Source organism: Rhinolophus hipposideros, assembly GCF_964194185.1.
Source record: "Rhinolophus hipposideros genome assembly, chromosome: 21".
NCBI classification, from domain to species: domain Eukaryota; kingdom Metazoa; phylum Chordata; class Mammalia; order Chiroptera; family Rhinolophidae; genus Rhinolophus; species Rhinolophus hipposideros.
In genome coordinates this window covers 50,585,364-50,652,384 of record NC_138067.1, presented here as the reverse complement: position 1 = coordinate 50,652,384, position 67,021 = coordinate 50,585,364, and positions in this window count along the sequence as shown.

Below are 67,021 nucleotides of genomic sequence, written 5' to 3'. Positions count from 1 at the left end.
AAGCCAGAGAGACAGCGGTTGGGAGTGGGGGGGGGGAGCAAGGAGGGACGCACAGGCTTTGTCACGGAATGGGACCGACGCAAGGGGGCAGTGTTGAAGCGACAGCTCCTCCACTGGCGGACGATCTCGCCCGGTGCTGGGCTCCGTTAAGGATGTAGAGCCCGGGGGGGTGGGCAGTCACCGTGGGACCCCGGGGCAGGCCTCCAGTGTCTGCGGAGTGCCGGTGGGGTCCAAGCCCCGCCCGGGGTCCCGCACGCGGGAGGAGAGGCTCAGGCCCAGGCACCCTACTCCTGTGGGTTGTGTGCCTGCCTGACTGCCTGCTTTTCCCGTGTGGCGGTCTCTCCTGGAGGCCCCGGGAGAAGGCCGCGCGCGTGCAGGTGTGGCGCTCCATCCCTCCGCTGCTTTGGCCGGGCTCTTTTGTGGGTGTGCGCCGGGGGCCGCCGTGGCCGGCGGGAACCGAGGGCGCAGGGCTCTCCTGGGAGATGGAAGGGCGCTGGGGGAGGGGCCGCGGTGCCTGCCGGCGGAGATGGAGGCCTCCGGTGGGGTGGGGCGGCTGGGCGTCCCCTAGGTTGCTGTCCTGGGACAACCAGTCCCTCCGTCTCCGGGCCCGGGTGCAGGCAGTGGGACGATCACCCCTGTGCCAAGGACACGGAGTTGCCAAGGAGCCGCAATGCCTTGGCAGGAGAAAGCCGCCCGAGGCAGTTTGTAGGCCAGCGCCGACAGGCAGTCCTGGGCTTGGACATTGGGGGCGGGGTAGTGGGCGCTGCGAAGGTCTGTGGGTTGACCGCTTGCGCTTGCGGGGAAAAAAGAGGCTATAGAGGGGCTGTGGGGGGAGACCTCGCCAGGCGCCTGGCGTGAGGCCGGGTCTGCGAGGCTGTAGGTCTCGGCGGCGGCCCGGATCCCACCCTCCCACTACCCATCCCCTCCACCACGCCCAGCCCCGCTGGCCAGGGGTCCTGTGGCGGGGTTGGCGGCTGAAGAAGGTCCTGGGGCATGGGGGCCGCAAAAGGAGTGGCGGGCAAAAGCCTAGAGCACCCGGTATTCCCAGGCGGTCTCCCATCCAAGTACTAACCAGGCCGAACCCTGCTTAGCTTCCGAGATCAGACGAGATCGAGCGCGAGCAGGGTGGTATGGCCGTAGATGCTGTGACCGGGCTCCCGGCGCCCCAAGAGCAGCCGCGCAGCCTGCGTGGTGAGCGCGCACCAGGTTGTTGGGCCTCGCCAGGTTGTTGGGCCGCGCAGGCGGCGAGCCTCTACCCGCCGGCCGGCTCCAGCAGCGCCGCGCCTCCCGCCTGCTCCCCGCCTCCTCAGGCCGCGGCGGGCGTGGGCAGCGGGTTACTCTTTGCCTGCAGTGAGGCCCCTTCGGGCCACCCGTGGCTCCACGGGGCCTCTGCCACTTCCCAGGCGGTGACAGAAGCCAGAGAGACAGCGGTTGGGAGTGGGGGGGGGGAGCAAGGAGGGACGCACAGGCTGTGTCACAAAATGGGACCGACGCAAGGGGGCAGTGTTGAAGCGACAGCTCCTCCACTGGCGGAGGATCTCGCCCGGTGCTGGGCTCCGTTAAGGATGTAGAGCCCGGGGGGGTGGGCAGTCACCGTGGGACCCCGGGGCAGGCCTCCAGTGTCTGCGGAGGGCCGGTGGGGTTTGAGCCCCGCCCGGGGTCGCGCAAGCGGGAGGAGAGGCTCAGGCCCAGGCACCCTACTCCTGTGGGTTGTGTGCCTGCCTGCCTGCCTGCTTTTCCCGTGTGGTGGTCTCTCCTGGAGGCCCGGGGAGAGGGCCGCGCGCGTGCAGGTGTGGCGCACCATCCCTCCGCTGCTTTGGCCGGGCTCTTTTGTGGCTGTGCGCCAGGGGCCGCCTCGGCCGGCCGGCGGGAACCGAGCGCGCAATGCTCTCCTGGGAGAAGGAAGGGCGCTGGGGGAGGGGCCGCGGTGCCTGCCCGCGGAGACGGAGTCCTCCGATGGGGTGGGGCGGCTGGGCGTCCCCTTGGCTTGCTATCCTGGCACAACTGGTCCCTCTGTCTCCGGGCCCGGGTGCAGGCAGTGGGACGGTCACCCCTGTGCCAAGGTCACCAAGGTGCCAAGTAGCCGCACTGCCTTGGCAGGAGAAAGCCGCCCGAGGCCGTTTGGAGGCCTGCGCCGGCAGGCAGCCCTGGGCTTGGGCTTTGGCGGCGGGATAGTGGGCGCGGCGAAGGTCTGCGGCTTGACCGCTTGTGCTTGCGGGGATAAAAGAGGCTATAGAAGGGGCTGTGGGGGGAGACCTGGCCAGGCGCCTGGCGTGAGGCCCGGTCTGCGAGGCTGTAGTTCTCCACGGCGGCCCGGACCCCACCCTCCCACCACCCACCGCCCCCACCCCGCCCAGCCCCGCTGGCCAGGGATCCTGTGGCGGGGTTGGCGGCTGCAGAGGGTCCTGGGGCTTGGCGGCCGCAAAAGGAGTGGCGGGCAAAAGCCTAGAGCAGCCCGGTATTTTCAGGCGGTCTCCCATCCAAGTTCTAACCAGGCCCAACCCTGCTTAGCTTCCGAGATCAGACGAGATCGGGCGCGTGCAGGGTGGTATGGCCGTAGACGCTGGGACCGGGCTCCCGGCGCCCCAAGAGCAGCCGCCCGGCCTGCGTGGTGAGCGCGCGCCAGGTTGTTGGGCCGCGCCAGGTTGTTGGGCCGCGCAGGCGGCGAGCCTCTTCCCGCCGGCCGACTCCAGCAGCGCCGCGACTCCCGACTGCTCCCCGCCTCCTCAGGACGCCGCGGGCGTGGGCAGCGGGTTACTCTTTGCCGGCAGCGAGGCCCCTTCGGCCACCCGTGGCTCCACGGGGCCTCTGCCACTTCCCTGGGTGTGACAGAAGCCAGAGAGACAGCGGTTGGGAGTGGGGGGGGGAGCAAGGAGGGACGCACAGGCTGTGTCACGGAATGGGACCGACGCACGGGGGCAGTGTTGAAGCGACAGCTCCTCCACTGGCGGACGGTCGAGCCCGGTGCTGGGCTCCTTTAAGGATGTAGAGCCCGGGTTTGTGGGCAGTCACCGTGGGACCTTGGGGCAGGCCTCCAGTGTCTGCGGAGTGCCGGTGGGGTCCGAGCCCCGCCCGGGGTCCTGCACGCGGGAGGAGAGGCTCAGGCCCAGGCACCCTACTCCTGTGGGTTGTTTGCCTGCCTGCCTGCCTGCTTTTCCCGTGTGGCGGTCTCTCCTGGAGGCCCGGGGAGAGGGCCGCGCGCGTGCAGGTGTGGCGCTCCATCCCTCCGCTGCTTTGGCCGGGCTCTTTTGTGGGTGTGCGCCGGGGGCCGCCGCGGCCGGCGGGAACCGAGGGCGCAGGGCTCTCCTGGGAGAAGGAAGGGCGCTGGGGGAGGGGCCGCGGTGCCTGCCGGCGGAGATGGAGGCCTCCGGTGGGCTGGGGCGGCTGGGCGTCCCCTAGGTTGCTGTCCTGGGACAACCAGTCCCTCTGTCTCCGGGCCCGGGTGCAGGCAGTGGGACGGTCACCCCTGTGCCAAGGACACGGAGTTGCCAAGGAGCCGCAATGCCTTGGCAGGAGAAATCCGCCCGAGGCAGTTTGTAGGCCAGCGCCGGCAGGCAGTCCTGGGCTTGGACATTGGGGGCGGGGAAGTGGGCGCGGCAAAGGTCTGTGGGTTGACCGCTTGCGCTTGCGGGGAAAAAAGAGGCTATAGAGGGGCTGTGGGGGGAGACCTCGCCAGGCGCCTGGCGTGAGGCCGGGTCTGCGAGGCTGTAGGTCTCGGCGGCGGCCCGGATCCCACCCTCCCACTACCCATCCCCTCCACCCCGCCCAGCCCCGCTGGCCAGGGGTCCCGTGGCGGGGTTGGCGGCTGCAGAAGGTCCTGGGGCATGGGGGCCACAAAAGGAGTGGCGGGCAAAAGCCTAGAGCACCCGGTATTCCCAGGCGGTCTCCCATCCAAGTACTAACCAGGCCGAACCCTGCTTAGCTTCCGAGATCAGACGAGATCGAGCGCGAGCAGGGTGGTATGGCCGTAGACGCTGGGACCGGGCTCCCGGCGCCCCAAGAGCAGCCGCCCGGCCTGCGTGGTGAGCGCACCAGGTTGTTGGGTCGCGCCAGGTTGTTGGGCCGCGCAGGCGGGGAGCCTCTCCCCTCCGGCCGGCTCCAGCAGCGCCGCGCCTCACGCCTGCTCCCCGCCTCCTCAGGCCGCCGCGGGCGGGGGCAGCGGGTTACTCTTTGCCTGCAGTGAGGCCCCTTCGGGCCACCCGTGGCTCCACGGGGCCTCTGCCACTTCCCAGGCGGTGACAGAAGCCAGAGAGACAGCGGTTGGGAGTGGGGGGGGGGAGCAAGGAGGGACGCACAGGCTTTGTCACGGAATGGGACCGACGCAAGGGGGCAGTGTTGAAGCGACAGCTCCTCCACTGGCGGACGATCTCGCCCGGTGCTGGGCTCCGTTAAGGATGTAGAGCCCGGGGGGGTGGGCAGTCACCGTGGGACCCCGGGGCAGGCCTCCAGTGTCTGCGGAGTGCCGGTGGGGTCCAAGCCCCGCCCGGGGTCCCGCACGCGGGAGGAGAGGCTCAGGCCCAGGCACCCTACTCCTGTGGGTTGTGTGCCTGCCTGACTGCCTGCTTTTCCCGTGTGGCGGTCTCTCCTGGAGGCCCCGGGAGAAGGCCGCGCGCGTGCAGGTGTGGCGCTCCATCCCTCCGCTGCTTTGGCCGGGCTCTTTTGTGGGTGTGCGCCGGGGGCCGCCGTGGCCGGCGGGAACCGAGGGCGCAGGGCTCTCCTGGGAGATGGAAGGGCGCTGGGGGAGGGGCCGCGGTGCCTGCCGGCGGAGATGGAGGCCTCCGGTGGGGTGGGGCGGCTGGGCGTCCCCTAGGTTGCTGTCCTGGGACAACCAGTCCCTCCGTCTCCGGGCCCGGGTGCAGGCAGTGGGACGATCACCCCTGTGCCAAGGACACGGAGTTGCCAAGGAGCCGCAATGCCTTGGCAGGAGAAAGCCGCCCGAGGCAGTTTGTAGGCCAGCGCCGACAGGCAGTCCTGGGCTTGGACATTGGGGGCGGGGTAGTGGGCGCTGCGAAGGTCTGTGGGTTGACCGCTTGCGCTTGCGGGGAAAAAAGAGGCTATAGAGGGGCTGTGGGGGGAGACCTCGCCAGGCGCCTGGCGTGAGGCCGGGTCTGCGAGGCTGTAGGTCTCGGCGGCGGCCCGGATCCCACCCTCCCACTACCCATCCCCTCCACCACGCCCAGCCCCGCTGGCCAGGGGTCCTGTGGCGGGGTTGGCGGCTGAAGAAGGTCCTGGGGCATGGGGGCCGCAAAAGGAGTGGCGGGCAAAAGCCTAGAGCACCCGGTATTCCCAGGCGGTCTCCCATCCAAGTACTAACCAGGCCGAACCCTGCTTAGCTTCCGAGATCAGACGAGATCGAGCGCGAGCAGGGTGGTATGGCCGTAGATGCTGTGACCGGGCTCCCGGCGCCCCAAGAGCAGCCGCGCAGCCTGCGTGGTGAGCGCGCACCAGGTTGTTGGGCCTCGCCAGGTTGTTGGGCCGCGCAGGCGGCGAGCCTCTACCCGCCGGCCGGCTCCAGCAGCGCCGCGCCTCCCGCCTGCTCCCCGCCTCCTCAGGCCGCGGCGGGCGTGGGCAGCGGGTTACTCTTTGCCTGCAGTGAGGCCCCTTCGGGCCACCCGTGGCTCCACGGGGCCTCTGCCACTTCCCAGGCGGTGACAGAAGCCAGAGAGACAGCGGTTGGGAGTGGGGGGGGGGAGCAAGGAGGGACGCACAGGCTGTGTCACAAAATGGGACCGACGCAAGGGGGCAGTGTTGAAGCGACAGCTCCTCCACTGGCGGAGGATCTCGCCCGGTGCTGGGCTCCGTTAAGGATGTAGAGCCCGGGGGGGTGGGCAGTCACCGTGGGACCCCGGGGCAGGCCTCCAGTGTCTGCGGAGGGCCGGTGGGGTTTGAGCCCCGCCCGGGGTCGCGCAAGCGGGAGGAGAGGCTCAGGCCCAGGCACCCTACTCCTGTGGGTTGTGTGCCTGCCTGCCTGCCTGCTTTTCCCGTGTGGTGGTCTCTCCTGGAGGCCCGGGGAGAGGGCCGCGCGCGTGCAGGTGTGGCGCACCATCCCTCCGCTGCTTTGGCCGGGCTCTTTTGTGGCTGTGCGCCAGGGGCCGCCTCGGCCGGCCGGCGGGAACCGAGCGCGCAATGCTCTCCTGGGAGAAGGAAGGGCGCTGGGGGAGGGGCCGCGGTGCCTGCCCGCGGAGACGGAGTCCTCCGGTGGGGTGGGGCGGCTGGGCCTCCCCTTGGCTTGCTATCCTGGCACAACCGGTCCCTCTGTCTCCGGGCCCGGGTGCAGGCAGTGGGACGGTCACCCCTGTGCCAAGGTCACCAAGGTGCCAAGTAGCCGCACTGCCTTGGCAGGAGAAAGCCGCCCGAGGCCGTTTGGAGGCCTGCGCCGGCAGGCAGCCCTGGGCTTGGGCTTTGGCGGCGGGATAGTGGGCGCGGCGAAGGTCTGCGGGTTGACCGCTTGTGCTTGCGGGGATAAAAGAGGCTATAGAAGGGGCTGTGGGGGGAGACCTGGCCAGGCGACTGGCGTGAGGCCCGGTCTGCGAGGCTGTAGTTCTCCACGGCGGCCCGGACCCCACCCTCCCACCACCCACCGCCCCCACCCCGCCCAGCCCCGCTGGCCAGGGATCCTGTGGCGGGGTTGGCGGCTGCAGAGAGTCCTGGGGCTTGGCGGCCGCAAAAGGAGTGGCGGGCAAAAGCCTAGAGCAGCCCGGTATTCCCAGGCGGTCTCCCATCCAAGTTCTAACCAGGCCCAACCCTGCTTAGCTTCCGAGATCAGACGAGATCGGGCGCATGCAGGGTGGTATGTCCGTAGACGCTGGGACCGGGCTCCCGGCGCCCCAAGAGCAGCCGCCCGGCCTGCGTGGTGAGCGCACCAGGTTGTTGGGTCGCGCCAGGTTGTTGGGCCGCGCAGGCGGCGAGCCTCTCCCCGCCGGCCGGCTCCAGCAGCGCCGCGCCTCCCGCCTGCTCCCCGCCTCCTCAGGCCGCGGCGGGCGTGGGCAGCGGGTTACTCTTTGCCTGCAGTGAGGCCCCTTCGGGCCACCCGTGGCTCCACGGGGCCTCTGCCACTTCCCAGGCGGTGACAGAAGCCAGAGAGACAGCGGTTGGGAGTGGGGGGGGGGAGCAAGGAGGGACGCACAGGCTGTGTCACGAAATGGGACCGACGCAAGGGGGCAGTGTTGAAGCGACAGCTCCTCCACTGGCGAAGGATCTCGCCCGGTGCTGGGCTCCGTTAAGGATGTAGAGCCCGGGGGGGTGGGCAGTCACCGTGGGACCCCGGGGCAGGCCTCCAGTGTCTGCGGAGGGCCGGTGGGGTCCGAACCCGCCCGGGGTCGCGCAAGCGGGAGGAGAGGCTCAGGCCCAGGCACCCTACTCCTGTGGGTTGTGTGCCTGCCTGCCTGCCTGCTTTTCCCGTGTGGTGGTCTCTCCTGGAGGCCCGGGGAGAGGGCCGCGCGCGTGCAGGTGTGGCGCTCCATCCCTCCGCTGCTTTGGCCGGGCTCTTTTGTGGCTCTGCGCCAGGGGCCGCCTCGGCCGGCCAGCGGGAACCGAGCGCGCAGGGCTCTCCTGGGAGAAGGAAGGGCGCTGGGGGAGGGGCCGCGGTGCCTGCCCGCGGAGACGGAGTCCTCCGGTGGGGTGAAGCGGCTGGGCGTCCCCTTGGCTTGCTATCCTGGCACAACCGGTCCCTCTGTCTCCGGGCCCGGGTGCAGGCAGTGGGACGGTCACCCCTGTGCCAAGGTCACCGAGGTGCCAAGGAGCCGCACTGCCTTGGCAGGAGAAAGCCGCCCGAGGCCGTTTGGAGGCCTGCGCCGGCAGGCAGCCCTGAGCTTGGGCTTTGGCGGCGGGATAGTGGGCGCAGCGAAGGTCTGCGGGTTGACCGCTTGTGCTTGCGGGGATAAAAGAGGCTATAGAAGGGGCTGTGGGGGGAGACCTGGCCAGGCGCCTGGCGTGAGGCCCGGTCTGCGAGGTTGTAGTTCTCGGCGGCGGCCCGGACCCCACCCTCCCACCACCCACCCCCCCTACCCAGCCCAGCCCCGCTGGCCAGGGATCCTGTGGCGGGGTTGGCGGCTGCAGAGGGTCCTGGGGCTTGGCGGCCGCAAAAGGAGTGGCGGGCAAAAGCCTAGAGCAGCCCGGTATTCCCAGGCGGTCTCCCATCCAAGTTCTAACCAGGCCCAACCCTGCTTAGCTTCCGAGATCAGAGGAGATCGAGCACGAGCAGGGTGGTATGGCCGTAGACGCTGGGACCGGGCTCCAAGCGCCCCAAGAGCAGCCGCCCGGCCTGCGTGGTGAGCGCGCGCCAGGTTGTTGGGCCGCGCCAGGTTGTTGGGCCGCGCAGGCGGCGAGCCTCTTCCCGCCGGCCGGCTCCAGCAGCGCCGCGACCCCCAACTGCTCCCCGCCTCCTCAGGACGCCGCAGGCGTGGGCAGCGGGTTACTCTTTGCCGGCAGCGAGGCCCCTTCGGCCACCCGTGGCTCCACGGGGCCTCTGCCACTTCCCTGGGTGTGACAGAAGCCAGAGAGACAGCGGTTGGGAGTGGGGGGGGGGAGCAAGGAGGGACGCACAGGCTGTGTCACGGAATGGGACCGACGCACGGGGGCAGTGTTGAAGCGACAGCTCCTCCACTGGCGGACGGTCGAGCCCGGTGCTGGGCTCCTTTAAGGATGTAGACCCCGGGTTTGTGGGCAGTCACCGTGGGACCCCGGGGCAGGCCTCCAGTGTCTGCGGAGTGCCGGTGGGGTCCGAGCCCCGCCCGGGGTCCCGCACGCGGGAGGAGAGGCTCAGGCCCAGGCACCCTACTCCTGTGGGTTGTTTGCCTGCCTGCCTGCCTGCTTTTCCCGTGTGGCGGTCTCTTCTGGAGGCCCGGGGAGAGGGCCGCGCGCGTGCAGGTGTGGTGCTCCATCCCTCCGCTGCTTTGGCCGGGCTCTTTTGTGGGTGTGCGCCGGGGGCCGCCGCGGCCGGCGGGAACCGAGGGCGCAGGGCTCTCCTGGGAGAAGGAAGGGCGCTGGGGGAGGGGCCGCGGTGCCTGCCGGCGGAGATGGAGGCCTCCGGTGGGGTGGGGCGGCTGGGCGTCCCCTAGGTTGCTGTCCTGGGACAACCAGTCCCTCTGTCTCCGGGCCCGGGTGCAGGCAGTGGGACGGTCACCCCTGTGCCAAGGACACGGAGTTGCCAAGGAGCCGCAATGCCTTTGCAGGAGAAAGCCGCCCGAGGCAGTTTGTAGGCCAGCGCCGGCAGGCAGCCCTGGGCTTGGGCTTTGGCGGCGGGGTAGTGGGCGCGGCGAAGGTCTGCGGGTTGACCGCTTGCGCTTGCGGGGAAAAAAGAGGCTATAGAAGGGGCTGTGGGGGGAGACCTGGCCAGGCGCCTGGCGTGAGGCCCGGTCTGCGAGGCTGTAGTTCTCCACGGCGGCCCGGACCCCACCCTCCCACCACCCACCCCCCCCACCCCGCCCAGCCCCGCTGGCCAGGGGTCCTGTGGCGGGGTTGGCGGCTGCAGAGGGTCCTGGGGCATGGGGGCCGCAAAAGGAGTGGCGGGCAAAAGCCTAGAGCACCCGGTATTCCCAGGCGGTCTCCCATCCAAGTACTAACCAGGCCGAACCCTGCTTAGCTTCCGAGATCAGACGAGATCGAGCGCGAGCAGGGTGGTATGGCCGTAGATGCTGTGACCGGGCTCCCGGCGCCCCAAGAGCAGCCGCCCGGCCTGCGTGGTGAGCGCGCACCAGGTTGTTGGGCCTCGCCAGGTTGTTGGGCCGCGCAGGCGGCGAGCCTCTCCCCGTCGGCCGGCTCCAGCAGCGCCGCGCCTCCCGCCTGCTCCCCGCCTCCTCAGGCCGCGGCGGGCGTGGGCAGCGGGTTACTCTTTGCCTGCAGTGAGGCCCCTTCGGGCCACCCGTGGCTCCACGGGGCCTCTGCCACTTCCCAGGCGGTGACAGAAGCCAGAGAGACAGCGGTTGGGAGTGGGGGGGGGGGAGCAAGGAGGGACGCACAGGCTGTGTCACGGAATGGGACCGACGCAAGGGGGCAGTGTTGAAGCGACAGCTCCTCCACTGGCGGAGGATCTCGCCCGGTGCTGGGCTCCGTTAAGGATGTAGAGCCCGGGGGGGTGGGCAGTCACCGTGGGACCCCGGGGCAGGCCTCCAGTGTCTGCGGAGGGCCGATGGGGTCCGAGCCACGCCCGGGGTCGCGCAAGCGGGAGGAGAGGCTCAGGCCCAGGCACCCTACTCCTGTGGGTTGTGTGCCTGCCTGCCTGCCTGCTTTTCCCGTGTGGTGGTCTCTCCTGGAGGCCCGGGGAGAGGGCCGCGCGCGTGCAGGTGTGGCGCACCATCCCTCCGCTGCTTTGGCCGGGCTCTTTTGTGGCTGTGCGCCAGGGGCCGCCTCGGCCGGCCGGCGGGAACCGAGCGCGCAATGCTCTCCTGGGAGAAGGAAGGGCGCTGGGGGAGGGGCCGCGGTGCCTGCCCGCGGAGACGGAGTCCTCCGGTGGGGTGGGGCGGCTGGGCGTCCCCTTGGCTTGCTATCCTGGCACAACCGGTCCCTCTGTCTCCGGGCCCGGGTGCAGGCAGTGGGACGGTCACCCCTGTGCCAAGGTCACCAAGGTGCCAAGTAGCCGCACTGCCTTGGCAGGAGAAAGCCGCCCGAGGCCGTTTGGAGGCCTGCGCCGGCAGGCAGCCCTGGGCTTGGGCTTTGGCGGCGGGATAGTGGGCGCGGCGAAGGTCTGCGGGTTGACCGCTTGTGCTTGCGGGGATAAAAGAGGCTATAGAAGGGGCTGTGGGGGGAGACCTGGCCAGGCGCCTGGCGTGAGGCCCGGTCTGCGAGGCTGTAGTTCTCCACGGCGGCCCGGACCCCACCCTCCCACCACCCACCGCCCCCACCCCGCCCAGCCCCGCTGGCCAGGGATCCTGTGGCGGGGTTGGCGGCTGCAGAGGGTCCTGGGGCTTGGCGGCCGCAAAAGGAGTGGCGGGCAAAAGCCTAGAGCAGCCCGGTATTCCCAGGCGGTCTCCCATCCAAGTTCTAACCAGGCCCAACCCTGCTTAGCTTCCGAGATCAGACGAGATCGGGCGCGTGCATGGTGGTATGGCCGTAGACGCTGGGACCGGGCTCCCGGCGCCCCAAGAGCAGCCGCCCGGCCTGCGTGGTGAGCGCGCGCCAGGTTGTTGGGCCGCGCCAGGTTGTTGGGCCGCGCAGGCGGCGAGCCTCTCCCCTCCGGCCGGCTCCAGCAGCGCCGCGCCTCCCGCCTGCTCCCCGCCTCCTCAGGCCGCCGCGGGCGTGGGCAGCGGGTTACTCTTTGCCTGCAGTGAGGCCCCTTCGGGCCACCCGTGGCTCCACGGGGCCTCTGCCACTTCCCAGGCGGTGACAGAAGCCAGAGAGACAGCGGTTGGGAGTGGGGGGGGGGAGCAAGGAGGGACGCACAGGCTTTGTCACGGAATGGGACCGACGCAAGGGGGCAGTGTTGAAGCGACAGCTCCTCCACTGGCGGACGATCTCGCCCGGTGCTGGGCTCCGTTAAGGATGTAGAGCCCGGGGGGGTGGGCAGTCACCGTGGGACCTTGGGGCAGGCCTCCAGTGTCTGCGGAGTGCCGGTGGGGTCCGAGCCCCGCCCGGGGTCCTGCACGCGGGAGGAGAGGCTCAGGCCCAGGCACCCTACTCCTGTGGGTTGTTTGCCTGCCTGCCTGCCTGCTTTTCCCGTGTGGCGGTCTCTCCTGGAGGCCCGGGGAGAGGGCCGCGCGCGTGCAGGTGTGGCGCTCCATCCCTCCGCTGCTTTGGCCGGGCTCTTTTGTGGGTGTGCGCCGGGGGCCGCCGCGGCCGGCGGGAACCGAGGGCGCAGGGCTCTCCTGGGAGAAGGAAGGGCGCTGGGGGAGGGGCCGCGGTGCCTGCCGGCGGAGATGGAGGCCTCCGGTGGGCTGGGGCGGCTGGGCGTCCCCTAGGTTGCTGTCCTGGGACAACCAGTCCCTCTGTCTCCGGGCCCGGGTGCAGGCAGTGGGACGGTCACCCCTGTGCCAAGGACACGGAGTTGCCAAGGAGCCGCAATGCCTTGGCAGGAGAAAGCCGCCCGAGGCAGTTTGTAGGCCAGCGCCGGCAGGCAGTCCTGGGCTTGGACATTGGGGGCGGGGTAGTGGGCGCGGCAAAGGTCTGTGGGTTGACCGCTTGCGCTTGCGGGGAAAAAAGAGGCTATAGAGGGGCTCTGGGGGGAGACCTCGCCAGGCGCCTGGCGTGAGGCCGGGTCTGCGAGGCTGTAGGTCTCGGCGGCGGCCCGGATCCCACCCTCCCACTACCCATCCCCTCCACCCCGCCCAGCCCCGCTGGCCAGGGGTCCCGTGGCGGGGTTGGCGGCTGCAGAAGGTCCTGGGGCATGGGGGCCACAAAAGGAGTGGCGGGCAAAAGCCTAGAGCACCCGGTATTCCCAGGCGGTCTCCCATCCAAGTACTAACCAGGCCGAACCCTGCTTAGCTTCCGAGATCAGACGAGATCGAGCGCGAGCAGGGTGGTATGGCCGTAGACGCTGGGACCGGGCTCCCGGCGCCCCAAGAGCAGCCGCCCGGCCTGCGTGGTGAGCGCACCAGGTTGTTGGGTCGCGCCAGGTTGTTGGGCCGCGCAGGCGGCGAGCCTCTCCCCTCCGGCCGGCTCCAGCAGCGCCGCGCCTCCCGCCTGCTCCCCGCCTCCTCAGGCCGCCGCGGGCGTGGGCAGCGGGTTACTCTTTGCCTGCAGTGAGGCCCCTTCGGGCCACCCGTGGCTCCACGGGGCCTCTGCCACTTCCCAGGCGGTGACAGAAGCCAGAGAGACAGCGGTTGGGAGTGGGGGGCGGGAGCAAGGAGGGACGCACAGGCTTTGTCACGGAATGGGACCGACGCAAGGGGGCAGTGTTGAAGCGACAGCTCCTCCACTGGCGGACGATCTCACCCGGTGCTGGGCTCCGTTAAGGATGTAGAGCCCGGGGGGGTGGGCAGTCACCGTGGGACCCCGGGGCAGGCCTCCAGTGTCTGCGGAGTGCCGGTGGGGTCCAAGCCCCGCCCGGGGTATCGCACGCGGGAGGAGAGGCTCAGGCCCAGGCACCCTACTCCTGTGGGTTGTGTGCCTGCCTGACTGCCTGCTTTTCCCGTGTGGCGGTCTCTCCTGGAGGCCCCGGGAGAAGGCCGCGCGCGTGCAGGTGTGGCGCTCCATCCCTCCGCTGCTTTGGCCGGGCTCTTTTGTGGGTGTGCGCCGGGGGCCGCCGTGGCCGGCGGGAACCGAGGGCGCAGGGCTCTCCTGGGAGATGGAAGGGCGCTGGGGGAGGGGCCGCGGTGCCTGCCGGCGGAGATGGAGGCCTCCGGTGGGGTGGGGCGGCTGGGCGTCCCCTAGGTTGCTGTCCTGGGACAACCAGTCCCTCCGTCTCCGGGCCCGGGTGCAGGCAGTGGGACGATCACCCCTGTGCCAAGGACACGGAGTTGCCAAGGAGCCGCAATGCCTTGGCAAGAGAAAGCCGCCCGAGGCAGTTTGTAGGCCAGCGCCGACAGGCAGTCCTGGGCTTGGACATTGGGGGCGGGGTAGTGGGCGCTGCGAAGGTCTGTGGGTTGACCGCTTGCGCTTGCGGGGAAAAAAGAGGCTATAGAGGGGCTGTGGGGGGAGACCTCGCCAGGCGCCTGGCGTGAGGCCGGGTCTGCGAGGCTGTAGGTCTCGGCGGCGGCCCGGATCCCACCCTCCCACTACCCATCCCCTCCACCACGCCCAGCCCCGCTGGCCAGGGGTCCTGTGGCGGGGTTGGCGGCTGCAGAGGGTCCTGGGGCTTGGCGGCCGCAAAAGGAGTGGCGGGCAAAAGCCTAGAGCAGCCCGGTATTCCCAGGCGGTCTCCCATCCAAGTTCTAACCAGGCCCAACCCTGCTTAGCTTCCGAGATCAGAGGAGATCGAGCGCGAGCAGGGTGGTATGGCCGTAGACGCTGGGACCGGGCTCCCGGCGCCCCAAGAGCAGCCGCCCGGCCTGCGTGGTGAGCGCGCGCCAGGTTGTTGGGCCGCGCCAGGTTGTTGGGCCGCGCAGGCGGCGAGCCTCTTCCCGCCGGCCGGCTCCAGCAGCGCCGCGACCCCCGACTGCTCCCCGCCTCCTCAGGACGCCGCGGGCGTGGGCAGCGGGTTACTCTTTGCCGGCAGCGAGGCCCCTTCGGCCACCCGTGGCTCCACGGGGCCTCTGCCACTTCCCTGGGTGTGACAGAAGCCAGAGAGACAGCGGTTGGGAGTGGGGGGGGGGAGCAAGGAGGGACGCACAGGCTGTGTCACGGAATGGGACCGACGCACGGGGGCAGTGTTGAAGCGACAGCTCCTCCACTGGCGGACGGTCGAGCCCGGTGCTGGGCTCCTTTAAGGATGTAGACCCCGGGTTTGTGGGCAGTCACCGTGGGACCCCGGGGCAGGCCTCCAGTGTCTGCGGAGTGCCGGTGGGGTCCGAGCCCCGCCCGGGGTCCCGCACGCGGGAGGAGAGGCTCAGGCCCAGGCACCCTACTCCTGTGGGTTGTTTGCCTGCCTGCCTGCCTGCTTTTCCCGTGTGGCGGTCTCTCCTGGAGGCCCGGGGAGAGGGCCGCGCGCGTGCAGGTGTGGTGCTCCATCCCTCCGCTGCTTTGGCCGGGCTCTTTTGTGGGTGTGCGCCGGGGGCCGCCGCGGCCGGCGGGAACCGAGGGCGCAGGGCTCTCCTGGGAGAAGGAAGGGCGCTGGGGGAGGGGCCGCGGTGCCTGCCGGCGGAGATGGAGGCCTCCGGTGGGGTGGGGCGGCTGGGCGTCCCCTAGGTTGCTGTCCTGGGACAACCAGTCCCTCTGTCTCCGGGCCCGGGTGCAGGCAGTGGGACGGTCACCCCTGTGCCAAGGACACGGAGTTGCCAAGGAGCCGCAATGCCTTGGCAGGAGAAAGCCGCCCGAGGCAGTTTGTAGGCCAGCGCCGGCAGGCAGTCCTGGGCTTGGACATTGGGGGCGGGGTAGTGGGCGCGGCAAAGGTCTGTGGGTTGACCGCTTGCGCTTGCGGGGAAAAAAGAGGCTATAGAGGGGCTGTGGGGGGAGACCTCGCCAGGCGCCTGGCGTGAGGCCGGGTCTGCGAGGCTGTAGGTCTCGGCGGCGGCCCGGATCCCACCCTCCCACTACCCATCCCCTCCACCCCGCCCAGCCCCGCTGGCCAGTAGTCCCGTGGCGGGGTTGGCGGCTGCAGAAGGTCCTGGGGCATGGGGGCCACAAAAGGAGTGGCGGGCAAAAGCCTAGAGCACCCGGTATTCCCAGGCGGTCTCCCATCCAAGTACTAACCAGGCCAAACCCTGCTTAGCTTCCGAGATCAGACGAGATCGAGCGCGAGCAGGGTGGTATGGCCGTAGACGCTGGGACCGGGCTCCCGGCGCCCCAAGAGCAGCCGCCCGGCCTGCGTGGTGAGCGCACCAGGTTGTTGGGTCGCGCCAGGTTGTTGGGCCGCGCAGGCGGCGAGCCTCTCCCCTCCGGCCGGCTCCAGCAGCGCCGCGCCTCCCGCCTGCTCCCCGCCTCCTCAGGCCGCCGCGGGCGTGGGCAGCGGGTTACTCTTTGCCTGCAGTGAGGCCCCTTCGGGCCACCCGTGGCTCCACTGGGCCTCTGCCACTTCCCAGGCGGTGACAGAAGCCAGAGAGACAGCGGTTGGGAGTGGGGGGGGGGAGCAAGGAGGGACGCACAGGCTTTGTCACAGGAATGGGACCGACGCAAGGGGGCAGTGTTGAAGCGACAGCTCCTCCACTGGCGGACGATCTCGCCCGGTGCTGGGCTCCGTTAAGGATGTAGAGCCCGGGGGGGTGGGCAGTCACCGTGGGACCCCGGGGCAGGCCTCCAGTGTCTGCGGAGTGCCGGTGGGGTCCAAGCCCCGCCCGGGGTATCGCACGCGGGAGGAGAGGCTCAGGCCCAGGCACCCTACTCCTGTGGGTTGTGTGCCTGCCTGACTGCCTGCTTTTCCCGTGTGGCGGTCTCTCCTGGAGGCCCCGGGAGAAGGCCGCGCGCGTGCAGGTGTGGCGCTCCATCCCTCCGCTGCTTTGGCCGGGCTCTTTTGTGGGTGTGCGCCGGGGGCCGCCGTGGCCGGCGGGAACCGAGGGCGCAGGGCTCTCCTGGGAGATGGAAGGGCGCTGGGGGAGGGGCCGCGGTGCCTGCCGGCGGAGATGGAGGCCTCCGGTGGGGTAGGGCGGCTGGGCGTCCCCTAGGTTGCTGTCCTGGGACAACCAGTCCCTCCGTCTCCGGGCCCGGGTGCAGGCAGTGGGACGATCACCCCTGTGCCAAGGACACGGAGTTGCCAAGGAGCCGCAATGCCTTGGCAGGAGAAAGCCGCCCGAGGCAGTTTGTAGGCCAGCGCCGACAGGCAGTCCTGGGCTTGGACATTGGGGGCGGGGTAGTGGGCGCTGCGAAGGTCTGTGGGTTGACCGCTTGCGCTTGCGGGGAAAAAAGAGGCTATAGAGGGGCTGTGGGGGGAGACCTCGCCAGGCGCCTGGCGTGAGGCCGGGTCTGCGAGGCTGTAGGTCTCGGCGGCGGCCCGGATCCCACCCTCCCACTACCCATCCCCTCCACCACGCCCAGCCCCGCTGGCCAGGGGTCCTGTGGCGGGGTTTGCGGCTGCAGAGGGTCCTGGGGCTTGGCGGCCGCAAAAGGAGTGGCGGGCAAAAGCCTAGAGCAGCCCGGTATTCCCAGGCGGTCTCCCATCCAAGTTCTAACCAGGCCCAACCCTGCTTAGCTTCCGAGATCAGAGGAGATCGAGCGCGAGCAGGGTGGTATGGCCGTAGACGCTGGGACCGGGCTCCCGGCGCCCCAAGAGCAGCCGCCCGGCCTGCGTGGTGAGCGCGCGCCAGGTTGTTGGGCCGCGCCAGGTTGTTGGGCCGCGCAGGCGGCGAGCCTCTTCCCGCCGGCCGGCTCCAGCAGCGCCGCGACCCCCGACTGCTCCCCGCCTCCTCAGGACGCCGCGGGCGTGGGCAGCGGGTTACTCTTTGCCGGCAGCGAGGCCCCTTCGGCCACCCGTGGCTCCACGGGGCCTCTGCCACTTCCCTGGGTGTGACAGAAGCCAGAGAGACAGCGGTTGGGAGTGGGGGGGGGGAGCAAGGAGGGACGCACAGGCTGTGTCACGGAATGGGACCGACGCACGGGGGCAGTGTTGAAGCGACAGCTCCTCCACTGGCGGACGGTCGAGCCCGGTGCTGGGCTCCTTTAAGGATGTAGACCCCGGGTTTGTGGGCAGTCACCGTGGGACCCCGGGGCAGGCCTCCAGTGTCTGCGGAGTGCCGGTGGGGTCCGAGCCCCGCCCGGGGTCCCGCACGCGGGAGGAGAGGCTCAGGCCCAGGCACCCTACTCCTGTGGGTTGTTTGCCTGCCTGCCTGCCTGCTTTTCCCGTGTGGCGGTCTCTCCTGGAGGCCCGGGGAGAGGGCCGCGCGCGTGCAGGTGTGGTGCTCCATCCCTCCACTGCTTTGGCCGGGCTCTTTTGTGGGTGTGCGCCGGGGGCCGCCGCGGCCGGCGGGAACCGAGGGCGCAGGGCTCTCCTGGGAGAAGGAAGGGCGCTGGGGGAGGGGCCGCGGTGCCTGCCGGCGGAGATGGAGGCCTCCGGTGGGGTGGGGCGGCTGGGCGTCCCCTAGGTTGCTGTCCTGGGACAACCAGTCCCTCTGTCTCCGGGCCCGGGTGCAGGCAGTGGGACGGTCACCCCTGTGCCAAGGACACGGAGTTGCCAAGGAGCCGCAATGCCTTTGCAGGAGAAAGCCGCCCGAGGCAGTTTGTAGGCCAGCGCCGGCAGGCAGCCCTGGGCTTGGGCTTTGGCGGCGGGGTAGTGGGCGCGGCGAAGGTCTGCGGGTTGACCGCTTGCGCTTGCGGGGAAAAAAGAGGCTATAGAAGGGGCTGTGGGGGGAGACCTGGCCAGGCGCCTGGCGTGAGGCCCGGTCTGCGAGGCTGTAGTTCTCCACGGCGGCCCGGACCCCACCCTCCCACCACCCACCCCCCCCACCCCGCCCAGCCCCGCTGGCCAGGGGTCCTGTGGCGGGGTTGGCGGCTGCAGAGGGTCCTGGGGCATGGGGGCCGCAAAAGGAGTGGCGGGCAAAAGCCTAGAGCACCCGGTATTCCCAGGCGGTCTCCCATCCAAGTACTAACCAGGCCGAACCCTGCTTAGCTTCCGAGATCAGACGAGATCGAGCGCGAGCAGGGTGGTATGGCCGTAGATGCTGTGACCGGGCTCCCGGCGCCCCAAGAGCAGCCGCCCGGCCTGCGTGGTGAGCGCGCACCAGGTTGTTGGGCCTCGCCAGGTTGTTGGGCCGCGCAGGCGGCGAGCCTCTCCCCGTCGGCCGGCTCCAGCAGCGCCGCGCCTCCCGCCTGCTCCCCGCCTCCTCAGGCCGCGGCGGGCGTGGGCAGCGGGTTACTCTTTGCCTGCAGTGAGGCCCCTTCGGGCCACCCGTGGCTCCACGGGGCCTCTGCCACTTCCCAGGCGGTGACAGAAGCCAGAGAGACAGCGGTTGGGAGTGGGGGGGGGGGAGCAAGGAGGGACGCACAGGCTGTGTCACGGAATGGGACCGACGCAAGGGGGCAGTGTTGAAGCGACAGCTCCTCCACTGGCGGAGGATCTCGCCCGGTGCTGGGCTCCGTTAAGGATGTAGAGCCCGGGGGGGTGGGCAGTCACCGTGGGACCCCGGGGCAGGCCTCCAGTGTCTGCGGAGGGCCGATGGGGTCCGAGCCACGCCCGGGGTCGCGCAAGCGGGAGGAGAGGCTCAGGCCCAGGCACCCTACTCCTGTGGGTTGTGTGCCTGCCTGCCTGCCTGCTTTTCCCGTGTGGTGGTCTCTCCTGGAGGCCCGGGGAGAGGGCCGCGCGCGTGCAGGTGTGGCGCACCATCCCTCCGCTGCTTTGGCCGGGCTCTTTTGTGGCTGTGCGCCAGGGGCCGCCTCGGCCGGCCGGCGGGAACCGAGCGCGCAATGCTCTCCTGGGAGAAGGAAGGGCGCTGGGGGAGGGGCCGCGGTGCCTGCCCGCGGAGACGGAGTCCTCCGGTGGGGTGGGGCGGCTGGGCGTCCCCTTGGCTTGCTATCCTGGCACAACCGGTCCCTCTGTCTCCGGGCCCGGGTGCAGGCAGTGGGACGGTCACCCCTGTGCCAAGGTCACCAAGGTGCCAAGTAGCCGCACTGCCTTGGCAGGAGAAAGCCGCCCGAGGCCGTTTGGAGGCCTGCGCCGGCAGGCAGCCCTGGGCTTGGGCTTTGGCGGCGGGATAGTGGGCGCGGCGAAGGTCTGCGGGTTGACCGCTTGTGCTTGCGGGGATAAAAGAGGCTATAGAAGGGGCTGTGGGGGGAGACCTGGCCAGGCGCCTGGCGTGAGGCCCGGTCTGCGAGGCTGTAGTTCTCCACGGCGGCCCGGACCCCACCCTCCCACCACCCACCGCCCCCACCCCGCCCAGCCCCGCTGGCCAGGGATCCTGTGGCGGGGTTGGCGGCTGCAGAGGGTCCTGGGGCTTGGCGGCCGCAAAAGGAGTGGCGGGCAAAAGCCTAGAGCAGCCCGGTATTCCCAGGCGGTCTCCCATCCAAGTTCTAACCAGGCCCAACCCTGCTTAGCTTCCGAGATCAGACAAGATCGGGCGCGTGCAGGGTGGTATGGCCGTAGACGCTGGGACCGGGCTCCCGGCGCCCCAAGAGCAGCCGCCCGGCCTGCGTGGTGAGCGCGCGCCAGGTTGTTGGGCCGCGCCAGGTTGTTGGGCCGCGCAGGCGGCGAGCCTCTTCCCGCCGGCCGACTCCAGCAGCGCCGCGACTCCCGACTGCTCCCCGCCTCCTCAGGACGCCGCGGGCGTGGGCAGCGGGTTACTCTTTGCCGGCAGCGAGGCCCCTTCGGCCACCCGTGGCTCCACGGGGCCTCTGCCACTTCCCTGGGTGTGACAGAAGCCAGAGAGACAGCGGTTGGGAGTGGGGGGGGGAGCAAGGAGGGACGCACAGCCTGTGTCACGGAATGGGACCGACGCACGGGGGCAGTGTTGAAGCGACAGCTCCTCCACTGGCGGACGGTCGAGCCCGGTGCTGGGCTCCTTTAAGGATGTAGACCCCGGGTTTGTGGGCAGTCACCGTGGGACCCCGGGGCAGGCCTCCAGTGTCTGCGGAGTGCCGGTGGGGTCCGAGCCCCGCCCGGGGTCCCGCACGCGGGAGGAGAGGCTCAGGCCCAGGCACCCTACTCCTGTGGGTTGTTTGCCTGCCTGCCTGCCTGCTTTTCCCGTGTGGCGGTCTCTCCTGGAGGCCCGGGGAGAGGGCCGCGCGCGTGCAGGTGTGGTGCTCCATCCCTCCGCTGCTTTGGCCGGGCTCTTTTGTGGGTGTGCGCCGGGGGCCGCCGCGGCCGGCGGGAACCGAGGGCGCAGGGCTCTCCTGGGAGAAGGAAGGGCGCTGGGGGAGGGGCCGCGGTGCCTGCCGGCGGAGATGGAGGCCTCCGGTGGGGTGGGGCGGCTGGGCGTCCCCTAGGTTGCTGTCCTGGGACAACCAGTCCCTCTGTCTCCGGGCCCGGGTGCAGGCAGTGGGACGGTCACCCCTGTGCCAAGGACACGGAGTTGCCAAGGAGCCGCAATGCCTTTGCAGGAGAAAGCCGCCCGAGGCAGTTTGTAGGCCAGCGCCGGCAGGCAGCCCTGGGCTTGGGCTTTGGCGGCGGGGTAGTGGGCGCGGCGAAGGTCTGCGGGTTGACCGCTTGCGCTTGCGGGGAAAAAAGAGGCTATAGAAGGGGCTGTGGGGGGAGACCTGGCCAGGCGCCTGGCGTGAGGCCCGGTCTGCGAGGCTGTAGTTCTCCACGGCGGCCCGGACCCCACCCTCCCACCACCCACCCCCCCCACCCCGCCCAGCCCCGCTGGCCAGGGGTCCTGTGGCGGGGTTGGCGGCTGCAGAGGGTCCTGGGGCATGGGGGCCGCAAAAGGAGTGGCGGGCAAAAGCCTAGAGCACCCGGTATTCCCAGGCGGTCTCCCATCCAAGTACTAACCAGGCCGAACCCTGCTTAGCTTCCGAGATCAGACGAGATCGAGCGCGAGCAGGGTGGTATGGCCGTAGATGCTGTGACCGGGCTCCCGGCGCCCCAAGAGCAGCCGCCCGGCCTGCGTGGTGAGCGCGCACCAGGTTGTTGGGCCTCGCCAGGTTGTTGGGCCGCGCAGGCGGCGAGCCTCTCCCCGTCGGCCGGCTCCAGCAGCGCCGCGCCTCCCGCCTGCTCCCCGCCTCCTCAGGCCGCGGCGGGCGTGGGCAGCGGGTTACTCTTTGCCTGCAGTGAGGCCCCTTCGGGCCACCCGTGGCTCCACGGGGCCTCTGCCACTTCCCAGGCGGTGACAGAAGCCAGAGAGACAGCGGTTGGGAGTGGGGGGGGGGGAGCAAGGAGGGACGCACAGGCTGTGTCACGGAATGGGACCGACGCAAGGGGGCAGTGTTGAAGCGACAGCTCCTCCACTGGCGGAGGATCTCGCCCGGTGCTGGGCTCCGTTAAGGATGTAGAGCCCGGGGGGGTGGGCAGTCACCGTGGGACCCCGGGGCAGGCCTCCAGTGTCTGCGGAGGGCCGATGGGGTCCGAGCCACGCCCGGGGTCGCGCAAGCGGGAGGAGAGGCTCAGGCCCAGGCACCCTACTCCTGTGGGTTGTGTGCCTGCCTGCCTGCCTGCTTTTCCCGTGTGGTGGTCTCTCCTGGAGGCCCGGGGAGAGGGCCGCGCGCGTGCAGGTGTGGCGCACCATCCCTCCGCTGCTTTGGCCGGGCTCTTTTGTGGCTGTGCGCCAGGGGCCGCCTCGGCCGGCCGGCGGGAACCGAGCGCGCAATGCTCTCCTGGGAGAAGGAAGGGCGCTGGGGGAGGGGCCGCGGTGCCTGCCCGCGGAGACGGAGTCCTCCGGTGGGGTGGGGCGGCTGGGCGTCCCCTTGGCTTGCTATCCTGGCACAACCGGTCCCTCTGTCTCCGGGCCCGGGTGCAGGCAGTGGGACGGTCACCCCTGTGCCAAGGTCACCAAGGTGCCAAGTAGCCGCACTGCCTTGGCAGGAGAAAGCCGCCCGAGGCCGTTTGGAGGCCTGCGCCGGCAGGCAGCCCTGGGCTTGGGCTTTGGCGGCGGGATAGTGGGCGCGGCGAAGGTCTGCGGGTTGACCGCTTGTGCTTGCGGGGATAAAAGAGGCTATAGAAGGGGCTGTGGGGGGAGACCTGGCCAGGCGCCTGGCGTGAGGCCCGGTCTGCGAGGCTGTAGTTCTCCACGGCGGCCCGGACCCCACCCTCCCACCACCCACCGCCCCCACCCCGCCCAGCCCCGCTGGCCAGGGATCCTGTGGCGGGGTTGGCGGCTGCAGAGGGTCCTGGGGCTTGGCGGCCGCAAAAGGAGTGGCGGGCAAAAGCCTAGAGCAGCCCGGTATTCCCAGGCGGTCTCCCATCCAAGTTCTAACCAGGCCCAACCCTGCTTAGCTTCCGAGATCAGACGAGATCGGGCGCGTGCAGGGTGGTATGGCCGTAGACGCTGGGACCGGGCTCCCGGCGCCCCAAGAGCAGCCGCCCGGCCTGCGTGGTGAGCGCGCGCCAGGTTGTTGGGCCGCGCCAGGTTGTTGGGCCGCGTAGGCGGCGAGCCTCTTCCCGCCGGCCGACTCCAGCAGCGCCGCGACTCCCGACTGCTCCCCGCCTCCTCAGGACGCCGCGGGCGTGGGCAGCGGGTTACTCTTTGCCGGCAGCGAGGCCCCTTCGGCCACCCGTGGCTCCACGGGGCCTCTGCCACTTCCCTGGGTGTGACAGAAGCCAGAGAGACAGCGGTTGGGAGTGGGGGGGGGAGCAAGGAGGGACGCACAGCCTGTGTCACGGAATGGGACCGACGCACGGGGGCAGTGTTGAAGCGACAGCTCCTCCACTGGCGGACGGTCGAGCCCGGTGCTGGGCTCCTTTAAGGATGTAGAGCCCGGGTTTGTGGGCAGTCACCGTGGGACCTTGGGGCAGGCCTCCAGTGTCTGCGGAGTGCCGGTGGGGTCCGAGCCCCGCCCGGGGTCCTGCACGCGGGAGGAGAGGCTCAGGCCCAGGCACCCTACTCCTGTGGGTTGTTTGCCTGCCTGCCTGCCTGCTTTTCCCGTGTGGCAGTCTCTCCTGGAGGCCCGGGGAGAGGGCCGCGCGCGTGCAGGTGTGGCGCTCCATCCCTCCGCTGCTTTGGCCGGGCTCTTTTGTGGGTGTGCGCCGGGGGCCGCCGCGGCCGGCGGGAACCGAGGGCGCAGGGCTCTCCTGGGAGAAGGAAGGGCGCTGGGGGAGGGGCCGCGGTGCCTGCCGGCGGAGATGGAGGCCTCCGGTGGGCTGGGGCGGCTGGGCGTCCCCTAGGTTGCTGTCCTGGGACAACCAGTCCCTCTGTCTCCGGGCCCGGGTGCAGGCAGTGGGACGGTCACCCCTGTGCCAAGGACACGGAGTTGCCAAGGAGCCGCAATGCCTTGGCAGGAGAAAGCCGCCCGAGGCAGTTTGTAGGCCAGCGCCGGCAGGCAGTCCTGGGCTTGGACATTGGGGGCGGGGTAGTGGGCGCGGCAAAGGTCTGTGGGTTGACCGCTTGCGCTTGCGGGGAAAAAAGAGGCTATAGAGGGGCTCTGGGGGGAGACCTCGCCAGGCGCCTGGCGTGAGGCCGGGTCTGCGAGGCTGTAGGTCTCGGCGGCGGCCCGGATCCCACCCTCCCACTACCCATCCCCTCCACCCCGCCCAGCCCCGCTGGCCAGGGGTCCCGTGGCGGGGTTGGCGGCTGCAGAAGGTCCTGGGGCATGGGGGCCACAAAAGGAGTGGCGGGCAAAAGCCTAGAGCACCCGGTATTCCCAGGCGGTCTCCCATCCAAGTACTAACCAGGCCGAACCCTGCTTAGCTTCCGAGATCAGACGAGATCGAGCGCGAGCAGGGTGGTATGGCCGTAGACGCTGGGACCGGGCTCCCGGCGCCCCAAGAGCAGCCGCCCGGCCTGCGTGGTGAGCGCACCAGGTTGTTGGGTCGCGCCAGGTTGTTGGGCCGCGCAGGCGGCGAGCCTCTCCCCTCCGGCCGGCTCCAGCAGCGCCGCGCCTCCCGCCTGCTCCCCGCCTCCTCAGGCCGCCGCGGGCGTGGGCAGCGGGTTACTCTTTGCCTGCAGTGAGGCCCCTTCGGGCCACCCGTGGCTCCACGGGGCCTCTGCCACTTCCCAGGCGGTGACAGAAGCCAGAGAGACAGCGGTTGGGAGTGGGGGGGGGGAGCAAGGAGGGACGCACAGGCTTTGTCACGGAATGGGACCGACGCAAGGGGGCAGTGTTGAAGCGACAGCTCCTCCACTGGCGGACGATCTCGCCCGGTGCTGGGCTCCGTTAAGGATGTAGAGCCCGGGGGGGTGGGCAGTCACCGTGGGACCTTGGGGCAGGCCTCCAGTGTCTGCGGAGTGCCGGTGGGGTCCGAGCCCCGCCCGGGGTCCTGCACGCGGGAGGAGAGGCTCAGGCCCAGGCACCCTACTCCTGTGGGTTGTTTGCCTGCCTGCCTGCCTGCTTTTCCCGTGTGGCGGTCTCTCCTGGAGGCCCGGGGAGAGGGCCGCGCGCGTGCAGGTGTGGCGCTCCATCCCTCCGCTGCTTTGGCCGGGCTCTTTTGTGGGTGTGCGCCGGGGGCCGCCGCGGCCGGCGGGAACCGAGGGCGCAGGGCTCTCCTGGGAGAAGGAAGGGCGCTGGGGGAGGGGCCGCGGTGCCTGCCGGCGGAGATGGAGGCCTCCGGTGGGCTGGGGCGGCTGGGCGTCCCCTAGGTTGCTGTCCTGGGACAACCAGTCCCTCTGTCTCCGGGCCCGGGTGCAGACAGTGGGACGGTCACCCCTGTGCCAAGGACACGGAGTTGCCAAGGAGCCGCAATGCCTTGGCAGGAGAAAGCCGCCCGAGGCAGTTTGTAGGCCAGCGCCGGCAGGCAGTCCTGGGCTTGGACATTGGGGGCGGGGTAGTGGGCGCGGCAAAGGTCTGTGGGTTGACCGCTTGCGCTTGCGGGGAAAAAAGAGGCTATAGAGGGGCTCTGGGGGGAGACCTCGCCAGGCGCCTGGCGTGAGGCCGGGTCTGCGAGGCTGTAGGTCTCGGCGGCGGCCCGGATCCCACCCTCCCACTACCCATCCCCTCCACCCCGCCCAGCCCCGCTGGCCAGGGGTCCCGTGGCGGGGTTGGCGGCTGCAGAAGGTCCTGGGGCATGGGGGCCACAAAAGGAGTGGCGGGCAAAAGCCTAGAGCACCCGGTATTCCCAGGCGGTCTCCCATCCAAGTACTAACCAGGCCGAACCCTGCTTAGCTTCCGAGATCAGACGAGATCGAGCGCGAGCAGGGTGGTATGGCCGTAGACGCTGGGACCGGGCTCCCGGCGCCCCAAGAGCAGCCGCCCGGCCTGCGTGGTGAGCGCACCAGGTTGTTGGGTCGCGCCAGGTTGTTGGGCCGCGCAGGCGGCGAGCCTCTCCCCTCCGGCCGGCTCCAGCAGCGCCGCGCCTCCCGCCTGCTCCCCGCCTCCTCAGGCCGCCGCGGGCGTGGGCAGCGGGTTACTCTTTGCCTGCAGTGAGGCCCCTTCGGGCCACCCGTGGCTCCACGGGGCCTCTGCCACTTCCCAGGCGGTGACAGAAGCCAGAGAGACAGCGGTTGGGAGTGGGGGGGGGGAGCAAGGAGGGACGCACAGGCTTTGTCACGGAATGGGACCGACGCAAGGGGGCAGTGTTGAAGCGACAGCTCCTCCACTGGCGGACGATCTCACCCGGTGCTGGGCTCCGTTAAGGATGTAGAGCCCGGTGGGGTGGGCAGTCACCGTGGGACCCCGGGGCAGGCCTCCAGTGTCTGCGGAGTGCCGGTGGGGTCCAAGCCCCGCCCGGGGTATCGCACGCGGGAGGAGAGGCTCAGGCCCAGGCACCCTACTCCTGTGGGTTGTGTGCCTGCCTGACTGCCTGCTTTTCCCGTGTGGCGGTCTCTCCTGGAGGCCCCGGGAGAAGGCCGCGCGCGTGCAGGTGTGGCGCTCCATCCCTCCGCTGCTTTGGCCGGGCTCTTTTGTGGGTGTGCGCCGGGGGCCGCCGTGGCCGGCGGGAACCGAGGGCGCAGGGCTCTCCTGGGAGATGGAAGGGTGCTGGGGGAGGGGCCGCGGTGCCTGCCGGCGGAGATGGAGGCCTCCGGTGGGGTGGGGCGGCTGGGCGTCCCCTAGGTTGCTGTCCTGGGACAACCAGTCCCTCCGTCTCCGGGCCCGGGTGCAGGCAGTGGGACGATCACCCCTGTGCCAAGGACACGGAGTTGCCAAGGAGCCGCAATGCCTTGGCAGGAGAAAGCCGCCCGAGGCAGTTTGTAGGCCAGCGCCGACAGGCAGTCCTGGGCTTGGACATTGGGGGCGGGGTAGTGGGCGCTGCGAAGGTCTGTGGGTTGACCGCTTGCGCTTGCGGGGAAAAAAGAGGCTATAGAGGGGCTGTGGGGGGAGACCTCGCCAGGCGCCTGGCGTGAGGCCGGGTCTGCGAGGCTGTAGGTCTCGGCGGCGGCCCGGATCCCACCCTCCCACTACCCATCCCCTCCACCACGCCCAGCCCCGCTGGCCAGGGGTCCTGTGGCGGGGTTGGCGGCTGCAGAGGGTCCTGGGGCTTGGCGGCCGCAAAAGGAGTGGCGGGCAAAAGCCTAGAGCACCCGGTATTCCCAGGCGGTCTCCCATCCAAGTACTAACCAGGCCGAACCCTGCTTAGCTTCCGAGATCAGACGAGATCGAGCGCGAGCAGGGTGGTATGGCCGTAGATGCTGTGACCGGGCTCCCGGCGCCCCAAGAGCAGCCGCGCAGCCTGCGTGGTGAGCGCGCACCAGGTTGTTGGGCCTCGCCAGGTTGTTGGGCCGCGCAGGCGGCGAGCCTCTACCCGCCGGCCGGCTCCAGCAGCGCCGCGCCTCCCGCCTGCTCCCCGCCTCCTCAGGCCGCGGCGGGCGTGGGCAGCGGGTTACTCTTTGCCTGCAGTGAGGCCCCTTCGGGCCACCCGTGGCTCCACGGGGCCTCTGCCACTTCCCAGGCGGTGACAGAAGCCAGAGAGACAGCGGTTGGGAGTGGGGGTGGGAGCAAGGAGGGACGCACAGGCTGTGTCACAAAATGGGACCGACGCAAGGGGGCAGTGTTGAAGCGACAGCTCCTCCACTGGCGGAGGATCTCGCCCGGTGCTGGGCTCCGTTAAGGATGTAGAGCCCGGGGGGGTGGGCAGTCACCGTGGGACCCCGGGGCAGGCCTCCAGTGTCTGCGGAGGGCCGGTGGGGTTTGAGCCCCGCCCGGGGTCGCGCAAGCGGGAGGAGAGGCTCAGGCCCAGGCACCCTACTCCTGTGGGTTGTGTGCCTGCCTGCCTGCCTGCTTTTCCCGTGTGGTGGTCTCTCCTGGAGGCCCGGGGAGAGGGCCGCGCGCGTGCAGGTGTGGCGCACCATCCCTCCGCTGCTTTGGCCGGGCTCTTTTGTGGCTGTGCGCCAGGGGCCGCCTCGGCCGGCCGGCGGGAACCGAGCGCGCAATGCTCTCCTGGGAGAAGGAAGGGCGCTGGGGGAGGGGCCGCGGTGCCTGCCCGCGGAGACGGAGTCCTCCGGTGGGGTGGGGCGGCTGGGCGTCCCCTTGGCTTGCTATCCTGGCACAACCGGTCCCTCTGTCTCCGGGCCCGGGTGCAGGCAGTGGGACGGTCACCCCTGTGCCAAGGTCACCAAGGTGCCAAGTAGCCGCACTGCCTTGGCAGGAGAAAGCCGCCCGAGGCCGTTTGGAGGCCTGCGCCGGCAGGCAGCCCTGGGCTTGGGCTTTGGCGGCGGGATAGTGGGCGCGGCGAAGGTCTGCGGGTTGACCGCTTGTGCTTGCGGGGATAAAAGAGGCTATAGAAGGGGCTGTGGGGGGAGACCTGGCCAGGCGACTGGCGTGAGGCCCGGTCTGCGAGGCTGTAGTTCTCCACGGCGGCCCGGACCCCACCCTCCCACCACCCACCGCCCCCACCCCGCCCAGCCCCGCTGGCCAGGGATCCTGTGGCGGGGTTGGCGGCTGCAGAGAGTCCTGGGGCTTGGCGGCCGCAAAAGGAGTGGCGGGCAAAAGCCTAGAGCAGCCCGGTATTCCCAGGCGGTCTCCCATCCAAGTTCTAACCAGGCCCAACCCTGCTTAGCTTCCGAGATCAGACGAGATCGGGCGCATGCAGGGTGGTATGTCCGTAGACGCTGGGACCGGGCTCCCGGCGCCCCAAGAGCAGCCGCCCGGCCTGCGTGGTGAGCGCGCGCCAGGTTGTTGGGCCGCGCCAGGTTTTTGGGCCGCGCAGGCGGCGAGCCTCTTCCCGCCGGCCGGCTCCAGCAGCGCCGCGACTCCCGACTGCTCCCCGCCTCCTCAGGACGCCGCGGGCGTGGGCAGCGGGTTACTCTTTGCCGGCAGCGAGGCCCCTTCGGCCACCCGTGGCTCCACGGGGCCTCTGCCACTTCCCTGGGTGTGACAGAATCCAGAGAGACAGCGGTTGGGAGTGGGGGGGGGGAGCAAGGAGGGACGCACAGCCTGTGTCACGGAATGGGAGCGACGCACGGGGGCAGTGTTGAAGCGACAGCTCCTCCACTGGCGGACGATCTCGCCCGGTGCTGGGCTCCGTTAAGGATGTAGAGCCCGGGGGGGTGGGCAGTCACCGTGGGACCCCGGGGCAGGCCTCCAGTGTCTGCGGAGTGCCGGTGGGGTCCGAGCCCCGCCCGGGGTCCCGCACGCGGGAGGAGAGGCTCAGGCCCAGGCACCCTACTCCTGTGGGTTGTTTGCCTGCCTGCCTGCCTGCTTTTCCCGTGTGGCGGTCTCTCCTGGAGGCCCGGGGAGAGGGCCGCGCGCGTGCAGGTGTGGCGCTCCATCCCTCCGCTGCTTTGGCCGGGCTCTTTTGTGGGTGTGCGCCGGGGGCCGCCGCGGCCGGCGGGAACCGAGGGCGCAGGGCTCTCCTGGGAGAAGGAAGGGCGCTGGGGGAGGGGCCGCGGTGCCTGCCGGCGGAGATGGAGGCCTCCGGTGGGGTGGGGCGGCTGGGCGTCCCCTAGGTTGCTGTCCTGGGACAACCAGTCCCTCTGTCTCCGGGCCCGGGTGCAGGCAGTGGGACGGTCACCCCTGTGCCAAGGACACGGAGTTGCCAAGGAGCCGCAATGCCTTGGCAGGAGAAAGCCGCCCGAGGCAGTTTGTAGGCCAGCGCCGGCAGGCAGTCCTGGGCTTGGACATTGGGGGCGGGGTAGTGGGCGCTGCGAAGGTCTGTGGGTTGACCGCTTGCGCTTGCGGGGAAAAAAGAGGCTATAGAGGGGCTTTGGGGGGAGACCTCGCCAGGCGCCTGGCGTGAGGCCGGGTCTGCGAGGCTGTAGGTCTCGGCGGCGGCCCGGATCCCACCCTCCCACTACCCATCCCCTCCACCCCGCCCAGCCCCGCTGGCCAGGGGTCCTGTGGCGGGGTTGGCGGCTGCAGAAGGTCCTGGGGCATGGGGGCCGCAAAAGGAGTGGCGGGCAAAAGCCTAGAGCACCCGGTATTATCAGGCGGTCTCCCATCCAAGTACTAACCAGGCCGAACCCTGCTTAGCTTCCGAGATCAGACGAGATCGAGCGCGAGCAGGGTGGTATGGCCGTAGATGCTGTGACCGGGCTCCCGGCGCCCCAAGAGCAGCCGCCCGGCCTGCGTGGTGAGCGCGCACCAGGTTGTTGGGCCTCGCCAGGTTGTTGGGCCGCGCAGGCGGCGAGCCTCTCCCCGCCGGCCGGCTCCAGCAGCGCCGCGCCTCCCGCCTGCTCCCCGCCTCCTCAGGCCGCGGCGGGCGTGGGCAGCGGGTTACTCTTTGCCTGCAGTGAGGCCCCTTCGGGCCACCCGTGGCTCCACGGGGCCTCTGCCACTTCCCAGGCGGTGACAGAAGCCAGAGAGACAGCGGTTGGGAGTGGGGGGGGGGAGCAAGGAGGGACGCACAGGCTGTGTCACGAAATGGGACCGACGCAAGGGGGCAGTGTTGAAGCGACAGCTCCTCCACTGGCGAAGGATCTCGCCCGGTGCTGGGCTCCGTTAAGGATGTAGAGCCCGGGGGGGTGGGCAGTCACCGTGGGACCCCGGGGCAGGCCTCCAGTGTCTGCGGAGGGCCGGTGGGGTCCGAACCCGCCCGGGGTCGCGCAAGCGGGAGGAGAGGCTCAGGCCCAGGCACCCTACTCCTGTGGGTTGTGTGCCTGCCTGCCTGCCTGCTTTTCCCGTGTGGTGGTCTCTCCTGGAGGCCCGGGGAGAGGGCCGCGCGCGTGCAGGTGTGGCGCTCCATCCCTCCGCTGCTTTGGCCGGGCTCTTTTGTGGCTCTGCGCCAGGGGCCGCCTCGGCCGGCCAGCGGGAACCGAGCGCGCAGGGCTCTCCTGGGAGAAGGAAGGGCGCTGGGGGAGGGGCCGCGGTGCCTGCCCGCGGAGACGGAGTCCTCCGGTGGGGTGAAGCGGCTGGGCGTCCCCTTGGCTTGCTATCCTGGCACAACCGGTCCCTCTGTCTCCGGGCCCGGGTGCAGGCAGTGGGACGGTCACCCCTGTGCCAAGGTCACCGAGGTGCCAAGGAGCCGCACTGCCTTGGCAGGAGAAAGCCGCCCGAGGCCGTTTGGAGGCCTGCGCCGGCAGGCAGCCCTGAGCTTGGGCTTTGGCGGCGGGATAGTGGGCGCAGCGAAGGTCTGCGGGTTGACCGCTTGTGCTTGCGGGGATAAAAGAGGCTATAGAAGGGGCTGTGGGGGGAGACCTGGCCAGGCGCCTGGCGTGAGGCCCGGTCTGCGAGGTTGTAGTTCTCGGCGGCGGCCCGGACCCCACCCTCCCACCACCCACCCCCCCTACCCAGCCCAGCCCCGCTGGCCAGGGATCCTGTGGCGGGGTTGGCGGCTGCAGAGGGTCCTGGGGCTTGGCGGCCGCAAAAGGAGTGGCGGGCAAAAGCCTAGAGCAGCCCGGTATTCCCAGGCGGTCTCCCATCCAAGTTCTAACCAGGCCCAACCCTGCTTAGCTTCCGAGATCAGAGGAGATCGAGCGCGAGCAGGGTGGTATGGCCGTAGACGCTGGGACCGGGCTCCAAGCGCCCCAAGAGCAGCCGCCCGGCCTGCGTGGTGAGCGCGCGCCAGGTTGTTGGGCCGCGCCAGGTTGTTGGGCCGCGCAGGCGGCGAGCCTCTTCCCGCCGGCCGGCTCCAGCAGCGCCGCGACCCCCAACTGCTCCCCGCCTCCTCAGGACGCCGCAGGCGTGGGCAGCGGGTTACTCTTTGCCGGCAGCGAGGCCCCTTCGGCCACCCGTGGCTCCACGGGGCCTCTGCCACTTCCCTGGGTGTGACAGAAGCCAGAGAGACAGCGGTTGGGAGTGGGGGGGGGAGCAAGGAGGGACGCACAGGCTGTGTCACGGAATGGGACCGACGCACGGGGGCAGTGTTGAAGCGACAGCTCCTCCACTGGCGGACGGTCGAGCCCGGTGCTGGGCTCCTTTAAGGATGTAGACCCCGGGTTTGTGGGCAGTCACCGTGGGACCCCGGGGCAGGCCTCCAGTGTCTGCGGAGTGCCGGTGGGGTCCGAGCCCCGCCCGGGGTCCCGCACGCGGGAGGAGAGGCTCAGGCCCAGGCACCCTACTCCTGTGGGTTGTTTGCCTGCCTGCCTGCCTGCTTTTCCCGTGTGGCGGTCTCTCCTGGAGGCCCGGGGAGAGGGCCGCGCGCGTGCAGGTGTGGTGCTCCATCCCTCCGCTGCTTTGGCCGGGCTCTTTTGTGGGTGTGCGCCGGGGGCCGCCGCGGCCGGCGGGAACCGAGGGCGCAGGGCTCTCCTGGGAGAAGGAAGGGCGCTGGGGGAGGGGCCGCGGTGCCTGCCGGCGGAGATGGAGGCCTCCGGTGGGGTGGGGCGGCTGGGCGTCCCCTAGGTTGCTGTCCTGGGACAACCAGTCCCTCTGTCTCCGGGCCCGGGTGCAGGCAGTGGGACGGTCACCCCTGTGCCAAGGACACGGAGTTGCCAAGGAGCCGCAATGCCTTTGCAGGAGAAAGCCGCCCGAGGCAGTTTGTAGGCCAGCGCCGGCAGGCAGCCCTGGGCTTGGGCTTTGGCGGCGGGGTAGTGGGCGCGGCGAAGGTCTGCGGGTTGACCGCTTGCGCTTGCGGGGAAAAAAGAGGCTATAGAAGGGGCTGTGGGGGGAGACCTGGCCAGGCGCCTGGCGTGAGGCCCGGTCTGCGAGGCTGTAGTTCTCCACGGCGGCCCGGACCCCACCCTCCCACCACCCACCCCCCCCACCCCGCCCAGCCCCGCTGGCCAGGGGTCCTGTGGCGGGGTTGGCGGCTGCAGAGGGTCCTGGGGCATGGGGGCCGCAAAAGGAGTGGCGGGCAAAAGCCTAGAGCACCCGGTATTCCCAGGCGGTCTCCCATCCAAGTACTAACCAGGCCGAACCCTGCTTAGCTTCCGAGATCAGACGAGATCGAGCGCGAGCAGGGTGGTATGGCCGTAGATGCTGTGACCGGGCTCCCGGCGCCCCAAGAGCAGCCGCCCGGCCTGCGTGGTGAGCGCGCACCAGGTTGTTGGGCCTCGCCAGGTTGTTGGGCCGCGCAGGCGGCGAGCCTCTCCCCGTCGGCCGGCTCCAGCAGCGCCGCGCCTCCCGCCTGCTCCCCGCCTCCTCAGGCCGCGGCGGGCGTGGGCAGCGGGTTACTCTTTGCCTGCAGTGAGGCCCCTTCGGGCCACCCGTGGCTCCACGGGGCCTCTGCCACTTCCCAGGCGGTGACAGAAGCCAGAGAGACAGCGGTTGGGAGTGGGGGGGGGGGAGCAAGGAGGGACGCACAGGCTGTGTCACGGAATGGGACCGACGCAAGGGGGCAGTGTTGAAGCGACAGCTCCTCCACTGGCGGAGGATCTCGCCCGGTGCTGGGCTCCGTTAAGGATGTAGAGCCCGGGGGGGTGGGCAGTCACCGTGGGACCCCGGGGCAGGCCTCCAGTGTCTGCGGAGGGCCGATGGGGTCCGAGCCACGCCCGGGGTCGCGCAAGCGGGAGGAGAGGCTCAGGCCCAGGCACCCTACTCCTGTGGGTTGTGTGCCTGCCTGCCTGCCTGCTTTTCCCGTGTGGTGGTCTCTCCTGGAGGCCCGGGGAGAGGGCCGCGCGCGTGCAGGTGTGGCGCACCATCCCTCCGCTGCTTTGGCCGGGCTCTTTTGTGGCTGTGCGCCAGGGGCCGCCTCGGCCGGCCGGCGGGAACCGAGCGCGCAATGCTCTCCTGGGAGAAGGAAGGGCGCTGGGGGAGGGGCCGCGGTGCCTGCCCGCGGAGACGGAGTCCTCCGGTGGGGTGGGGCGGCTGGGCGTCCCCTTGGCTTGCTATCCTGGCACAACCGGTCCCTCTGTCTCCGGGCCCGGGTGCAGGCAGTGGGACGGTCACCCCTGTGCCAAGGTCACCAAGGTGCCAAGTAGCCGCACTGCCTTGGCAGGAGAAAGCCGCCCGAGGCCGTTTGGAGGCCTGCGCCGGCAGGCAGCCCTGGGCTTGGGCTTTGGCGGCGGGATAGTGGGCGCGGCGAAGGTCTGCGGGTTGACCGCTTGTGCTTGCGGGGATAAAAGAGGCTATAGAAGGGGCTGTGGGGGGAGACCTGGCCAGGCGCCTGGCGTGAGGCCCGGTCTGCGAGGCTGTAGTTCTCCACGGCGGCCCGGACCCCACCCTCCCACCACCCACCGCCCCCACCCCGCCCAGCCCCGCTGGCCAGGGATCCTGTGGCGGGGTTGGCGGCTGCAGAGGGTCCTGGGGCTTGGCGGCCGCAAAAGGAGTGGCGGGCAAAAGCCTAGAGCAGCCCGGTATTCCCAGGCGGTCTCCCATCCAAGTTCTAACCAGGCCCAACCCTGCTTAGCTTCCGAGATCAGACGAGATCGGGCGCGTGCAGGGTGGTATGGCCGTAGACGCTGGGACCGGGCTCCCGGCGCCCCAAGAGCAGCCGCCCGGCCTGCGTGGTGAGCGCGCGCCAGGTTGTTGGGCCGCGCCAGGTTGTTGGGCCGCGTAGGCGGCGAGCCTCTTCCCGCCGGCCGACTCCAGCAGCGCCGCGACTCCCGACTGCTCCCCGCCTCCTCAGGACGCCGCGGGCGTGGGCAGCGGGTTACTCTTTGCCGGCAGCGAGGCCCCTTCGGCCACCCGTGGCTCCACGGGGCCTCTGCCACTTCCCTGGGTGTGACAGAAGCCAGAGAGACAGCGGTTGGGAGTGGGGGGGGGAGCAAGGAGGGACGCACAGCCTGTGTCACGGAATGGGACCGACGCACGGGGGCAGTGTTGAAGCGACAGCTCCTCCACTGGCGGACGGTCGAGCCCGGTGCTGGGCTCCTTTAAGGATGTAGAGCCCGGGTTTGTGGGCAGTCACCGTGGGACCTTGGGGCAGGCCTCCAGTGTCTGCGGAGTGCCGGTGGGGTCCGAGCCCCGCCCGGGGTCCTGCACGCGGGAGGAGAGGCTCAGGCCCAGGCACCCTACTCCTGTGGGTTGTTTGCCTGCCTGCCTGCCTGCTTTTCCCGTGTGGCGGTCTCTCCTGGAGGCCCGGGGAGAGGGCCGCGCGCGTGCAGGTGTGGCGCTCCATCCCTCCGCTGCTTTGGCCGGGCTCTTTTGTGGGTGTGCGCCGGGGGCCGCCGCGGCCGGCGGGAACCGAGGGCGCAGGGCTCTCCTGGGAGAAGGAAGGGCGCTGGGGGAGGGGCCGCGGTGCCTGCCGGCGGAGATGGAGGCCTCCGGTGGGCTGGGGCGGCTGGGCGTCCCCTAGGTTGCTGTCCTGGGACAACCAGTCCCTCTGTCTCCGGGCCCGGGTGCAGGCAGTGGGACGGTCACCCCTGTGCCAAGGACACGGAGTTGCCAAGGAGCCGCAATGCCTTGGCAGGAGAAAGCCGCCCGAGGCAGTTTGTAGGCCAGCGCCGGCAGGCAGTCCTGGGCTTGGACATTGGGGGCGGGGTAGTGGGCGCGGCAAAGGTCTGTGGGTTGACCGCTTGCGCTTGCGGGGAAAAAAGAGGCTATAGAGGGGCTCTGGGGGGAGACCTCGCCAGGCGCCTGGCGTGAGGCCGGGTCTGCGAGGCTGTAGGTCTCGGCGGCGGCCCGGATCCCACCCTCCCACTACCCATCCCCTCCACCCCGCCCAGCCCCGCTGGCCAGGGGTCCCGTGGCGGGGTTGGCGGCTGCAGAAGGTCCTGGGGCATGGGGGCCACAAAAGGAGTGGCGGGCAAAAGCCTAGAGCACCCGGTATTCCCAGGCGGTCTCCCATCCAAGTACTAACCAGGCCGAACCCTGCTTAGCTTCCGAGATCAGACGAGATCGAGCGCGAGCAGGGTGGTATGGCCGTAGACGCTGGGACCGGGCTCCCGGCGCCCCAAGAGCAGCCGCCCGGCCTGCGTGGTGAGCGCACCAGGTTGTTGGGTCGCGCCAGGTTGTTGGGCCGCGCAGGCGGCGAGCCTCTCCCCTCCGGCCGGCTCCAGCAGCGCCGCGCCTCCCGCCTGCTCCCCGCCTCCTCAGGCCGCCGCGGGCGTGGGCAGCGGGTTACTCTTTGCCTGCAGTGAGGCCCCTTCGGGCCACCCGTGGCTCCACGGGGCCTCTGCCACTTCCCAGGCGGTGACAGAAGCCAGAGAGACAGCGGTTGGGAGTGGGGGGGGGGAGCAAGGAGGGACGCACAGGCTTTGTCACGGAATGGGACCGACGCAAGGGGGCAGTGTTGAAGCGACAGCTCCTCCACTGGCGGACGATCTCGCCCGGTGCTGGGCTCCGTTAAGGATGTAGAGCCCGGGGGGGTGGGCAGTCACCGTGGGACCTTGGGGCAGGCCTCCAGTGTCTGCGGAGTGCCGGTGGGGTCCGAGCCCCGCCCGGGGTCCTGCACGCGGGAGGAGAGGCTCAGGCCCAGGCACCCTACTCCTGTGGGTTGTTTGCCTGCCTGCCTGCCTGCTTTTCCCGTGTGGCGGTCTCTCCTGGAGGCCCGGGGAGAGGGCCGCGCGCGTGCAGGTGTGGCGCTCCATCCCTCCGCTGCTTTGGCCGGGCTCTTTTGTGGGTGTGCGCCGGGGGCCGCCGCGGCCGGCGGGAACCGAGGGCGCAGGGCTCTCCTGGGAGAAGGAAGGGCGCTGGGGGAGGGGCCGCGGTGCCTGCCGGCGGAGATGGAGGCCTCCGGTGGGCTGGGGCGGCTGGGCGTCCCCTAGGTTGCTGTCCTGGGACAACCAGTCCCTCTGTCTCCGGGCCCGGGTGCAGACAGTGGGACGGTCACCCCTGTGCCAAGGACACGGAGTTGCCAAGGAGCCGCAATGCCTTGGCAGGAGAAAGCCGCCCGAGGCAGTTTGTAGGCCAGCGCCGGCAGGCAGTCCTGGGCTTGGACATTGGGGGCGGGGTAGTGGGCGCGGCAAAGGTCTGTGGGTTGACCGCTTGCGCTTGCGGGGAAAAAAGAGGCTATAGAGGGGCTCTGGGGGGAGACCTCGCCAGGCGCCTGGCGTGAGGCCGGGTCTGCGAGGCTGTAGGTCTCGGCGGCGGCCCGGATCCCACCCTCCCACTACCCATCCCCTCCACCCCGCCCAGCCCCGCTGGCCAGGGGTCCCGTGGCGGGGTTGGCGGCTGCAGAAGGTCCTGGGGCATGGGGGCCACAAAAGGAGTGGCGGGCAAAAGCCTAGAGCACCCGGTATTCCCAGGCGGTCTCCCATCCAAGTACTAACCAGGCCGAACCCTGCTTAGCTTCCGAGATCAGACGAGATCGAGCGCGAGCAGGGTGGTATGGCCGTAGACGCTGGGACCGGGCTCCCGGCGCCCCAAGAGCAGCCGCCCGGCCTGCGTGGTGAGCGCACCAGGTTGTTGGGTCGCGCCAGGTTGTTGGGCCGCGCAGGCGGCGAGCCTCTCCCCTCCGGCCGGCTCCAGCAGCGCCGCGCCTCCCGCCTGCTCCCCGCCTCCTCAGGCCGCCGCGGGCGTGGGCAGCGGGTTACTCTTTGCCTGCAGTGAGGCCCCTTCGGGCCACCCGTGGCTCCACGGGGCCTCTGCCACTTCCCAGGCGGTGACAGAAGCCAGAGAGACAGCGGTTGGGAGTGGGGGGGGGGAGCAAGGAGGGACGCACAGGCTTTGTCACGGAATGGGACCGACGCAAGGGGGCAGTGTTGAAGCGACAGCTCCTCCACTGGCGGACGATCTCACCCGGTGCTGGGCTCCGTTAAGGATGTAGAGCCCGGTGGGGTGGGCAGTCACCGTGGGACCCCGGGGCAGGCCTCCAGTGTCTGCGGAGTGCCGGTGGGGTCCAAGCCCCGCCCGGGGTATCGCACGCGGGAGGAGAGGCTCAGGCCCAGGCACCCTACTCCTGTGGGTTGTGTGCCTGCCTGACTGCCTGCTTTTCCCGTGTGGCGGTCTCTCCTGGAGGCCCCGGGAGAAGGCCGCGCGCGTGCAGGTGTGGCGCTCCATCCCTCCGCTGCTTTGGCCGGGCTCTTTTGTGGGTGTGCGCCGGGGGCCGCCGTGGCCGGCGGGAACCGAGGGCGCAGGGCTCTCCTGGGAGATGGAAGGGCGCTGGGGGAGGGGCCGCGGTGCCTGCCGGCGGAGATGGAGGCCTCCGGTGGGGTGGGGCGGCTGGGCGTCCCCTAGGTTGCTGTCCTGGGACAACCAGTCCCTCCGTCTCCGGGCCCGGGTGCAGGCAGTGGGACGATCACCCCTGTGCCAAGGACACGGAGTTGCCAAGGAGCCGCAATGCCTTGGCAGGAGAAAGCCGCCCGAGGCAGTTTGTAGGCCAGCGCCGACAGGCAGTCCTGGGCTTGGACATTGGGGGCGGGGTAGTGGGCGCTGCGAAGGTCTGTGGGTTGACCGCTTGCGCTTGCGGGGAAAATAGAGGCTATAGAGGGGCTGTGGGGGGAGACCTCGCCAGGCGCCTGGCGTGAGGCCGGGTCTGCGAGGCTGTAGGTCTCGGCGGCGGCCCGGATCCCACCCTCCCACTACCCATCCCCTCCACCACGCCCAGCCCCGCTGGCCAGGGGTCCTGTGGCGGGGTTGGCGGCTGCAGAGGGTCCTGGGGCTTGGCAGCCGCAAAAGGAGTGGCGGGCAAAAGCCTAGAGCAGCCCGGTATTCCCAGGCGGTCTCCCATCCAAGTTCTAACCAGGCCCAACCCTGCTTAGCTTCCGAGATCAGAGGAGATCGAGCGCGAGCAGGGTGGTATGGCCGTAGACGCTGGGACCGGGCTCCCGGCGCCCCAAGAGCAGCCGCCCGGCCTGCGTGGTGAGCGCGCGCCAGGTTGTTGGGCCGCGCCAGGTTGTTGGGCCGCGCAGGCGGCGAGCCTCTTCCCGCCGGCCGGCTCCAGCAGCGCCGCGACCCCCGACTGCTCCCCGCCTCCTCAGGACGCCGCGGGCGTGGGCAGCGGGTTACTCTTTGCCGGCAGCGAGGCCCCTTCGGCCACCCGTGGCTCCACGGGGCCTCTGCCACTTCCCTGGGTGTGACAGAAGCCAGAGAGACAGCGGTTGGGAGTGGGGGGGGGGAGCAAGGAGGGACGCACAGGCTGTGTCACGGAATGGGACCGACGCACGGGGGCAGTGTTGAAGCGACAGCTCCTCCACTGGCGGACGGTCGAGCCCGGTGCTGGGCTCCTTTAAGGATGTAGACCCCGGGTTTGTGGGCAGTCACCGTGGGACCCCGGGGCAGGCCTCCAGTGTCTGCGGAGTGCCGGTGGGGTCCGAGCCCCGCCCGGGGTCCCGCACGCGGGAGGAGAGGCTCAGGCCCAGGCACCCTACTCCTGTGGGTTGTTTGCCTGCCTGCCTGCCTGCTTTTCCCGTGTGGCGGTCTCTCCTGGAGGCCCGGGGAGAGGGCCGCGCGCGTGCAGGTGTGGTGCTCCATCCCTCCGCTGCTTTGGCCGGGCTCTTTTGTGGGTGTGCGCCGGGGGCCGCCGCGGCCGGCGGGAACCGAGGGCGCAGGGCTCTCCTGGGAGAAGGAAGGGCGCTGGGGGAGGGGCCGCGGTGCCTGCCGGCGGAGATGGAGGCCTCCGGTGGGGTGGGGCGGCTGGGCGTCCCCTAGGTTGCTGTCCTGGGACAACCAGTCCCTCTGTCTCCGGGCCCGGGTGCAGGCAGTGGGACGGTCACCCCTGTGCCAAGGACACGGAGTTGCCAAGGAGCCGCAATGCCTTGGCAGGAGAAAGCCGCCCGAGGCAGTTTGTAGGCCAGCGCCGGCAGGCAGTCCTGGGCTTGGACATTGGGGGCGGGGTAGTGGGCGCGGCAAAGGTCTGTGGGTTGACCGCTTGCGCTTGCGGGGAAAAAAGAGGCTATAGAGGGGCTGTGGGGGGAGACCTCGCCAGGCGCCTGGCGTGAGGCCGGGTCTGCGAGGCTGTAGGTCTCGGCGGCGGCCCGGATCCCACCCTCCCACTACCCATCCCCTCCACCCCGCCCAGCCCCGCTGGCCAGGGGTCCCGTGGCGGGGTTGGCGGCTGCAGAAGGTCCTGGGGCATGGGGGCCACAAAAGGAGTGGCGGGCAAAAGCCTAGAGCACCCGGTATTCCCAGGCGGTCTCCCATCCAAGTACTAACCAGGCCGAACCCTGCTTAGCTTCCGAGATCAGACGAGATCGAGCGCGAGCAGGGTGGTATGGCCGTAGACGCTGGGACCGGGCTCCCGGCGCCCCAAGAGCAGCCGCCCGGCCTGCGTGGTGAGCGCACCAGGTTGTTGGGTCGCGCCAGGTTGTTGGGCCGCGCAGGCGGCGAGCCTCTCCCCTCCGGCCGGCTCCAGCAGCGCCGCGCCTCCCGCCTGCTCCCCGCCTCCTCAGGCCGCCGCGGGCGTGGGCAGCGGGTTACTCTTTGCCTGCAGTGAGGCCCCTTCGGGCCACCCGTGGCTCCACTGGGCCTCTGCCACTTCCCAGGCGGTGACAGAAGCCAGAGAGACAGCGGTTGGGAGTGGGGGGGGGGGAGCAAGGAGGGACGCACAGGCTTTGTCACAGGAATGGGACCGACGCAAGGGGGCAGTGTTGAAGCGACAGCTCCTCCACTGGCGGACGATCTCGCCCGGTGCTGGGCTCCGTTAAGGATGTAGAGCCCGGGGGGGTGGGCAGTCACCGTGGGACCCCGGGGCAGGCCTCCAGTGTCTGCGGAGTGCCGGTGGGGTCCAAGCCCCGCCCGGGGTATCGCACGCGGGAGGAGAGGCTCAGGCCCAGGCACCCTACTCCTGTGGGTTGTGTGCCTGCCTGACTGCCTGCTTTTCCCGTGTGGCGGTCTCTCCTGGAGGCCCCGGGAGAAGGCCGCGCGCGTGCAGGTGTGGCGCTCCATCCCTCCGCTGCTTTGGCCGGGCTCTTTTGTGGGTGTGCGCCGGGGGCCGCCGTGGCCGGCGGGAACCGAGGGCGCAGGGCTCTCCTGGGAGATGGAAGGGCGCTGGGGGAGGGGCCGCGGTGCCTGCCGGCGGAGATGGAGGCCTCCGGTGGGGTAGGGCGGCTGGGCGTCCCCTAGGTTGCTGTCCTGGGACAACCAGTCCCTCCGTCTCCGGGCCCGGGTGCAGGCAGTGGGACGATCACCCCTGTGCCAAGGACACGGAGTTGCCAAGGAGCCGCAATGCCTTGGCAGGAGAAAGCCGCCCGAGGCAGTTTGTAGGCCAGCGCCGACAGGCAGTCCTGGGCTTGGACATTGGGGGCGGGGTAGTGGGCGCTGCGAAGGTCTGTGGGTTGACCGCTTGCGCTTGCGGGGAAAAAAGAGGCTATAGAGGGGCTGTGGGGGGAGACCTCGCCAGGCGCCTGGCGTGAGGCCGGGTCTGCGAGGCTGTAGGTCTCGGCGGCGGCCCGGATCCCACCCTCCCACTACCCATCCCCTCCACCACGCCCAGCCCCGCTGGCCAGGGGTCCTGTGGCGGGGTTGGCGGCTGCAGAGGGTCCTGGGGCTTGGCGGCCGCAAAAGGAGTGGCGGGCAAAAGCCTAGAGCAGCCCGGTATTCCCAGGCGGTCTCCCATCCAAGTTCTAACCAGGCCCAACCCTGCTTAGCTTCCGAGATCAGAGGAGATCGAGCGCGAGCAGGGTGGTATGGCCGTAGACGCTGGGACCGGGCTCCCGGCGCCCCAAGAGCAGCCGCCCGGCCTGCGTGGTGAGCGCGCGCCAGGTTGTTGGGCCGCGCCAGGTTGTTGGGCCGCGCAGGCGGCGAGCCTCTTCCCGCCGGCCGGCTCCAGCAGCGCCGCGACCCCCGACTGCTCCCCGCCTCCTCAGGACGCCGCGGGCGTGGGCAGCGGGTTACTCTTTGCCGGCAGCGAGGCCCCTTCGGCCACCCGTGGCTCCACGGGGCCTCTGCCACTTCCCTGGGTGTGACAGAAGCCAGAGAGACAGCGGTTGGGAGTGGGGGGGGGGAGCAAGGAGGGACGCACAGGCTGTGTCACGGAATGGGACCGACGCACGGGGGCAGTGTTGAAGCGACAGCTCCTCCACTGGCGGACGGTCGAGCCCGGTGCTGGGCTCCTTTAAGGATGTAGACCCCGGGTTTGTGGGCAGTCACCGTGGGACCCCGGGGCAGGCCTCCAGTGTCTGCGGAGTGCCGGTGGGGTCCGAGCCCCGCCCGGGGTCCCGCACGCGGGAGGAGAGGCTCAGGCCCAGGCACCCTACTCCTGTGGGTTGTTTGCCTGCCTGCCTGCCTGCTTTTCCCGTGTGGCGGTCTCTCCTGGAGGCCCGGGGAGAGGGCCGCGCGCGTGCAGGTGTGGTGCTCCATCCCTCCGCTGCTTTGGCCGGGCTCTTTTGTGGGTGTGCGCCGGGGGCCGCCGCGGCCGGCGGGAACCGAGGGCGCAGGGCTCTCCTGGGAGAAGGAAGGGCGCTGGGGGAGGGGCCGCGGTGCCTGCCGGCGGAGATGGAGGCCTCCGGTGGGGTGGGGCGGCTGGGCGTCCCCTAGGTTGCTGTCCTGGGACAACCAGTCCCTCTGTCTCCGGGCCCGGGTGCAGGCAGTGGGACGGTCACCCCTGTGCCAAGGACACGGAGTTGCCAAGGAGCCGCAATGCCTTTGCAGGAGAAAGCCGCCCGAGGCAGTTTGTAGGCCAGCGCCGGCAGGCAGCCCTGGGCTTGGGCTTTGGCGGCGGGGTAGTGGGCGCGGCGAAGGTCTGCGGGTTGACCGCTTGCGCTTGCGGGGAAAAAAGAGGCTATAGAAGGGGCTGTGGGGGGAGACCTGGCCAGGCGCCTGGCGTGAGGCCCGGTCTGCGAGGCTGTAGTTCTCCACGGCGGCCCGGACCCCACCCTCCCACCACCCACCCCCCCCACCCCGCCCAGCCCCGCTGGCCAGGGGTCCTGTGGCGGGGTTGGCGGCTGCAGAGGGTCCTGGGGCATGGGGGCCGCAAAAGGAGTGGCGGGCAAAAGCCTAGAGCACCCGGTATTCCCAGGCGGTCTCCCATCCAAGTACTAACCAGGCCGAACCCTGCTTAGCTTCCGAGATCAGACGAGATCGAGCGCGAGCAGGGTGGTATGGCCGTAGATGCTGTGACCGGGCTCCCGGCGCCCCAAGAGCAGCCGCCCGGCCTGCGTGGTGAGCGCGCACCAGGTTGTTGGGCCTCGCCAGGTTGTTGGGCCGCGCAGGCGGCGAGCCTCTCCCCGTCGGCCGGCTCCAGCAGCGCCGCGCCTCCCGCCTGCTCCCCGCCTCCTCAGGCCGCGGCGGGCGTGGGCAGCGGGTTACTCTTTGCCTGCAGTGAGGCCCCTTCGGGCCACCCGTGGCTCCACGGGGCCTCTGCCACTTCCCAGGCGGTGACAGAAGCCAGAGAGACAGCGGTTGGGAGTGGGGGGGGGAGCAAGGAGGGACGCACAGGCTGTGTCACGGAATGGGACCGACGCAAGGGGGCAGTGTTGAAGCGACAGCTCCTCCACTGGCGGAGGATCTCGCCCGGTGCTGGGCTCCGTTAAGGATGTAGAGCCCGGGGGGGTGGGCAGTCACCGTGGGACCCCGGGGCAGGCCTCCAGTGTCTGCGGAGGGCCGATGGGGTCCGAGCCACGCCCGGGGTCGCGCAAGCGGGAGGAGAGGCTCAGGCCCAGGCACCCTACTCCTGTGGGTTGTGTGCCTGCCTGCCTGCCTGCTTTTCCCGTGTGGTGGTCTCTCCTGGAGGCCCGGGGAGAGGGCCGCGCGCGTGCAGGTGTGGCGCACCATCCCTCCGCTGCTTTGGCCGGGCTCTTTTGTGGCTGTGCGCCAGGGGCCGCCTCGGCCGGCCGGCGGGAACCGAGCGCGCAATGCTCTCCTGGGAGAAGGAAGGGCGCTGGGGGAGGGGCCGCGGTGCCTGCCCGCGGAGACGGAGTCCTCCGGTGGGGTGGGGCGGCTGGGCGTCCCCTTGGCTTGCTATCCTGGCACAACCGGTCCCTCTGTCTCCGGGCCCGGGTGCAGGCAGTGGGACGGTCACCCCTGTGCCAAGGTCACCAAGGTGCCAAGTAGCCGCACTGCCTTGGCAGGAGAAAGCCGCCCGAGGCCGTTTGGAGGCCTGCGCCGGCAGGCAGCCCTGGGCTTGGGCTTTGGCGGCGGGATAGTGGGCGCGGCGAAGGTCTGCGGGTTGACCGCTTGTGCTTGCGGGGATAAAAGAGGCTATAGAAGGGGCTGTGGGGGGAGACCTGGCCAGGCGCCTGGCGTGAGGCCCGGTCTGCGAGGCTGTAGTTCTCCACGGCGGCCCGGACCCCACCCTCCCACCACCCACCGCCCCCACCCCGCCCAGCCCCGCTGGCCAGGGATCCTGTGGCGGGGTTGGCGGCTGCAGAGGGTCCTGGGGCTTGGCGGCCGCAAAAGGAGTGGCGGGCAAAAGCCTAGAGCAGCCCGGTATTCCCAGGCGGTCTCCCATCCAAGTTCTAACCAGGCCCAACCCTGCTTAGCTTCCGAGATCAGACAAGATCGGGCGCGTGCAGGGTGGTATGGCCGTAGACGCTGGGACCGGGCTCCCGGCGCCCCAAGAGCAGCCGCCCGGCCTGCGTGGTGAGCGCGCGCCAGGTTGTTGGGCCGCGCCAGGTTGTTGGGCCGCGCAGGCGGCGAGCCTCTTCCCGCCGGCCGACTCCAGCAGCGCCGCGACTCCCGACTGCTCCCCGCCTCCTCAGGACGCCGCGGGCGTGGGCAGCGGGTTACTCTTTGCCGGCAGCGAGGCCCCTTCGGCCACCCGTGGCTCCACGGGGCCTCTGCCACTTCCCTGGGTGTGACAGAAGCCAGAGAGACAGCGGTTGGGAGTGGGGGGGGGAGCAAGGAGGGACGCACAGCCTGTGTCACGGAATGGGACCGACGCACGGGGGCAGTGTTGAAGCGACAGCTCCTCCACTGGCGGACGGTCGAGCCCGGTGCTGGGCTCCTTTAAGGATGTAGAGCCCGGGTTTGTGGGCAGTCACCGTGGGACCTTGGGGCAGGCCTCCAGTGTCTGCGGAGTGCCGGTGGGGTCCGAGCCCCGCCCGGGGTCCTGCACGCGGGAGGAGAGGCTCAGGCCCAGGCACCCTACTCCTGTGGGTTGTTTGCCTGCCTGCCTGCCTGCTTTTCCCGTGTGGCGGTCTCTCCTGGAGGCCCGGGGAGAGGGCCGCGCGCGTGCAGGTGTGGCGCTCCATCCCTCCGCTGCTTTGGCCGGGCTCTTTTGTGGGTGTGCGCCGGGGGCCGCCGCGGCCGGCGGGAACCGAGGGCGCAGGGCTCTCCTGGAGAAGGAAGGGCGCTGGGGGAGGGGCCGCGGTGCCTGCCGGCGGAGATGGAGGCCTCCGGTGGGGTGGGGCGGCTGGGCGTCCCCTAGGTTGCTGTCCTGGGACAACCAGTCCCTCTGTCTCCGGGCCCGGGTGCAGGCAGTGGGACGGTCACCCCTGTGCCAAGGACACGGAGTTGCCAAGGAGCCGCAATGCCTTGGCAGGAGAAAGCCGCCCGAGGCAGTTTGTAGGCCAGCGCCGGCAGGCAGTCCTGGGCTTGGACATTGGGGGCGGGGTAGTGGGCGCGGCAAAGGTCTGTGGGTTGACCGCTTGCGCTTGCGGGGAAAAAAGAGGCTATAGAGGGGCTGTGGGGGGAGACCTCGCCAGGCGCCTGGCGTGAGGCCGGGTCTGCGAGGCTGTAGGTCTCGGCGGCGGCCCGGATCCCACCCTCCCACTACCCATCCCCTCCACCCCGCCCAGCCCCGCTGGCCAGGGGTCCCGTGGCGGGGTTGGCGGCTGCAGAAGGTCCTGGGGCATGGGGGCCACAAAAGGAGTGGCGGGCAAAAGCCTAGAGCACCCGGTATTCCCAGGCGGTCTCCCATCCAAGTACTAACCAGGCCGAACCCTGCTTAGCTTCCGAGATCAGACGAGATCGAGCGCGAGCAGGGTGGTATGGCCGTAGACGCTGGGACCGGGCTCCCGGCGCCCCAAGAGCAGCCGCCCGGCCTGCGTGGTGAGCGCGCGCCAGGTTTTTGGGCCGCGCCAGGTTGTTGGGCCGCGCAGGCGGCGAGCCTCTTCCCGCCGGCCGGCTCCAGCAGCGCCGCGACTCCCGACTGCTCCCCGCCTCCTCAGGACGCCGCGGGCGTGGGCAGCGTGTTACTCTTTGCCGGCAGCGAGGCCCCTTCGGCCACCCGTGGCTCCACGGGGCCTCTGCCACTTCCCTGGGTGTGACAGAAGCCAGAGAGACAGCGGTTGGGAGTGGGGGGGGGGGAGCAAGGAGGGACGCACAGGCTGTGTCACGGAATGGGACCGACGCACGGGGGCAGTGTTGAAGCGACAGCTCCTCCACTGGCGGACGGTCGAGCCCGGTGCTGGGCTCCTTTAAGGATGTAGACCCCGGGTTTGTGGGCAGTCACCGTGGGACCCCGGGGCAGGCCTCCAGTGTCTGCGGAGGGCCGGTAGGGTCCGAGCCCCGCCCGGGGTCGCGCAAGCGGGAGGAGAGGCTAGGCCCAGGCACCCTACTCCTGTGGGTTGTGTGCCTGCCTGCCTGCCTGCTTTTCCCGTGTGGTGGTCTCTCCTGGAGGCCCGGGGAGAGGGCCGCGCGCGTGCAGGTGTGGCGCTCCATCCCTCCGCTGCTTTGGCCGGGCTCTTTTGTGGCTGTGCGCCAGGGGCCGCCTCGGCCGGCCAGCGGGAACCAAGCGCGCAGGGCTCTCCTGGGAGAAGGAAGGGCGCTGGGGGAGGGGCCGCGGTGCCTGCCGGCGGAGATGGAGGCCTCCGGTGGGGTGGGGCGGCTGGGCGTCCCCTAGGTTGCTGTCCTGGGACAACCAGTCCCTCCGTCTCCGGGCCCGGGTGCAGGCAGTGGGACGGTCACCCCTGTGCCAAGGTCACCGAGGTGCCAAGGAGCCGCACTGCCTTGGCAGGAGAAAGCCGCCCGAGGCCGTTTGGAGGCCTGCGCCGGCAGGCAGCCCTGGGCTTGGGCTTTGGCGGCGGGATAGTGGGCGCGGCGAAGGTCTGCGGGTTGACCGCTTGTGCTTGCGGGGATAAAAGAGGCTATAGAAGGGGCTGTGGGGGGAGACCTGGCCAGGCGCCTGGCGTGAGGCCCAGTCTGCGAGGTTGTAGTTCTCGGCGGCGGCCCGGACCCCACCCTCCCACCACCCACCCCCCCTACCCCGCCCAGCCCCGCTGGCCAGGGATCCTGTGGCGGGGTTGGCGGCTGCAGAGGGTCCTGGGGCTTGGCGGCCGCAAAAGGAGTGGCGGGCAAAAGCCTAGAGCAGCCCGGTATTCCCAGGCGGTCTCCCATCCAAGTTCTAACCAGGCCCGACCCTGCTTAGCTTCCGAGATCAGACGAGATCGGGCGCGTGCAGGGTGGTATGGCCGTAGACGCTGGGACCGGGCTCCCGGCGCCCCAAGAGCAGCCGCCCGGCCTGCGTGGTGAGCGCGCGCCAGGTTGTTGGGCCGCGCCAGGTTGTTGGGCCGCGCAGGCGGCGAGCCTCTTCCCGCCGGCCGGCTCCAGCAGCGCCGCGACCCCCGACTGCTCCCGCCTCCTCAGGACGCCGCGGGCGTGGGCAGCGGGTTACTCTTTGCCGGCAGCGAGGCCCCTTCGGCCACCCGTGGCTCCACGGGGCCTCTGCCACTTCCCTGGGTGTGACAGAAGCCAGAGAGACAGCGGTTGGGAGTGGGGGGGGGGAGCAAGGAGGGACGCACAGGCTGTGTCACGGAATGGGACCGACGCACGGGGGCAGTGTTGAAGCGACAGCTCCTCCACTGGCGGACGGTCGAGCCCGGTGCTGGGCTCCTTTAAGGATGTAGACCCCGGGTTTGTGGGCAGTCACCGTGGGACCCCGGGGCAGGCCTCCAGTGTCTGCGGAGTGCCGGTGGGGTCCGAGCCTTGCCCGGGGTCCCGCACGCGGGAGGAGAGGCTCAGGCCCAGGCACCCTACTCCTGTGGGTTGTTTGCCTGCCTGCCTGCCTGCTTTTCCCGTGTGGCGGTCTCTCCTGGAGGCCCGGGGAGAGGGCCGCGCGCGTGCAGGTGTGGTGCTCCATCCCTCCGCTGCTTTGGCCGGGCTCTTTTGTGGGTGTGCGCTGGGGGCCGCCGCGGCCGGCGGGAACCGAGGGCGCAGGGCTCTCCTGGGAGAAGGAAGGGCGCTGGGGGAGGGGCCGCGGTGCCTGCCGGCGGAGATGGAGGCCTCCGGTGGGGTGGGGCGGCTGGGCGTCCCCTAGGTTGCTGTCCTGGGACAACCAGTCCCTCTGTCTCCGGGCCCGGGTGCAGGCAGTGGGACGGTCACCCCTGTGCCAAGGACACGGAGTTGCCAAGGAGCCGCAATGCCTTTGCAGGAGAAAGCCACCCGAGGCAGTTTGTAGGCCAGCGCCGGCAGGCAGCCCTGGGCTTGGGCTTTGGCGGCGGGGTAGTGGGCGCGGCGAAGGTCTGCGGGTTGACCGCTTGTGCTTGCGGAGATAAAAGAGGCTATAGAAGGGGCTGTGGGGGGAGACCTGGCCAGGCGCCTGGCGTGAGGCCCGGTCTGCGAGGCTGTAGTTCTCCACGGCGGCCCGGACCCCACCCTCCCACCACCCACCCCCCCCACCCCGCCCAGCCCCGCTGGCCAGGGGTCCTGTGGCGGGGTTGGCGGCTGCAGAGGGTCCTGGGGCATGGGGGCCGCAAAAGGAGTGGCGGGCAAAAGCCTAGAGCACCCGGTATTCCCAGGCGGTCTCCCATCCAAGTACTAACCAGGCCGAACCCTGCTTAGCTTCCGAGATCAGACGAGATCGGGCGCGAGCAGGGTGGTATGGCCGTAGACGCTGGGACCGGGCTCCCGGCGCCCCAAGAGCAGCCGCCCGGCCTGCGTGGTGAGCGCACCAGGTTGTTGGGTCGCGCCAGGTTGTTGGGCCGCGCAGGCGGCGAGCCTCTCCCCTCCGGCCGGCTCCAGCAGCGCCGCGCCTCCCGCCTGCTCCCCGCCTCCTCAGGCCGCCGCGGGCGTGGGCAGCGGGTTACTCTTTGCCTGCAGTGAGGCCCCTTCGGGCCACCCGTGGCTCCACGGGGCCTCTGCCACTTCCCAGGCGGTGACAGAAGCCAGAGAGACAGCGGTTGGGAGTGGGGGGGGGGAGCAAGGAGGGACGCACAGGCTTTGTCACGGAATGGGACCGACGCAAGGGGGCAGTGTTGAAGCGACAGCTCCTCCACTGGCGGACGATCTCGCCCGGTGCTGGGCTCCGTTAAGGATGTAGAGCCCGGGGGGGTGGGCAGTCACCGTGGGACCCCGGGGCAGGCCTCCAGTGTCTGCGGAGTGCCGGTGGGGTCCAAGCCCCGCCCGGGTCCCGCACGCGGGAGGAGAGGCTCAGGCCCAGGCACCCTACTCCTGTGGGTTGTGTGCCTGCCTGACTGCCTGCTTTTCCCGTGTGGCGGTCTCTCCTGGAGGCCCCGGGAGAAGGCCGCGCGCGTGCAGGTGTGGCGCTCCATCCCTCCGCTGCTTTGGCCGGGCTCTTTTGTGGGTGTGCGCCGGGGGCCGCCGTGGCCGGCGGGAACCGAGGGCGCAGGGCTCTCCTGGGAGATGGAAGGGCGCTGGGGGAGGGGCCGCGGTGCCTGCCGGCGGAGATGGAGGCCTCCGGTGGGGTGGGGCGGCTGGGCGTCCCCTAGGTTGCTGTCCTGGGACAACCAGTCCCTCCGTCTCCGGGCCCGGGTGCAGGCAGTGGGACGATCACCCCTGTGCCAAGGACACGGAGTTGCCAAGGAGCCGCAATGCCTTGGCAGGAGAAAGCCGCCCGAGGCAGTTTGTAGGCCAGCGCCGACAGGCAGTCCTGGGCTTGGACATTGGGGGCGGGGTAGTGGGCGCTGCGAAGGTCTGTGGGTTGACCGCTTGCGCTTGCGGGGAAAAAAGAGGCTATAGAGGGGCTGTGGGGGGAGACCTCGCCAGGCGCCTGGCGTGAGGCCGGGTCTGCGAGGCTGTAGGTCTCGGCGGCGGCCCGGATCCCACCCTCCCACTACCCATCCCCTCCACCACGCCCAGCCCCGCTGGCCAGGGGTCCTGTGGCGGGGTTGGCGGCTGAAGAAGGTCCTGGGGCATGGGGGCCGCAAAAGGAGTGGCGGGCAAAAGCCTAGAGCACCCGGTATTCCCAGGCGGTCTCCCATCCAAGTTCTAACCAGGCCCAACCCTGCTTAGCTTCCGAGATCAGACGAGATCGGGCGCGTGCAGGGTGGTATGGCCGTAGACGCTGGGACCGGGCTCCCGGCGCCCCAAGAGCAGCCGCCCGGCCTGCGTGGTGAGCGCGCGCCAGGTTGTTGGGCCGCGCCAGGTTGTTGGGCCGCGCAGGCGGCGAGCCTCTTCCCGCCGGCCGGCTCCAGCAGCGCCGCGACTCCCGACTGCTCCCCGCCTCCTCAGGACGCCGCGGGCGTGGGCAGCGTGTTACTCTTTGCCGGCAGCGAGGCCCCTTCGGCCACCCGTGGCTCCACGGGGCCTCTGCCACTTCCCTGGGTGTGACAGAAGCCAGAGAGACAGCGGTTGGGAGTGGGGGGGGGGGAGCAAGGAGGGACGCACAGGCTGTGTCACGGAATGGGACCGACGCACGGGGGCAGTGTTGAAGCGACAGCTCCTCCACTGGCGGACGGTCGAGCCTGGTGCTGGGCTCCTTTAAGGATGTAGACCCCGGGTTTGTGGGCAGTCACCGTGGGACCCCGGGGCAGGCCTCCAGTGTCTGCGGAGGGCCGGTGGGGTCCGAGCCCCGCCCGGGGTCGCGCAAGCGGGAGGAGAGGCTAGGCCCAGGCACCCTACTCCTGTGGGTTGTGTGCCTGCCTGCCTGCCTGCTTTTCCCGTGTGGTGGTCTCTCCTGGAGGCCCGGGGAGAGGGCCGCGCGCGTGCAGGTGTGGCGCTCCATCCCTCCGCTGCTTTGGCCGGGCTCTTTTGTGGCTGTGCGCCAGGGGCCGCCTCGGCCGGCCAGCGGGAACCGAGCGCGCAGGGCTCTCCTGGGAGAAGGAAGGGCGCTGGGGGAGGGGCCGCGGTGCCTGCCGGCGGAGATGGAGGCCTCCGGTGGGGTGGGGCGGCTGGGCGTCCCCTAGGTTGCTGTCCTGGGACAACCAGTCCCTCCGTCTCCGGGCCCGGGTGCAGGCAGTGGGACGGTCACCCCTGTGCCAAGGTCACCGAGGTGCCAAGGAGCCGCACTGCCTTGGCAGGAGAAAGCCGCCCGAGGCCGTTTGGAGGCCTGCGCCGGCAGGCAGCCCTGGGCTTGGGCTTTGGCGGCGGGATAGTGGGCGCGGCGAACGTCTGCGGGTTGACCGCTTGTGCTTGCGGGGATAAAAGAGGCTATAGAAGGGGCTGTGGGGGGAGACCTGGCCAGGCGCCTGGCGTGAGGCCCGGTCTGCGAGGTTGTAGTTCTCGGCGGCGGCCCGGACCCCACCCTCCCACCACCCACCCCCCCTACCCCGCCCAGCCCCGCTGGCCAGGGATCCTGTGGCGGGGTTGGCGGCTGCAGAGGGTCCTGGGGCTTGGCGGCCGCAAAAGGAGTGGCGGGCAAAAGCCTAGAGCAGCCCGGTATTCCCAGGCGGTCTCCCATCCAAGTTCTAACCAGGCCCGACCCTGCTTAGCTTCCGAGATCAGACGAGATCGGGCGCGTGCAGGGTGGTATGGCCGTAGACGCTGGGACCGGGCTCCCGGCGCCCCAAGAGCAGCCGCCCGGCCTGCGTGGTGAGAGCGCGCCAGGTTGTTGGGCCGCGCCAGGTTGTTGGGCCGCGCAGGCGGCGAGCCTCTTCCCGCCGGCCGGCTCCAGCAGCGCCGCGACTCCCGACTGCTCCCCGCCTTTTCAGGACGCCGCGGGCGTGGGCAGCGGGTTACTCTTTGCCGGCAGCGAGGCCCCTTCGGCCACCCGTGGCTCCACGCGGCCTCTGCCACTTCCCTGGGTGTGACAGAAGCCAGAGAGACAGCGGTTGGGAGTGGGGGGGGGGAGCAAGGAGGGACGCACAGGCTGTGTCACGGAATGGGACCAACGCACGGGGGCAGTGTTGAAGCGACAGCTCCTCCACTGGCCGACGGTCGAGCCCGGTGCTGGGCTCCTTTAAGGATGTAGAGCCCGGGTTTGTGGGCAGTCACCGTGGGACCCCGGGGCAGGCCTCCAGTGTCTGCGGAGTGCCGGTGGGGTCCGAGCCCCGCCCGGGGTCCCGCACGCGGGAGGAGAGGCTCAGGCCCAGGCACCCTACTCCTGTGGGTTGTGTGCCTGCCTGACTGCCTGCTTTTCCCGTGTGGCGGTCTCTCCTGGAGGCCCCGGGAGAAGGCCGCGCGCGTGCAGGTGTGGCGCTCCATCCCTCCGCTGCTTTGGCCGGGCTCTTTTGTGGGTGTGCGCCGGGGGCCGCCGTGGCCGGCGGGAACCGAGGGCGCAGGGCTCTCCTGGGAGATGGAAGGGCGCTGGGGGAGGGGCCGCGGTGCCTGCCGGCGGAGATGGAGGCCTCCGGTGGGGTGGGGCGGCTGGGCGTCCCCTAGGTTGCTGTCCTGGGACAACCAGTCCCTCCGTCTCCGGGCCCGGGTGCAGGCAGTGGGACGATCACCCCTGTGCCAAGGACACGGAGTTGCCAAGGAGCCGCAATGCCTTGGCAGGAGAAAGCCGCCCGAGGCAGTTTGTAGGCCAGCGCCGACAGGCAGTCCTGGGCTTGGACATTGGGGGCGGGGTAGTGGGCGCTGCGAAGGTCTGTGGGTTGACCGCTTGCGCTTGCGGGGAAAAAAGAGGCTATAGAGGGGCTGTGGGGGGAGACCTCGCCAGGCGCCTGGCGTGAGGCCGGGTCTGCGAGGCTGTAGGTCTCGGCGGCGGCCCGGATCCCACCCTCCCACTACCCATCCCCTCCACCACGCCCAGCCCCGCTGGCCAGGGGTCCTGTGGCGGGGTTGGCGGCTGAAGAAGGTCCTGGGGCATGGGGGCCGCAAAAGGAGTGGCGGGCAAAAGCCTAGAGCACCCGGTATTCCCAGGCGGTCTCCCATCCAAGTACTAACCAGGCCGAACCCTGCTTAGCTTCCGAGATCAGACGAGATCGAGCGCGAGCAGGGTGGTATGGCCGTAGATGCTGTGACCGGGCTCCCGGCGCCCCAAGAGCAGCCGCGCAGCCTGCGTGGTGAGCGCGCACCAGGTTGTTGGGCCTCGCCAGGTTGTTGGGCCGCGCAGGCGGCGAGCCTCTACCCGCCGGCCGGCTCCAGCAGCGCCGCGCCTCCCGCCTGCTCCCCGCCTCCTCAGGCCGCGGCGGGCGTGGGCAGCGGGTTACTCTTTGCCTGCAGTGAGGCCCCTTCGGGCCACCCGTGGCTCCACGGGGCCTCTGCCACTTCCCAGGCGGTGACAGAAGCCAGAGAGACAGCGGTTGGGAGTGGGGGGGGGGAGCAAGGAGGGACGCACAGGCTGTGTCACAAAATGGGACCGACGCAAGGGGGCAGTGTTGAAGCGACAGCTCCTCCACTGGCGGAGGATCTCGCCCGGTGCTGGGCTCCGTTAAGGATGTAGAGCCCGGGGGGGTGGGCAGTCACCGTGGGACCCCGGGGCAGGCCTCCAGTGTCTGCGGAGGGCCGGTGGGGTTTGAGCCCCGCCCGGGGTCGCGCAAGCGGGAGGAGAGGCTCAGGCCCAGGCACCCTACTCCTGTGGGTTGTGTGCCTGCCTGCCTGCCTGCTTTTCCCGTGTGGTGGTCTCTCCTGGAGGCCCGGGGAGAGGGCCGCGCGCGTGCAGGTGTGGCGCACCATCCCTCCGCTGCTTTGGCCGGGCTCTTTTGTGGCTGTGCGCCAGGGGCCGCCTCGGCCGGCCGGCGGGAACCGAGCGCGCAATGCTCTCCTGGGAGAAGGAAGGGCGCTGGGGGAGGGGCCGCGGTGCCTGCCCGCGAAGACGGAGTCCTCCGGTGGGGTGGGGCGGCTGGGCGTCCCCTTGGCTTGCTATCCTGGCACAACCGGTCCCTCTGTCTCCGGGCCCGGGTGCAGGCAGTGGGACGGTCACCCCTGTGCCAAGGTCACCAAGGTGCCAAGTAGCCGCACTGCCTTGGCAGGAGAAAGCCGCCCGAGGCCGTTTGGAGGCCTGCGCCGGCAGGCAGCCCTGGGCTTGGGCTTTGGCGGCGGGATAGTGGGCGCGGCGAAGGTCTGCGGGTTGACCGCTTGTGCTTGCGGGGATAAAAGAGGCTATAGAAGGGGCTGTGGGGGGAGACCTGGCCAGGCGCCTGGCGTGAGGCCCGGTCTGCGAGGCTGTAGTTCTCCACGGCGGCCCGGACCCCACCCTCCCACCACCCACCGCCCCCACCCCGCCCAGCCCCGCTGGCCAGGGATCCTGTGGCGGGGTTGGCGGCTGCAGAGAGTCCTGGGGCTTAGCGGCCGCAAAAGGAGTGGCGGGCAAAAGCCTAGAGCAGCCCGGTATTCCCAGGCGGTCTCCCATCCCAGTTCTAACCAGGCCCAACCCTGCTTAGCTTCCGAGATCAGACGAGATCGGGCGCGTGCAGGGTGGTATGGCCGTAGACGCTGGGACCGGGCTCCCGGCGCCCCAAGAGCAGCCGCCCGGCCTGCGTGGTGAGCGCGCGCCAGGTTGTTGGGCCGCGCCAGGTTGTTGGGCCGCGCAGGCGGCGAGCCTCTTCCCGCCGGCCGGCTCCAGCAGCGCCGCGACTCCCGACTGCTCCCCGCCTCCTCAGGACGCCGCGGGCGTGGGCAGCGGGTTACTCTTTGCCGGCAGCGAGGCCCCTTCGGCCACCCGTGGCTCCACGGGGCCTCTGCCACTTCCCTGGGTGTGACAGAATCCAGAGAGACAGCGGTTGGGAGTGGGGGGGGGGAGCAAGGAGGGACGCACAGCCTGTGTCACGGAATGGGAGCGACGCACGGGGGCAGTGTTGAAGCGACAGCTCCTCCACTGGCGGACGATCTCGCCCGGTGCTGGGCTCCGTTAAGGATGTAGAGCCCGGGGGGGTGGGCAGTCACCGTGGGACCCCGGGGCAGGCCTCCAGTGTCTGCGGAGTGCCGGTGGGGTTCGAGCCCCGCCCGGGGTCCCGCACGCGGGAGGAGAGGCTCAGGCCCAGGCACCCTACTCCTGTGGGTTGTTTGCCTGCCTGCCTGCCTGCTTTTCCCGTGTGGCGGTCTCTCCTGGAGGCCCGGGGAGAGGGCCGCGCGCGTGCAGGTGTGGCGCTCCATCCCTCCGCTGCTTTGGCCGGGCTCTTTTGTGGGTGTGCGCCGGGGGCCGCCGCGGCCGGCGGGAACCGAGGGCGCAGGGCTCTCCTGGGAGAAGGAAGGGCGCTGGGGGAGGGGCCGCGGTGCCTGCCGGCGGAGATGGAGGCCTCCGGTGGGCTGGGGCGGCTGGGCGTCCCCTAGGTTGCTGTCCTGGGACAACCAGTCCCTCTGTCTCCGGGCCCGGGTGCAGGCAGTGGGACGGTCACCCCTGTGCCAAGGACACGGAGTTGCCAAGGAGCCGCAATGCCTTGGCAGGAGAAAGCCGCCCGAGGCAGTTTGTAGGCCAGCGCCGGCAGGCAGTCCTGGGCTTGGACATTGGGGGCGGGGTAGTGGGCGCGGCAGAGGTCTGTGGGTTGACCGCTTGCGCTTGCGGGGAAAAAAGAGGCTATAGAGGGGCTCTGGGGGGAGACCTCGCCAGGCGCCTGGCGTGAGGCCGGGTCTGCGAGGCTGTAGGTCTCGGCGGCGGCCCGGATCCCACCCTCCCACTACCCATCCCCTCCACCCCGCCCAGCCCCGCTGGCCAGGGGTCCCGTGGCGGGGTTGGCGGCTGCAGAAGGTCCTGGGGCATGGGGGCCACAAAAGGAGTGGCGGGCAAAAGCCTAGAGCACCCGGTATTCCCAGGCGGTCTCCCATCCAAGTACTAACCAGGCCGAACCCTGCTTAGCTTCCGAGATCAGACGAGATCGAGCGCGAGCAGGGTGGTATGGCCGTAGACGCTGGGACCGGGCTCCCGGCGCCCCAAGAGCAGCCGCCCGGCCTGCGTGGTGAGCGCACCAGGTTGTTGGGTCGCGCCAGGTTGTTGGGCCGCGCAGGCGGCGAGCCTCTCCCCGTCGGCCGGCTCCAGCAGCGCCGCGCCTCCCGCCTGCTCCCCGCCTCCTCAGGCCGCGGCGGGCGTGGGCAGCGGGTTACTCTTTGCCTGCAGTGAGGCCCCTTCGGGCCACCCGTGGCTCCACGGGGCCTCTGCCACTTCCCAGGCGGTGACAGAAGCCAGAGAGACAGCGGTTGGGAGTGGGGGGGGGGAGCAAGGAGGGACGCACAGGCTTTGTCACGGAATGGGACCGACGCAAGGGGGCAGTGTTGAAGCGACAGCTCCTCCACTGGCGGACGATCTCGCCCGGTGCTGGGCTCCGTTAAGGATGTAGAGCCCGGGGGGGTGGGCAGTCACCGTGGGACCCCGGGGCAGGCCTCCAGTGTCTGCGGAGTGCCGGTGGGGTCCAAGCCCCGCCCGGGGTATCGCACGCGGGAGGAGAGGCTCAGGCCCAGTCACCCTACTCCTGTGGGTTGTGTGCCTGCCTGACTGCCTGCTTTTCCCGTGTGGCGGTCTCTCCTGGAGGCCCCGGGAGAAGGCCGCGCGCGTGCAGGTGTGGCGCTCCATCCCTCCGCTGCTTTGGCCGGGCTCTTTTGTGGGTGTGCGCCGGGGGCCGCCGTGGCCGGCGGGAACCGAGGGCGCAGGGCTCTCCTGGGAGATGGAAGGGCGCTGGGGGAGGGGCCGCGGTGCCTGCCGGCGGAGATGGAGGCCTCCGGTAGGGTAGGGCGGCTGGGCGTCCCCTAGGTTGCTGTCCTGGGACAACCAGTCCCTCCGTCTCCGGGCCCGGGTGCAGGCAATGGGACGATCACCCCTGTGCCAAGGACACGGAGTTGCCAAGGAGCCGCAATGCCTTGGCAGGAGAAAGCCGCCCGAGGCAGTTTGTAGGCCAGCGCCGACAGGCAGTCCTGGGCTTGGACATTGGGGGCGGGGTAGTGGGCGCTGCGAAGGTCTGTGGGTTGACCGCTTGCGCTTGCGGGGAAAAAAGAGGCTATAGAGGGGCTGTGGGGGGAGACCTCGCCAGGCGCCTGGCGTGAGGCCAGGTCTGCGAGGCTGTAGGTCTCGGCGGCGGCCCGGATCCCACCCTCCCACTACCCATCCCCTCCACCACGCCCAGCCCCGCTGGCCAGGGGTCCTGTGGCGGGGTTGGCAACTGCAGAGGGTCCTGGGGCTTGGCGGCCGCAAAAGGAGTGGCGGGCAAAAGCCTAGAGCAGCCCGGTATTCCCAGGCGGTCTCCCATCCAAGTTCTAACCAGGCCCAACCCTGCTTAGCTTCCGAGATCAGAGGAGATCGAGCGCGAGCAGGGTGGTATGGCCGTAGACGCTGGGACCGGGCTCCCGGCGCCCCAAGAGCAGCCGCCCGGCCTGCGTGGTGAGCGCGCGCCAGGTTGTTGGGCCGCGCCAGGTTGTTGGGCCGCGCAGGCGGCGAGCCTCTTCCCGCCGGCCGGCTCCAGCAGCGCCGCGACCCCCGACTGCTCCCCGCCTCCTCAGGACGCCGCGGGCGTGGGCAGCGGGTTACTCTTTGCCGGCAGCGAGGCCCCTTCGGCCACCCGTGGCTCCACGGGGCCTCTGCCACTTCCCTGGGTGTGACAGAAGCCAGAGAGACAGCGGTTGGGAGTGGGGGGGGGGAGCAAGGAGGGACGCACAGGCTGTGTCACGGAATGGGACCGACGCACGGGGGCAGTGTTGAAGCGACAGCTCCTCCACTGGCGGACGTTCGAGCCCGGTGCTGGGCTCCTTTAAGGATGTAGACCCCGGGTTTGTGGGCAGTCACCGTGGGACCCCGGGGCAGGCCTCCAGTGTCTGCGGAGTGCCGGTGGGGTCCGAGCCCCGCCCGGGGTCCCGCACGCGGGAGGAGAGGCTCAGGCCCAGGCACCCTACTCCTGTGGGTTGTTTGCCTGCCTGCCTGCCTGCTTTTCCCGTGTGGCGGTCTCTCCTGGAGGCCCGGGGAGAGGGCCGCGCGCGTGCAGGTGTGGTGCTCCATCCCTCCGCTGCTTTGGCCGGGCTCTTTTGTGGGTGTGCGCCGGGGGCCGCCGCGGCCGGCGGGAACCGAGGGCGCAGGGCTCTCCTGGGAGAAGGAAGGGCGCTGGGGGAGGGGCCGCGGTGCCTGCCGGCGGAGATGGAGGCCTCCGGTGGGGTGGGGCGGCTGGGCGTCCCCTAGGTTGCTGTCCTGGGACAACCAGTCCCTCTGTCTCCGGGCCCGGGTGCAGGCAGTGGGACGGTCACCCCTGTGCCAAGGACACGGAGTTGCCAAGGAGCCGCAATGCCTTTGCAGGAGAAAGCCGCCCGAGGCAGTTTGTAGGCCAGCGCCGGCAGGCAGCCCTGGGCTTGGGCTTTGGCGGCGGGGTAGTGGGCGCGGCGAAGGTCTGCGGGTTGACCGCTTGCGCTTGCGGGGAAAAAAGAGGCTATAGAAGGGGCTGTGGGGGGAGACCTGGCCAGGCGCCTGGCGTGAGGCCCGGTCTGCGAGGCTGTAGTTCTCCACGGCGGCCCGGACCCCACCCTCCCACCACCCACCCTCCCCACCCCGCCCAGCCCCGCTGGCCAGGGGTCCTGTGGCGGGGTTGGCGGCTGCAGAGGGTCCTGGGGCATGGGGGCCGCAAAAGGAGTGGCGGGCAAAAGCCTAGAGCACCCGGTATTCCCAGGCGGTCTCCCATCCAAGTACTAACCAGGCCGAACCCTGCTTAGCTTCCGAGATCAGACGAGATCGAGCGCGAGCAGGGTGGTATGGCCGTAGATGCTGTGACCGGGCTCCCGGCGCCCCAAGAGCAGCCGCCAGGCCTGCGTGGTGAGCGCGCACCAGGTTGTTGGGCCTCGCCAGGTTGTTGGGCCGCGCAGGCGGCGAGCCTCTCCCCGTCGGCCGGCTCCAGCAGCGCCGCGCCTCCCGCCTGCTCCCCGCCTCCTCAGGCCGCGGCGGGCGTGGGCAGCGGGTTACTCTTTGCCTGCAGTGAGGCCCCTTCGGGCCACCCGTGGCTCCACGGGGCCTCTGCCACTTCCCAGGCGGTGACAGAAGCCAGAGAGACAGCGGTTGGGAGTGGGGGGGGGGGAGCAAGGAGGGACGCACAGGCTGTGTCACGGAATGGGACCGACGCAAGGGGGCAGTGTTGAAGCGACAGCTCCTCCACTGGCGGAGGATCTCGCCCGGTGCTGGGCTCCGTTAAGGATGTAGAGCCCGGGGGGGTGGGCAGTCACCGTGGGACCCCGGGGCAGGCCTCCAGTGTCTGCGGAGGGCCGATGGGGTCCGAGCCACGCCCGGGGTCGCGCAAGCGGGAGGAGAGGCTCAGGCCCAGGCACCCTACTCCTGTGGGTTGTGTGCCTGCCTGCCTGCCTGCTTTTCCCGTGTGGTGGTCTCTCCTGGAGGCCCGGGGAGAGGGCCGCGCGCGTGCAGGTGTGGCGCACCATCCCTCCGCTGCTTTGGCCGGGCTCTTTTGTGGCTGTGCGCCAGGGGCCGCCTCGGCCGGCCGGCGGGAACCGAGCGCGCAATGCTCTCCTGGGAGAAGGAAGGGCGCTGGGGGAGGGGCCGCGGTGCCTGCCCGCGGAGACGGAGTCCTCCGGTGGGGTGGGGCGGCTGGGCGTCCCCTTGGCTTGCTATCCTGGCACAACCGGTCCCTCTGTCTCCGGGCCCGGGTGCAGGCAGTGGGACGGTCACCCCTGTGCCAAGGTCACCAAGGTGCCAAGTAGCCGCACTGCCTTGGCAGGAGAAAGCCGCCCGAGGCCGTTTGGAGGCCTGCGCCGGCAGGCAGCCCTGGGCTTGGGCTTTGGCGGCGGGATAGTGGGCGCGGCGAAGGTCTGCGGGTTGACCGCTTGTGCTTGCGGGGATAAAAGAGGCTATAGAAGGGGCTGTGGGGGGAGACCTGGCCAGGCGCCTGGCGTGAGGCCCGGTCTGCGAGGCTGTAGTTCTCCACGGCGGCCCGGACCCCACCCTCCCACCACCCACCGCCCCCACCCCGCCCAGCCCCGCTGGCCAGGGATCCTGTGGCGGGGTTGGCGGCTGCAGAGGGTCCTGGGGCTTGGCGGCCGCAAAAGGAGTGGCGGGCAAAAGCCTAGAGCAGCCCGGTATTCCCAGGCGGTCTCCCATCCAAGTTCTAACCAGGCCCAACCCTGCTTAGCTTCCGAGATCAGACGAGATCGGGCGCGTGCAGGGTGGTATGGCCGTAGACGCTGGGACCGGGCTCCCGGCGCCCCAAGAGCAGCCGCCCGGCCTGCGTGGTGAGCGCGCGCCAGGTTGTTGGGCCGCGCCAGGTTGTTGGGCCGCGCAGGCGGCGAGCCTCTTCCCGCCGGCCGACTCCAGCAGCGCCGCGACTCCCGACTGCTCCCCGCCTCCTCAGGACGCCGCGGGCGTGGGCAGCGGGTTACTCTTTGCCGGCAGCGAGGCCCCTTCGGCCACCCGTGGCTCCACGGGGCCTCTGCCACTTCCCTGGGTGTGACAGAAGCCAGAGAGACAGCGGTTGGGAGTGGGGGGGGGAGCAAGGAGGGACGCACAGCCTGTGTCACGGAATGGGACCGACGCACGGGGGCAGTGTTGAAGCGACAGCTCCTCCACTGGCGGACGGTCGAGCCCGGTGCTGGGCTCCTTTAAGGATGTAGAGCCCGGGTTTCTGGGCAGTCACCGTGGGACCTTGGGGCAGGCCTCCAGTGTCTGCGGAGTGCCGGTGGGGTCCGAGCCCCGCCCGGGGTCCTGCACGCGGGAGGAGAGGCTCAGGCCCAGGCACCCTACTCCTGTGGGTTGTTTGCCTGCCTGCCTGCCTGCTTTTCCCGTGTGGCGGTCTCTCCTGGAGGCCCGGGGAGAGGGCCGCGCGCGTGCAGGTGTGGCGCTCCATCCCTCCGCTGCTTTGGCCGGGCTCTTTTGTGGGTGTGCGCCGGGGGCCGCCGCGGCCGGCGGGAACCGAGGGCGCAGGGCTCTCCTGGGAGAAGGAAGGGCGCTGGGGGAGGGGCCGCGGTGCCTGCCGGCGGAGATGGAGGCCTCCGGTGGGCTGGGGCGGCTGGGCGTCCCCTAGGTTGCTGTCCTGGGACAACCAGTCCCTCTGTCTCCGGGCCCGGGTGCAGGCAGTGGGACGGTCACCCCTGTGCCAAGGACACGGAGTTGCCAAGGAGCCGCAATGCCTTGGCAGGAGAAAGCCGCCCGAGGCAGTTTGTAGGCCAGCGCCGGCAGGCAGTCCTGGGCTTGGACATTGGGGGCGGGGTAGTGGGCGCGGCAAAGGTCTGTGGGTTGACCGCTTGCGCTTGCGGGGAAAAAAGAGGCTATAGAGGGGCTGTGGGGGGAGACCTCGCCAGGCGCCTGGCGTGAGGCCGGGTCTGCGAGGCTGTAGGTCTCGGCGGCGGCCCGGATCCCACCCTCCCACTACCCATCCCCTCCACCCCGCCCAGCCCCGCTGGCCAGGGGTCCCGTGGCGGGGTTGGCGGCTGCAGAAGGTCCTGGGGCATGGGGGCCACAAAAGGAGTGGCGGGCAAAAGCCTAGAGCACCCGGTATTCCCAGGCGGTCTCCCATCCAAGTACTAACCAGGCCGAACCCTGCTTAGCTTCCGAGATCAGACGAGATCGAGCGCGAGCAGGGTGGTATGGCCGTAGACGCTGGGACCGGGCTCCCGGCGCCCCAAGAGCAGCCGCCCGGCCTGCGTGGTGAGCGCACCAGGTTGTTGGGTCGCGCCAGGTTGTTGGGCCGCGCAGGCGGCGAGCCTCTCCCCTCCGGCCGGCTCCAGCAGCGCCGCGCCTCCCGCCTGCTCCCCGCCTCCTCAGGCCGCCGCGGGCGTGGGCAGCGGGTTACTCTTTGCCTGCAGTGAGGTCCCTTCGGGCCACCCGTGGCTCCACGGGGCCTCTGCCACTTCCCAGGCGGTGACAGAAGCCAGAGAGACAGCGGTTGGGAGTGGGGGGGGGGAGCAAGGAGGGACGCACAGGCTTTGTCACGGAATGGGACCGACGCAAGGGGGCAGTGTTGAAGCGACAGCTCCTCCACTGGCGGACGATCTCGCCCGGTGCTGGGCTCCGTTAAGGATGTAGAGCCCGGGGGGGTGGGCAGTCACCGTGGGACCCCGGGGCAGGCCTCCAGTGTCTGCGGAGTGCCGGTGGGGTCCAAGCCCCGCCCGGGGTATCGCACGCGGGAGGAGAGGCTCAGGCCCAGGCACCCTACTCCTGTGGGTTGTGTGCCTGCCTGACTGCCTGCTTTTCCCGTGTGGCGGTCTCTCCTGGAGGCCCCGGGAGAAGGCCGCGCGCGTGCAGGTGTGGCGCTCCATCCCTCCGCTGCTTTGGCCGGGCTCTTTTGTGGGTGTGCGCCGGGGGCCGCCGTGGCCGGCGGGAACCGAGGGCGCAGGGCTCTCCTGGGAGATGGAAGGGCGCTGGGGGAGGGGCCGCGGTGCCTGCCGGCGGAGATGGAGGCCTCCGGTGGGGTGGGGCGGCTGGGCGTCCCCTAGGTTGCTGTCCTGGGACAACCAGTCCCTCCGTCTCCGGGCCCGGGTGCAGGCAGTGGGACGATCACCCCTGTGCCAAGGACACGGAGTTGCCAAGGAGCCGCAATGCCTTGGCAGGAGAAAGCCGCCCGAGGCAGTTTGTAGGCCAGCGCCGACAGGCAGTCCTGGGCTTGGACATTGGGGGCGGGGTAGTGGGCGCTGCGAAGGTCTGTGGGTTGACCGCTTGCGCTTGCGGGGAAAAAAGAGGCTATAGAGGGGCTGTGGGGGGAGACCTCGCCAGGCGCCTGGCGTGAGGCCGGGTCTGCGAGGCTGTAGGTCTCGGCGGCGGCCCGGATCCCACCCTCCCACTACCCATCCCCTCCACCACGCCCAGCCCCGCTGGCCAGGGGTCCTGTGGCGGGGTTGGCGGCTGAAGAAGGTCCTGGGGCATGGGGGCCGCAAAAGGAGTGGCGGGCAAAAGCCTAGAGCACCCGGTATTCCCAGGCGGTCTCCCATCCAAGTACTAACCAGGCCGAACCCTGCTTAGCTTCCGAGATCAGACGAGATCGAGCGCGAGCAGGGTGGTATGGCCGTAGATGCTGTGACCGGGCTCCCGGCGCCCCAAGAGCAGCCGCGCAGCCTGCGTGGTGAGCGCGCACCAGGTTGTTGGGCCTCGCCAGGTTGTTGGGCCGCGCAGGCGGCGAGCCTCTACCCGCCGGCCGGCTCCAGCAGCGCCGCGCCTCCCGCCTGCTCCCCGCCTCCTCAGGCCGCGGCGGGCGTGGGCAGCGGGTTACTCTTTGCCTGCAGTGAGGCCCCTTCGGGCCACCCGTGGCTCCACGGGGCCTCTGCCACTTCCCAGGCGGTGACAGAAGCCAGAGAGACAGCGGTTGGGAGTGGGGGGGGGGGAGCAAGGAGGGACGTACAGGCTGTGTCACGAAATGGGACCGACGCAAGGGGGCAGTGTTGAAGCGACAGCTCCTCCACTGGCGAAGGATCTCGCCCGGTGCTGGGCTCCGTTAAGGATGTAGAGCCCGGGGGGGTGGGCAGTCACCGTGGGACCCCGGGGCAGGCCTCCAGTGTCTGCGGAGGGCCGGTGGGGTCCGAACCCGCCCGGGGTCGCGCAAGCGGGAGGAGAGGCTCAGGCCCAGGCACCCTACTCCTGTGGGTTGTGTGCCTGCCTGCCTGCCTGCTTTTCCCGTGTGGTGGTCTCTCCTGGAGGCCCGGGGAGAGGGCCGCGCGCGTGCAGGTGTGGCGCTCCATCCCTCCGCTGCTTTGGCCGGGCTCTTTTGTGGCTCTGCGCCAGGGGCCGCCTCGGCCGGCCAGCGGGAACCGAGCGCGCAGGGCTCTCCTGGGAGAAGGAAGGGCGCTGGGGGAGGGGCCGCGGTGCCTGCCCGCGGAGACGGAGTCCTCCGGTGGGGTGAAGCGGCTGGGCGTCCCCTTGGCTTGCTATCCTGGCACAACCGGTCCCTCTGTCTCCGGGCCCGGGTGCAGGCAGTGGGACGGTCACCCCTGTGCCAAGGTCACCGAGGTGCCAAGGAGCCGCACTGCCTTGGCAGGAGAAAGCCGCCCGAGGCCGTTTGGAGGCCTGCGCCGGCAGGCAGCCCTGAGCTTGGGCTTTGGCGGCGGGATAGTGGGCGCGGCTAGGTCTGCGGGTTGACCGCTTGTGCTTGCGGGGATAAAAGAGGCTATAGAAGGGGCTGTGGGGGGAGACCTGGCCAGGCGCCTGGCGTGAGGCCCGGTCTGCGAGGTTGTAGTTCTCGGCGGCGGCCCGGACCCCACCCTCCCACCACCCACCCCCCCTACCCAGCCCAGCCCCGCTGGCCAGGGATCCTGTGGCGGGGTTGGCGGCTGCAGAGGGTCCTGGGGCTTGGCGGCCGCAAAAGGAGTGGCGTGCAAAAGCCTAGAGCAGTTCGGTATTCCCAGGCGGTCTCCCATCCAAGTTCTAACCAGGCCCAACCCTGCTTAGCTTCCGAGATCAGAGGAGATCGAGCGCGAGCAGGGTGGTATGGCCGTAGACGCTGGGACCGGGCTCCCGGCGCCCCAAGAGCAGCCGCCCGGCCTGCGTGGTGAGCGCGCGCCAGGTTGTTGGGCCGCGCCAGGTTGTTGGGCCGCGCAGGCGGCGAGCCTCTTCCCGCCGGCCGGCTCCAGCAGCGCCGCGACCCCCGACTGCTCCCCGCCTCCTCAGGACGCCGCGGGCGTGGGCAGCGGGTTACTCTTTGCCAGCAGCGAGGCCCCTTCGGCCACCCGTGGCTCCACGGGGCCTCTGCCACTTCCCAGGCGGTGACAGAAGCCAGAGAGACAGCGGTTGGGAGTGGGGGGGGGGGAGCAAGGAGGGACGCACAGGCTGTGTCACGGAATGGGACCGACGCACGGGGGCAGTGTTGAAGCGACAGCTCCTCCACTGGCGGACGGTCGAGCCCGGTGCTGGGCTCCTTTAAGGATGTAGACCCCGGGTTTGTGGGCAGTCACCGTGGGACCCCGGGGCAGGACTCCAGTGTCTGCGGAGTGCCGGTGGGGTCCGAGCCCCGCCCGGGGTCCCGCACGCGGGAGGAGAGGCTCAGGCCCAGGCACCCTACTCCTGTGGGTTGTTTGCCTGCCTGCCTGCCTGCTTTTCCCGTGTGGCGGTCTCTCCTGGAGGCCCGGGGAGAGGGCCGCGCGCGTGCAGGTGTGGTGCTCCATCCCTCCGCTGCTTTGGCCGGGCTCTTTTGTGGGTGTGCGCCGGGGGCCGCCGCGGCCGGCGGGAACCGAGGGCGCAGGGCTCTCCTGGGAGAAGGAAGGGCGCTGGGGGAGGGGCCGCGGTGCCTGCCGGCGGAGATGGAGGCCTCCGGTGGGGTGGGGCGGCTGGGCGTCCCCTAGGTTGCTGTCCTGGGACAACCAGTCCCTCTGTCTCCGGGCCCGGGTGCAGGCAGTGGGACGGTCACCCCTGTGCCAAGGACACGGAGTTGCCAAGGAGCCACAATGCCTTTGCAGGAGAAAGCCGCCCGAGGCAGTTTGTAGGCCAGCGCCGGCAGGCAGCCCTGGGCTTGGGCTTTGGCGGCGGGGTAGTGGGCGCGGCGAAGGTCTGCGGGTTGACCGCTTGTGCTTGCGGGGATAAAAGAGGCTATAGAAGGGGCTGTGGGGGGAGACCTGGCCAGGCGCCTGGCGTGAGGCCCGGTCTGCGAGGCTGTAGTTCTCCACGGCGGCCCGGACCCCACCCTCCCACCACCCACCCCCCCCACCCCGCCCAGCCCCGCTGGCCAGGGGTCCTGTGGCGGGGTTGGCGGCTGCAGAGGGTCCTGGGGCATGGGGGCCGCAAAAGGAGTGGCGGGCAAAAGCCTAGAGCACCCGGTATTCCCAGGCGGTCTCCCATCCAAGTACTAACCAGGCCGAACCCTGCTTAGCTTCCGAGATCAGACGAGATCGAGCGCGAGCAGGGTGGTATGGCCGTAGATGCTGTGACCGGGCTCCCGGCGCCCCAAGAGCAGCCGCCCGGCCTGCGTGGTGAGCGCGCACCAGGTTGTTGGGCCTCGCCAGGTTGTTGGGCCGCGCAGGCGGCGAGCCTCTCCCCGTCGGCCGGCTCCAGCAGCGCCGCGCCTCCCGCCTGCTCCCCGCCTCCTCAGGCCGCGGCGGGCGTGGGCAGCGGGTTACTCTTTGCCTGCAGTGAGGCCCCTTCGGGCCACCCGTGGCTCCACGGGGCCTCTGCCACTTCCCAGGCGGTGACAGAAGCCAGAGAGACAGCGGTTGGGAGTGGGGGGGGGGAGCAAGGAGGGACGCACAGGCTGTGTCACGGAATGGGACCGACGCAAGGGGGCAGTGTTGAAGCGACAGCTCCTCCACTGGCGGAGGATCTCGCCCGGTGCTGGGCTCCGTTAAGGATGTAGAGCCCGGGGGGGTGGGCAGTCACCGTGGGACCCCGGGGCAGGCCTCCAGTGTCTGCGGAGGGCCGATGGGGTCCGAGCCACGCCCGGGGTCGCGCAAGCGGGAGGAGAGGCTCAGGCCCAGGCACCCTACTCCTGTGGGTTGTGTGCCTGCCTGCCTGCCTGCTTTTCCCGTGTGGTGGTCTCTCCTGGAGGCCCGGGGAGAGGGCCGCGCGCGTGCAGGTGTGGCGCACCATCCCTCCGCTGCTTTGGCCGGGCTCTTTTGTGGCTGTGCGCCAGGGGCCGCCTCGGCCGGCCGGCGGGAACCGAGCGCGCAATGCTCTCCTGGGAGAAGGAAGGGCGCTGGGGGAGGGGCCGCGGTGCCTGCCCGCGGAGACGGAGTCCTCCGGTGGGGTGGGGCGGCTGGGCGTCCCCTTGGCTTGCTATCCTGGCACAACCGGTCCCTCTGTCTCCGGGCCCGGGTGCAGGCAGTGGGACGGTCACCCCTGTGCCAAGGTCACCAAGGTGCCAAGTAGCCGCACTGCCTTGGCAGGAGAAAGCCGCCCGAGGCCGTTTGGAGGCCTGCGCCGGCAGGCAGCCCTGGGCTTGGGCTTTGGCGGCGGGATAGTGGGCGCGGCGAAGGTCTGCGGGTTGACCGCTTGTGCTTGCGGGGATAAAAGAGGCTATAGAAGGGGCTGTGGGGGGAGACCTGGCCAGGCGCCTGGCGTGAGGCCCGGTCTGCGAGGCTGTAGTTCTCCACGGCGGCCCGGACCCCACCCTCCCACCACCCACCGCCCCCACCCCGCCCAGCCCCGCTGGCCAGGGATCCTGTGGCGGGGTTGGCGGCTGCAGAGGGTCCTGGGGCTTGGCGGCCGCAAAAGGAGTGGCGGGCAAAAGCCTAGAGCAGCCCGGTATTCCCAGGCGGTCTCCCATCCAAGTTCTAACCAGGCCCAACCCTGCTTAGCTTCCGAGATCAGACGAGATCGGGTGCGTGCAGGGTGGTATGGCCGTAGACGCTGGGACCGGGCTCCCGGCGCCCCAAGAGCAGCCGCCCGGCCTGCGTGGTGAGCGCGCGCCAGGTTGTTGGGCCGCGCCAGGTTGTTGGGCCGCGCAGGCGGCGAGCCTCTTCCCGCCGGCCGACTCCAGCAGCGCCGCGACTCCCGACTGCTCCCCGCCTCCTCAGGACGCCGCGGGCGTGGGCAGCGGGTTACTCTTTGCCGGCAGCGAGGCCCCTTCGGCCACCCGTGGCTCCACGGGGCCTCTGCCACTTCCCTGGGTGTGACAGAAGCCAGAGAGACAGCGGTTGGGAGTGGGGGGGGGAGCAAGGAGGGACGCACAGCCTGTGTCACGGAATGGGACCGACGCACGGGGGCAGTGTTGAAGCGACAGCTCCTCCACTGGCGGACGGTCGAGCCCGGTGCTGGGCTCCTTTAAGGATGTAGAGCCCGGGTTTCTGGGCAGTCACCGTGGGACCTTGGGGCAGGCCTCCAGTGTCTGCGGAGTGCCGGTGGGGTCCGAGCCCCGCCCGGGGTCCTGCACGCGGGAGGAGAGGCTCAGGCCCAGGCACCCTACTCCTGTGGGTTGTTTGCCTGCCTGCCTGCCTGCTTTTCCCGTGTGGCGGTCTCTCCTGGAGGCCCGGGGAGAGGGCCGCGCGCGTGCAGGTGTGGCGCTCCATCCCTCCGCTGCTTTGGCCGGGCTCTTTTGTGGGTGTGCGCCGGGGGCCGCCGCGGCCGGCGGGAACCGAGGGCGCAGGGCTCTCCTGGGAGAAGGAAGGGCGCTGGGGGAGGGGCCGCGGTGCCTGCCGGCGGAGATGGAGGCCTCCG